We start from the raw sequence: 69,586 nt of genomic DNA, 5'->3' as shown, positions 1-69,586 counted from the left end.
CCCTGCCTGAAACCACAGAATTATTCACACTACCAGATGTCTCAAGAATGGCATGTCACAAACACGGGTAGACAGAAAAATTATCCATGTTCATATGACTTAAAGCTTTGGTTCAAGTGTTTCTACAAAGATGAGTGGACTGAAACCATCAATATTATTTCGGAAATCATGGTATTTCTCAGGGCTTGGTAGGGCTCAGGTAGCTTACTTAAAGCCAAAATTGAGACAGAATGATGCTAAGGGTGAGGAGCCAGGCAGAGAGACAAATGTTCCAACTCCACCTACACCACATACTAACTGGGTGTCTTGGGCAAGTTTTCTGAGCCTCAGTTTCTTTGTCTGCAAAGTGTAGCAAATAATATAAAGTGTAGAAATAATAATTTCCCCCCATGTCTTATCTCCAATCCCCAAACCTAAGAGCAATAAAAACTCCTAACTCATTTGGTAGTGAAATCTAACTGATCTTAATTCATTTGGTGGTAAAACCCTTCCCTGGACTCACATGAGCCTTTTTGTAGTCTGTATTTTATTTAATGTGAACATACATGTTTTGCTACAGAATTATGAATGTATTAGTTATAGGGTCTAGCCTCAGACCATTGGATACATAATATTAGGTGTTTGGTGCACTTGTGATGAGCCCCGGGTGTTCTATGGAATTATTGAATCACTATATTGTACACCTGAAACTAATATTACACTGTACGTTAACCAACTGGAATTAAAATAGAAACCTAAAAAGCCAAAAAAATTTTAATACTTGATGCGGTCTATTTGATGACAAAAATATACTAAATTTCAATAAATATCATTAGAGTAGAGCCCAATAAGTAATTTTCTAAGTTGATAAATGGTATTATCAATTGGCCTAAACAAATGTCTTAACAAAAGAAATAATAAACTCTTACAACATATTATTTCTCTAAAATCCAGAAATGTCTGAATTCCAAAACACATTGGCCCCAGGGAGTTTTGACAATGGACTGCAGACCCATACCTGCCTCGTAGGATTGTGAGGACTGCATGAAATAAATGTATATAGAACATCTGGAGCAGCCTATGTCATGCCGTTTCCATTCCCCTTTTTCCCAGGAGGGCTTATCTCAGGTGAAACTTCCTCCATCAGGTAGCCGCTCAGAGGCTCCTCAGGTATATGGCCCCTCCAGCCCTTCTGGCTATTTGCCCACTTGCCCGCCAGTCTGTAGACTCCTTGACGGTAGGGGTCGAGTGGTAGTGATTCACAGCACAAAGTCCATGTGCCACAGACATTTAAAAATGAGTTCAGGAGCACCTGGGTGGCTCAGTTGGTTAAGCAGACCTTCGGCTCAGGTCATGATCTTGAGGTCCTCAGATGGAGCCCCACATCCAGCTCCCTGCTCAGGGGGAGCCGGCTTCTCCTTCTCCCTCTGCCGCTCCCCTGCTTGTGTTCTCTCTCTCTCTCTCAAATAAATAAGTAAAATCTTAAAAAAGAGAGACAGGGGGGTGCCTGGGTGGCTCAGTCAGTTAAGCATCTGCCTTCGGCTCAGGTCGTGATCCCAGGGTCCTGGGATCCAGCCCCTCATCCAGCTCCCTGCTCAGCGGGAAGCCTGCTCCTCCCTCGCCCACTCCCCCTACTTGTGTTCCCTCCCTTGCTGTGTCTCACCCTGTCAAATAAATAAATAAAATCTTTAAAAAAGAGAGAGAGAGGGAAGCACAGAGGAGATACCCACAGGGAGAAGGAGGAGGAGGCCATATGAAGGCAGAGGCTGAGACTGGAGGGATGTAGCTGCAAACCCAGGAACGCCTGGAGCCACCAGAAGCTGGAAGAGGCAAGGAAGAATTCTTCCCATGGGCTTTTGGAAGGAACATGGCCCAGCCAACACCTGGATTTCAGATTTATGTCCTTCAAAACTGTGAGAGAATTAATTCCTACTGTTTTAAGCCACCAAGTGGGTGATCATCTGGTACAGTGACCCTAGGGAACTAACTAGTACACATAAGGGGAGTTACCTAATCTCAGTTGCCTCATCTGAAAATGGGGATAAGACTTGGACCTCCTTTATAGGGTTGCTTGGAGGAGGAAAGGAATTATTCATGTAAATTGCGTGGCCCTTAATAGATGGAAACTGTTGAAATGACTGATGAATGGCAGTGATGAAATGCTGTTTTCATCCAGCAGATGGCAGAAGATGGATTTGCAAACAAGAGGGCTTGATTTTTTTTTTTTTTTTTTTCAAGTCTCCTGCCCAGCCACATAGTGCCCGATCTAGTCTTCCTAGCTCACAAGCTGAAAGGGAATTCACCCTCCCTGCCTCAAAAGGAGCTTTCAGCTGTGTTGAAATTAAACTGATTCTGTTTGCCTTTGACATGGTACACAAGCAAGACTGGGCGGGCAACAAAAATTATTTGGGTTTGTAGGCCCGGCTCCGTGACCGCACCAGGACTCAGTTTCCCCATCTGTAAAATAATGATAAAATGAAATACAAAGGGCAACGTACATTGGAGGGTGTTGTGAGAACAAAATGACCTAATGTGTGAAAGTGCTGGGAAAGCAACATGCCATCCAGCCCAGCAGGGGCCCAGCCGGGATTAATTCTGCAGGAATTGCGGGGTCATGGTCGGTGTGCTCATTTGGTTATTCACTCGGCAAACATTTATTTGTGCCAGGCATTGTGTTAGGGCCTGGGAACACTGCTTCGAGAAGCTCATATTCTGGTTTGGGAGGACAAACTTGACAAAGGTGTGCACAGGGCATGATTTTTTCTCAGATGCTAGGAAAATGTTCCAACTCCGTGCTCTGGTTCAAAAAACACAGTTGAATGAACAGACCCCTTGTAGAACATTTATATTTCCTTCTGAATTTCTTTAAAAATTTCCACCCTTAAAAAAAACTACCATTTATGCTTAAATGAAAACAGGAAATTGCAGGACAGTCTGCACAGAAAGCTCCATACATCGATCTTAATAGTGGCTACCTCTGGGAAGGGGAGGAGGTGGTATTTGGGAAAATGGGGTCTTCCCTCTTATTTTCTATACCTCCATACCATTTACATTTTTTAACAAGCACACATTGCTTTGCCCATTTGAAAAAAGAACAATAATAATATTTTTACTAACCCTGCCCCCAGAAAACTCTTTTGCGCTCACTTGGCTAATTCACTGTGATGTGCACTAATAATGGAGTGAGTTGTCTCCTTTTTAAAAAGAAAATTAAAAGGAAGAGAAAAGTTCATATTTGCTCTTTGTACCCTTGTGGGTCATCTAACCGGAAGCGATCCAGCTGTTTTAAAGCCCTTCTCCCCCTCTAAGTGGTTTGCTAACATTAGCTCAGTGACCCACGGGGCCTCCTGGTGAGACGGGCTTATAATAAGATGCCAGTGAGTCACTCGGAAGTGGCAGGCTGTAGATGCCCTGTGTCAGGCAGTCCTAACATCCCTAACGGGAGTCTACAGTTTTATAATGTTCAAAAGGCTTTCTCCTGCATTATCTAGTATGATCCTCTTATGACCCTTAGGGGGTCAGGTCAGCCCTGCTATTCCTGTATTCTAGATGGGGGGATGAAAGTTTTGGAAAGTGCAATGACAAGCCCAAGGTGGGGAGCTACTCCACGGTAGACTTTAACCTCACTTCTTTTTTTTTTTTTTTTTTAAGATTATTTATTTATTTATTTGACAGAGAGAGAGACGGCGAGAGAGGGAACACAAGCAGGGGGAGTGGGAGAGGGAGAAGCAGGCTGGCTTCCTGCGGAGCAGGAAGCCCGATGTGGGCTCGATCCCAGGACCCCGGGATCATGACCTGAGCCGAAGGCAGATGCCTAATGACTGAGCCACCCAGGCGCCCCTAACCTCACTTCTATGTCATTTACTGCTCAGCATAGAAAAGATGATTGCTAACATCAAATTCTCATATTAATGTACCTTGTGCATTGAGGGAGTAGGGGAGGGAGAAGAGGAAGAGAAGATAGTCTTCCTGTCTAATCTTACCCTCCCCTTCTTTTTCCCTCCTTCCTTCTACTGTACCAGGAAAGGAGAAGAGGCGAGGAAGACGACCCTGTCAGAGAAGCAAACAGATCATTACAGTTCAGAAGTCAAGTTGTGTGCGGTTTTCTATCATGCTGTAGATTTAAAGCAGCGTGGTAGAAATATAGAAAACAAGTCTCACTTATGTGCAAATAGTGAGGAAGTGGAAAGCTTCTCAAATTATAAATTGGTCGAGTTGCCCAGGTTTAATGCAGGCAAACCTGGTGATTTGCAGATAATGTTCACACTTTTGCCACACGGGTCACCACCATTGCTGGTAGATGGACCTATGCGCCCTTCTGTCAGGGTTGGTGCTGAATTATGGGAGTTTAGCATTATACAAGGTTTTCAAGGACTTCTTCCTCCTCCCCCAGCCCACCAAATATAACCACTCCATTCAGTGTGATGAAGGCTAATGGAGGTCGACATAGCTCAGAGGAAGTCACCTAGCCCAGCTTGGAAGGTAGAGAGAATGAAGTAGTTCTCAAAGGAGGTGATAAATAAATTGAGTCTTGCATCCTACGGTGATGGGAATGATGTGCATTCTGGCATGTCCTTCGCTGTAAGGCCTGCTGTCTCTCACATGCATTTGTGCAAGCCAGTGATATGGTTTTGGAGGAGGGCAGAAGCTGTGGAGTCAGCCGCCCTCTGCCCAGGCTGGGCAAGGTGTCTCACTGGGCCCCCACTTGGACTATTTACTCACATCACTCTATTTGAAATGATCATTAATATGCCTGCCTCTTCCACTAACTCATTAATTCCTCAAGGGCAGAGCCTGAACTTCATCATCATCATCTTCTTTTTTTTTTTAAGATTTTATTTATTTATTTGAAAGAGAGAGAGAGCACAAGCAGGGGGAGTGGAAGGCAGAGGGAGAAGCAGGCTCCCTGCTGAGCAGAGAGCCCAATGCTGGGCTCTATCCCAGGACCCTGAGATCATGACCTAAGCTGAAGGCAGATGCTCAACCGACTGAGCCACCTGGGCACCCCTGAACTTATTCTTCTTTTAAACTCTATCTCCTTGACCGTATCTAGGATATAAAAAATTATCAGTAAGATTTTTTTCTTTTAAAAATATTTTTTAAAATGAAAAATTTCAAATATATACGAAAGTACAGAGAACAGTATAGTGAACTCCCATGTACCCATTGTCTAATTTCAACAACTATCAACTCATGGCCAATAATCTGTTCTCTATAGTCTCCATTTCCCTACTTTCTCATCCCATTATTTTTTTTTTTAAAAAAGGATTTTATTTATTTATTTGAGAGAGAGAGAGAGCACAAGCAGGGGGAAAGGCAGGCAGAGGGAGAAGCAGACTCCTCGCTGAGCAAGGAACCCGATGCGGGACTTGATCCCAGGACCCTGGGATCATGACCTGAGCCGAAGGCAGACACTTAACTGACTGAGCCACCCAGGCGCTCTCATCCCATTATTTAAAAATAAATCTTAGACATAAATACATAGATGTGGATATTTTGGTGTGTATAAGACATTGTGAGAAAAGAAAAAGAAAACTTTAACTGCTGGGCCTCTCTTACTACCTTAGGAATGCCTGGTGGGTGGGGGTGAGCAGAGTGGGGAGGAGGAGCTTTCTGTGGAAGTCTAAGGCTTTGGTGGGACAATTCTCCCTAATGAGAACAACTGAAAAGGGAAAGAGGAAGGAATAGTGCACACTATGTGCCAAGCATTGTGCATTATTGTTTTATTTCGTCCTTCTAAGAGATACAGGTGTTATTTTCCCATTTTAAGAATAAGACTCAGAGAGAGAGAGTGCTGTATCTAAAGCAAAGTTGGGATTAGAACCCAGCTCTGTGTGGCTCTGGGGGCTGTGTTGTTAACCCTCTGATAGGATGACTCCTACAAAGCGGACCCAATACAACCCATCCCTGCTGTGAGGTTACTAATGCGGGCTACTGGCTCTTGTCTTCTTCTCCCCCTCATACGAAAGGCAGTTTACTTCACAGGGTCCTGAGGACAAACCCTATCAGCCTACTCCAACCATACGAGGAGGACGGGCTTCCGTGCCCAGGATGAAAAAGGGGAATCAAGTTCCTTATCAAAAAGAAGTCCCCAGGCAGTGACAGCCAGGAGCCCTGAAGTACTTGTAAATAAATTTATGAAGGGTTAAACACTGAAATACACATACCGAGTTGAGATAAACCATTTGTGGGAAGAATCTAGGAGATGGTGTTTAACTGTGTTCTTCAGTAGATGAGGCTGGATTTGGATTCGGTTGTGACTGTGAGGGAGTCAACAGAGCCCCGGTGACTCAGGGAGCAGGAGGACCACAGGGTAAGAGATGGGGACTGGCCAGCCTGGGAAGCTTAATGGCAAGTCTCAAGGGCAAATGCCAGCGGTGTCCATCCATTCAGCATCCAAGCAAGAAGCAAACTTGGCAAGCAGACCTGAGCAATGAGGTTGACTGGGCACAACCACCCTGTAAGTGGGTGAGAACACCACAGGCAGTTGGACTTAAGAGATAAGTCTAGTGCTCAACCATCACCCTGGCCCCCATTCCTTGCTCATGGTCTTTTGGATAATTTGGCATCCGCACGATTCATTTTTCAACAGGGAAAGAACAAGCCGTTCTGGTCAGTGTGAACTTCCAGTACTCTTCAAAGTTGATTTTCTCATTATAAGTAAATACATTGGCTTTCTCATTATAACTTAGCTTTTGCAGTAATTTGCCTTCAGGGAAGGAATGGTCAGATCTCCTTAAAAGTGTGTGCTGTCTGCCTGCCAGCTTTATTTCTCTTTGTAAATTAATGAATGGGCGTTCTGTAGCTTATATATCAGCCTCTTGTATGTGTTTAGTGAATGCCTAGATGCCTGGGTAAGAAAGACCCGGGTGGGAGTGCCAACAAAGTCAGGTCTCCAGGCTGGCAAGAAAGCGGGCGCTGTAGGGGGAGAATTCATCAAGGTAGTGAATATTCTGTCCTGTGGTCTCTTGGGAGAGAGCTGGTTGCCTTTCTCTTGAGGATAGCTCCTGGACCACAGCGACACCTGGGCCTTAACACAGGGAACTCCTTCCTACTCTCAACGAACCAAGTTTGGATCCCTTGACCCCTAAGCAGGCCTGGTCATTCCAGTTCAGTTGAGGAGCATCCCTGCCTTTACTCTCATGGGCATGAGACAAAGTGGCTCGGGGAAGCAAAACTTTGCAGTGTTACTCCTACTCAAAACCCTCCCTACCACCCACAGCATAAAGTACAAACTCCTAGGCAAAGCTAGCCCTTGTGGAAGAAGGAATAAAAAGATGATGGCCACCCTATTTCACCAAATCAAATCCCCTTCTAATTGTAAGGTATTTTATTATTTGAAGTACAAAAATCATCAAATAAATGGAAATACCTCACTGAGGATAAGACATATCCAATTGCAGAAAGGATAAAATATTTGAGTCTTAAAATCATTGAAATATGGTATTTAAAACAAAATCTGGGAGTTGAAATTTTTTTCCCTCTCAAGGGAGAGAGACAATTAATTTTAGAGGAAAAGGATTCTGTTATGTAGGAGCACATCAGGATGACTGTTTTGAGAAGAGCTACCCTAATGTGCCTAAGCCTGGATAAGTGAGAACAAGTCAGAGAGAGAGGGTGAGACAGACAGGAAGAGGAATTGCTCTGTATAATGAGGTAATAGGAACTGGAGCTTTCCTTAGCCAGGACAATGGAGAAGGGGAGAGATGAGCAAGGTCTAGATACAGAGCAGTATTCTCAGTGCTGACAGCATGCTAGACTCACCTGGGAGCTTTAAGGAGTATACCTGCCCGAGTCCCACTCCCATAGATTCTGACTTAAATGGTCTGAGTTGGTCCTGGGCATTGGTCTTTTTTAAAAGCTTCTAAAATATTCTGTTGAGACAGAGAAGGGGTGGTCACAGGAGCCTAAGGAGGTAAAGTTGGCTGGTAAGAATTTCCCGTCAGTAGAGGTGGCCAAGGTAAGTTGGGGCCACCATGGCTAGTGTTTCGTAAGAAGCTGTTCCCTGTTCTGTGCTGTGTTCTCAGCTCTCTCCAGCCTACAGCATAAGCTTGCCATGCCACAGTCATGGAAAATGAGTTGGTGCCCAGAACGGATCCAGGGGGTGCAGAAGATGGACTCCAGCAGCAGAGGCTGAGAGCCACAGTGAGTCCTCCGTGACAGGGGAGTGGGCAGCAAGCTGCAGTGCCAAGTGGCCCAGGGAAGTCTCACCTCTCCCGGAACCACACGGATCCTCGGAGATATCAGGCTTCCCACTGTTCACTGCAGGGCCGCCTCAGCATTCCATTTGAATATTGAACAAAAGGATGATTCTAGAAGGCTGGAGGACTTGGGGGTTACTCAGGACCAGCACTTTGGTTATACCAAGTCTTTTTTGGTCTGGTTTCTGCCCACCTTCTCCCACCCTCTCTGCATCGTATACCCAACCCGACCCCACATCCACCCCACACTCCTTGGAAAATGCCCATCCATCCATCAAGACTCAGTCCAAGATATCCTTGTTGTGAGAAGCCTTTTCTGTACCCTTCCCTCACCCCTACCTCTGTTGGAGTGGATTATTTCTTTCTGCTGCCCCCCTGAGTCCTGTGCAGACTTCTCTCAGAGTGCCTCTGTTCTGGGCTGAATTGTGTCTCCTGGAAAAGTTATGTTGAAATCCTAACCCTCAGTACCTCAGAGTGTGACCTTATTTGGAAATAGGGTCTTTACAGAGGTAATCAAGTTAAAATGAGGTCATCATGGTGGGCCCTAGTCCAATATGACTGGTAGTCTTATAAAAAAAGGAAATTTGGCCGCAGAGACATGTGCACAGGGAGAACACCACGTGAAGACTGGAATTCTGCTGCCACAAGTGAAGAAACACCAGACGTGAGGAGAGGCCTGGAACACATCCCCCCCGAGGGCCTCTAGAGGGAGTATGGCCCTGCTGACAGCTCGCTCCTGGACTTCTAGCCTCCGGAACCGTGAAACAATATATGTCTAAGCCACTCAGTTTGGGGTACTTGGTTAGGGTACCCCTACACAACTCATAGCCTCCAGCATGTCGCTGCCTTTCTCTTTCTAGGACTATTACCCCCATGGAGCTGTAAGCCCCTCAAAAACAGAGACTGCTCTAGTCACCTTTGTACCTCACCTAACTACACCTAAACATTTGTTGAATGAATTCGTGATTGCAGTGCATCCACCAATTCTCGGAATCTGCTCTCAGAAACAGCCCCGGGGGGCCGAAGATGCCCCGGGGCTTACTTAGCCTGGGGGCTGTGACCTGCTTGGCTGCCAACTGTCTGCAATCATCACCAATAACCACAGCAACAACAATAATCCCATTTTCAGCCAGGTTTCAGTGGTCATCAAACTGTAGGTATTCGGTCAGTCAGTCACTGGACAGCCATTCATTGAGTGGCTCCCACGGGCTGGGTTTCGTGGTAGGAACTGGGGATTGAGTGGTAAACAAGACCAGCTGGGTCCCAGGTTTCATGGAGTTTCGATACTAACAGGAGAGGCAGATTAAGTAATTATGTAATTACAATGATGATAAAGTGCTCCAAGGAGAAACACAGGATACCAAGAGAATAATTAACAGAGGACTCTGGCTAATTCCAGAAAGCTTCTCAAAGAGAGGGATGTTTGAGCTGGGCAAAGAGGGATTCATAGGAACAAGCTAGGCAAAAATTTAGGGGAAGCATAAGCCCCGTGGGGCGAGTAACACATGTGAAGGCCATTCACTCAAAAATTACTCGTGACCTTGCTATGGGCCAAGCAGGTGTTCTAGGTTCCAGGCATACGGCAGAGAACCAATAAAAACCCCAGCTATTGAAATGCTCGCATTTAAGAAGCCGGAAGGAGCTGAGCAGAAAGAACCAAGGAAGGAAAGATCGTCGCGGGCATCTTCAAGGAAATGAAATGTAAAATGTCTGACCCAGGGCATCTGTTTTGGATCCTTGCGGCTCCTCCCACACATAGAACTCGGCGCACTCGCCCCGAGCTTCATATTTTATTTTTGCGGATGGATCAGAATCGGTGAGGACGGTGGAGTTGGGGTGTGTGTAGTGATTCTAGCATGGCTGGGTGAGCGAGCACTGCACTAAAAAGGGCTTGAGGGGCGCCTGGGTGGCTCAGTTGGTTAAGCGACTGCCTTCGGCTCAGGTCATGATCCCGGAGTCCCGGGATCGAGTCCCGCATCGGGCTCCCTGCTCGGCAGGGAGTCTGCTTCTCCCTCCCACCCTCCCCCCTCTCATGTGCTCTCTCTCATTCTCTCTCTCACAAATAAATAAAATCTTAAAAAAAAAAAAAGTGCTTGAGACCTTGCAAGGATGCTACTGAGCCGTGTCCTATTCACAGCCTGATTTTTCACTGCTCTTCAGTGGGACGGTGGGTCTAGGTAATCCTCAGAACTCTTCTGGTAATAAGGTGTTCTCAGTGTGTGAGTGGCAGAGTGACCTGTCCAGTTTTAAGCCTAGATTCATGACTCTTGGTATTCCTTATGTAAGCCAGATTGTATGGCCCTCCGGTGCTTAGAAACCTCAGAAGGAAAAGTCTGTGTCCTTCCCATTCTGGTGGCTTCCTCCCTCGTTCAGGTCACTATGACCTTTACCTGGGGCTATTAAATGAGGCGAGAGGTACAACCCAGCTCCAAAGTACATGATTCTATTGTTTGGAAAAGTACTTTGATGGACGTTTTGGTTGAAAGAGGCAGATTCTATCTCCCCACCGTCTTTTTAAACACATGATATTGTTCATTGTAGGAAATAATACAGAATACACAATCAAATGAAAAATAAGTCTTCCATAGTCCCACCAATGACCAATGTTGTATTTTGGTAGATTTCTTGTAGACTTTTTCTCTGCATATATACCCAGTACATGTATGTGTATTTATTTTACAAAAGAGATTTTATATAATACCAATTTGCAACTGACTTAAGCTTAGAAATTTATATTAAACATCTTTCTATGTCAGTAGATATTCATCAGCATCACTATTTTAAATTTTGGCTTGGCCTGGTGTTATAAGCTCCTGAATTTTCCATTTCTAATTTCTCCCCACCCTGTGAGCAATTATTCCTCCTGAAGCATAATCCTAGTCATGTCACTTTCCTGTTGAAAACCTTTCAAATGCTTCCCACTCCTCATTTCCTATAGATGAAATCTAAATTACGTCACCCCAAATTGGATACCCTCCGTGACCTGCCCTTGCTCCCAAGCTGCTTGTCCATTTTCATCTTCCATTTCTTTCCGAAATGTACCTAATGCTCTAGTGCAAGCTTGGTGTTTCCCAAGATCCTCACCATCCCTTTCCCACCCTTGCTCAAACTGTTCCCTTCCACTTAGAAAGCCATCCCCACCAACTCCCCAGCTACTGGAACCCCAGGCCAACTTCTAGCCTTCTTCAGAAAGCCTGTTCCTCTCCAGTAGTTGTCCTAGGCACAGAGCCAAGTGCTTTTCTCATTATGGGGGGAAATTACCACACCTTTGTCACTGCTTAAAGCATACTTTGCTGCTTTGGATGTGCATGTGTGTGCATACACAAACATATATGATGGTAAATTGTGCAAAAGAGGGTTAGTTAGGCAGACTTAGAATCTAGGACTTCACTCCCACAAATGCTTTCCTCATTTCTGTAAAGTATTTGTATATATCTACATATACACGTAGGTATGTACACAGAGGTAGATATGCATGTGTGTATGTAGGTATGTATGTTTATATATGTGTGGGTGTGTATCGAGATTCTTGCAATTTATTTTCTGGAAGCTGCCACTTCTAAGGTACAAGGTAATCTTCCTACAACATTTATGGGTTTCAGTCCACCATGGCATTTTATTAGGGAGCTTGCAGGGAAAAGGCACCTACCTGAGTCATACCCTGCATAAACCTGTCCACCTCAGTCGAGACTCTGGCTCCTCCTTGGTTTTATGCTATTAAATTGACAAATAGCTCTTAATAATCCACTGAGCTTACATAACTCAGTTCTGGCACCGTCAGACTTGACAACAGGATGGTACGCTGATTATGGGGAAGTTCATATTTAACCAACTAGATTTCCTGGGTTAGATCTTCTGTGCAAGCAATGGCATTCAGGGGCCAGACTCCCTTTAATATCTGAGAAATTGGATTTCCTCAGCTTTTAGAATTAACCCTGTAGGAGTCCACCATTTCAATACTGCAAAAATAGTTAAGGAGCACAGGAAGGAGGTTGATATGGAGAATTTTACCCAAGAGAAGTTTAGAGTTTCAGTAGTACCCCTCTTCGGAACTGACTTATTTCAGTGTTCTCAGGATGTAAAAGTGTACTTCCTTCCCTACCCCCCCCCCCCCCCAAGGTTGCCTTGCCAAATTGCTTGGCTGACCTTCATCCATTGCTGATCCCATAAGCTCCAAGCCCTACATGGAAGAATCAGTGTTGGACACACATGGTCATCTTCTGGCCCAAGCCTTTGCTGTTGATGATGCAAGAGTCATGAAGGCTTTATTCTAGACTGATTCCTGTCTGTTTTAACTTTTTCTTTTCACTCTAGTCTCTCCCTGAGTGATCTCATCCACTCCCACAGCCTTTAATGCCACCTATATGATGACCACTCCCACATTTATGTTTCCCTTTCAGATCTGCCTTCTGAGCTCTGTCCTACGTGTCCAACCACCTACTTGGCATCACCAATATATGTATCTCTGCCCAGCACCACAGACTCAACAGGTTTAAAATGAATTTATCAGCTGTTTTCCTAAACTCATTCCTCCTCTTTGGTTTCCTATCCAGAGGATGACACCACCTGCCATCTAGATACTCAAGGATGAAATCTGGGATGTGTCCTCATTGACACCTCCTCTCCATTTCAACCCCCCTGCACCCTAACCCGTTATAGGATTGGATAATCATCAAGTCCTGACAATCCAGTAATCTGAGGAGTTCTCAATTCTGTCCATGGCTCTGCATTTCTCCTGCCGGTTCTCTGCTCCCAGACATCAGAGTGTCTTGCTTCGACTGCTAAAAAAGACTCCTTTTTCCCCTGCCGCCCCACATCTTTTTTTTTTTTTTTTTTGAGAGCGAGAGAGTGAGAGCATGCCAGAGTGAGCACGAGTGAAGGGGCAGAGAGAGGGAGAATCCCAAGCAGGCTCCACACCCAGTGCAGAGCCCAACTAGGGGTTCAGTCTCACGACTCTGAGATCATGACCTGAGCCAAAATCAAGAGTCAGACGCTTAACTAACTGAGCCACCCAGGCACCAGCCTGCCCACCTGCCTGTCTGCCTACTGTGGTCTCGCTCTCTTTCTCTGTCAAATAAAAAAAAAAAAATCTTTAAAACCAATCTAATTATGTTACTCCCCCACTTAAACACTGTCCGTGGTTTCCCAGTTCTTTTATTGAAAAATTCAAAGCTTTTGCCATGGCTCACAGTGCTCTGAATGACCTGGCCACACTCTCCTCATCAACATCACTCAGTATCTTCATGTCCCTTCTCCTGTCTTCTTGGTGCTCTTGCCACAGGCTTACTCTAAGTCCTTAGATGGCATGGATGGACAGAGCTCCTTCTATTCTTTCCTCTTTGGCTAATTCCCATTCATCTTTTAGGTTCGAACTGAAATATCTTCTATAGCCCCTGAGATCAGATTAGCACCTGATTATGCTCATTTGCACAACACCATGCTTCTCTGTACTGCAGATCACAATGGCTGTTATTTGCCATGATTTGCTTGATATTAATTTCTTTTCCTAGTCTGTAAGCTTCATGAAGTTAGGAACAGTATCTTCTTTTTCAGCGATGTCTTTCTAGCACCTAGTACAATGTCAGATATTTAGCAAGTGTTTGATAAGTATTTGCTAAATGAATAAAAGATGTTCTACGTCTAGATCTTTCTGATATAGTGGGACACATTAGTAGTCAGTGTCATTCTAGTTTTGTAAGACTAGTTTTACTCATTTGTGTGTGGTTTGGTTTTACCTTTTCATTGAATGGACCATAAGCATTTGCTCTATCCAGATAATGCACTGAGTACCCAGAATCAAAGTTGAATTAGACTTTGATCCTGCCCAGAAGGAGTTTACCAATTAGCAGGGGATAGCTCAAGTTTATATTTCCTATGGGAGAATACAATGAGAGGTTTGGGGGTTTTCATAGAAGCAAGAACACCTACACCTGTTACACTCAATGAGATCATTCATCTAAGAGTAGGCAGGGCGCCAGAGAAAGGGTTATGGGCTCTCTTGGCTGAGCCACTGTGGCTGTGGCGAGGTTAATTATAGTCAGAGTACAGCCCAAGGTCAGGAGGGCTGAGTTGACTCATTCTGCAGAACAATCAAGAGTCAGGGCAGGTAAGGTTAGCAGATTGGGGTTCACCCACAAGGGTACAGCCACAGAGAAGGATGGGTGCTCAGACTCGGTTTGCCCAATGCCAGGCTGGCCCTGGTAGCATCTCCCTGGCGACCACAAGGCCCCCTTGCAGCTGCAATGTCCAGATTTATGACTTCCAGTAAGGGCTGAGCCAAGGTCCTCAGGCAAAAGGTTGAGCAATAAGCCCACATTCAGGCAGAGCTGGGTTTGTATCTGGCACTGTTTGGAGCTCTGTGATTCTAAGCAAGTTTTGTCAACTTTCTGAGACTCCATTTCCTCTGTAGTAAATGAGACCATTATATGTCCTTCACTCATTGGGGAGATAAAATAATGTATGGGAAGTGTCTCTCTATAGTTGGTATTCATTATTTTTTATTGAGTTATAGCTGACGTTCAATGTTAGTTTCAGGCATACAACATAGTAATTCAATATTTATATACAGTACAAAGTGATCACCATGGTGAGTCTAGTTACCATCTGTCACTGTACATAGTACTACAATATTATTGACTATTCCCTATGTTGTACTTTACATCTCTGTGATTTACTTATTTTCTAACTGGAAGTTTGTACTTCTTAATCCCCTTCACCCATTTTGTCCACTCCCTACTCCCCTCCTCTCTCACAACCACCAGCTTGTTCTCTGTATTTAGGAGTCTGCTTCTGGTTTGTTTTGTTCATTTGTTTTGTTTTTCGAAGATGCCACATATAAGTGAAATCACATGGTATTGGGTTTTTTTTGTAGGAATTATTTCATTTAGCATAATACCCTCTACATCTATTCTTGTTGCAAATGTCAAGACTTCATTCTTTTTTTTTTATGCCTAAGTGGCGTGTGTGTGTGTGTGTGTGTGTGTTTAAGAGAGAGCGGGAGAGAGAGAGAGATCTTTATCCATTCACTCATTCACAGACACTTTGGTTGTTTCCATATCTTGGCTATAGTAAATAATGCTGCAGTGAACATAAGGGTGCAATATGTATTTTCAAATTAGTGTTTTTGTTTTCCTTGGATAAATACCCAGAAGTAGAATTGCTAAATTGTATGGTATTTTTATTTTTAATTTTTTGAGGAAAATTTGTACTGTTTTCTCCTGTGACTGCGCCAATTTACATTCTCACCAAAAATGCACAAGGGTTCCCTTTTCTCCGCATCCTTTTTAACACTTGTTATTTTTTGTCTTTTTGATTCTAGCCATTCTGACAGGTGTCAGGTGATATCTCATTGTGGTTTTGAAGTCTATTTCCCTGATGATGAGTGACATTGAGCATCTTTTCATGTGCCTGCTGGCCATCTGGATGTCTATTTGGAAAAATATCTATCAGGTCACCTGCCCATTTTTTAATTGGATTTTTTGGTTTATTTGCTGTTGAGTTGTATAAATTTTTTAAAATATATTTTGAATATTAATCTCTTATCAAATACATCATTTGAAAATATCTTCTCCCATTCAGAAAGTTGCCTTTTCATTTTTTTGATGGTTTCCTTTGCTGTGCAAAAGCTTTTTATTTAGATGTAGTCCCAATTATTTATTTTTTATTTTGTTGCCCTTGGCTGAGGAGAGAGATCCACAAAGATATTGCTAAGACCGATGTCTAAGAGTTTACAGTCTTTGTTTTGTTTTTTTTAGGAGTTTTATGGTTTTAGTTTTACATGTTACATTTAGATCTTTGGTCATTTTGAGCTTATTTTTGTATATGGTATAAGAAAGTGGTCCAGTTCATTCTTTTGCATGTAGCTATCCGGTTTTCCCAACACTGTTTCTTAAAGACTGTCTTTTCCTCATTGTATGTTCTTGCCTCCTTCATCATAGATTAATTGACCATATAAGCATGGGTTTATTTTTGGGCTCTATCCTGTTCCACTGATCTATGTGTCTGTTTTTGTGCCAGTACCATACTGTTTTGATTACTACAGCTTTGTAGTATAGTTTGAAATCTGGGAGTGTGATTCTTCTGGCTTTGTTCTTCTCTCTCAAGAATCCTTTGGCTATTTGTGGTCTTTTGTGGTTCCATACAAATTTTAGGACTATTTGTTCTAGCTCTATGAAAAATGTTATTGGTAGAGGTGCCTGGGTGGCTCAGTCGTTAAGCATCTGCCTTTGGCTCAGGTCATGATCCCAGGGCCCTGGGATCGAGCCCCACATCAGGCTCTCTGCCGGGCGGGAAGACTGCTTCTCCCTTTCCCACTCTCCCTGCTTGTGTTCCCTCTCTCGCTGTCTCTCTCTGTCAAATAAATTAATTAAATCTTTAAAAAAAAAAAAAAGAAAAATATTATTGGTGCTTTGGTAGGGATTGCATTGAATTTATAGATTGCTTTGGATACTATGAACATTTTAACAATATTCTTATAATCCATGAGCATGGTATATTTTTCCAGTTATCTGTGTCATTTTCAATTTCTTTCATTAAGTCTTTTCTTTCTTTCTTTCATTAAGTCTTATAGTTTTCAGAGTATAGGATTTTTACCTCCTTGGTTAGATTTTTAGGTATTTTATTCTTTTTGAAGCAGTTGTAAATGGGATTGTTTTCTTAATTTCTCTTTCCAGTAGTTCATCATTAATGTATAGAAATGCAACAGATTTCTGTATGTTAATGTTGTATCCTGCAACTTTACTGAATTTATTTATTCTAATAGTTTTTTTTGGTGGAGTCTTTAGGGTTTTCTGTATATAGTATCACGTCATCTGCAAATAGTGGCAGTTTCACTTTTTCCTTACCAATTTGGATGTCTTTTATTTCTTTTCCTTGTCTGACTGTTATGGCTAGAACATTCAGTACTGTGTTGAATAAAAGTGGAGAGAGGGGGCATCCTTGTCTTGTTCTTGATTTAGAGGAAAAGATTTCAGCTCTTCAGCATTGAGCATAATGTTAGCTGTGTGGGTTTGTCATATATGACTTTTGTTAGGTTAAGGCATGTTTCCTCTATACCCACCTTGTTGAGAATTTTTTTTATCATAAATGGATATTGAATTTTGTCAAATGCTTTTTCTGTATTTATTGAGATGCTTATATGATTTTATCCTTTATTTTGTTAATGTCGTATATCATGTTGATTGATTTGCAGATGTTAAACTATCCTTACATCTCTGGAATAAATCCCATTTGTTCATAGTGTATGACCTTTTCAAAATATTATTGAATTTGGTTTGCCAGTCTTTTGTTGAGGAATTTTGCATCTATGTTCATCAGGGTTATTGGCCTGAAATTTTCTTTTCTTAGAGTGTCTTTGGTTTTGGTATCAGGATGTTATTGGCTTTGTAAAATGAAGTTGGAATTGTTACTTCCTCATTGATTTTTTGGAATAATTTGAGAAGGATAGGTATTAACTCTTCTTTAAGTGTTTGGTAGAATTCATCTGTAAAGCCATCTGAACCTAGACTTTTGTTTGGTGGGAGCTTTTGATTACTGGTTCACTTTCATTATCAGTAATGTGTCTCTTCACATTTTTTTAAATTTCTTCATGATTTAGTCTTGAAAGATTGCATGTTTCCAGGAATTTATCCATTTCTTTTAGGTCATCTAATTTGTTGGTATATAATTGTTCATATTATTCTCATGATCCTTTGTATTTCTGTGGTATCCATCATAATTTCTCCTCTTTCATTTCTGATTTTATTTATTTGGGCTCTCTCTTTTGTTCCTGTTGGGCTGAACTAAAGGTTTATAGACTTTGCTTATCTTTTCAAAGAACCAGACCTTATTTATTTGGTCTCTATTTCATTTATTTCTGCTCTGATCTTTATTATTTTTTTCCCATCTACTAACTGAGTTTTCTTTGTTCTTTTTCTAGTTCTTTAAATGTAAAGTTACATTTTTTGAGATTTTTCTTGTTTCTTGACGTAGACCATTTTCATTTTTCTCAAGGTATTTTTTGTTTTTCTTTTTGATTTCTTCATTGACCCATTGGTTGTTTAATTTAGTCTCTATGTATTTTTCTTTTTTCCCAGTTTTCTTCTTGTAATTGATTTCTAGTTTTATGCCATCATGGTTAGAAAAGATTCTTGATATGACTTCAATCTTCTACACTTATTAAGACTTGTTTTGTGGCCTAACATGCAATCTCTTCTGGATAATGTTCCATGTGCACTTGAAAAGAATGTGTATTCTGTTTTTGGATGAAGTGTTCTGTATATATCTATTAAGTCCATTTGGTCTAATGTGTTGTTTAAAGCCAATGTTTTCCTATTGATTTTCTGTCTGGATAATCTATTCATTGATGTAAGTGGGGTAATAAAGTGCCCTACCATTATTGTATTGCTGTCTATTTCTTCCTTTTTCCTGTTGATATTTGCTTTATATATAGGTGCTCCTATATTGGGTGCATAAAAGTTTATTAATGTTATATGTTCTTGTTGGTTTGACTCTTTTACTGTTATATAATGCTTTTCTTTGTCTTTTGTTGTAGCCTTTATTTTAAAGTCAATTTTGTTTGACATAAGCACCGCTACCCCAGCTTTCTTTTTATTTCCATTTGTATGGCATATATTTTCCCCATACTTTTACTTTCATTCTGTGAGTTCCATTAGGTTTGAAGTGAGTCTCCTATAGGCAGCACATAGAAGGGTCTTATTTGTTTTAATCCATTCAGCCACTCTGTCTTTTGATTGGAGCACTTAGTCCATTTACATTTAAAGTAATTATCAGTAGGTATGTACTTATTTCCATTTTGTTAATTATTTTCTGGCTGTGTTTGTAGTTCCTCTCTGTTCCTTTTTTCTTCTTTCTTTCTTCCTTTGTACTTTGTTTTCTTTAGTGTTATATTTAGATTCCTTTCTCTTTTGTATATTTATTATAAATGTTTTCTTTATGATTACTGTGAGGTTCACATATAATATCTTTTGTATGTAACAATCTGGTTTAAGTTAACAGTAATTTAGTTTTGAATACATGCCAAAACTTTATATTTTTATCCCCGCACACACATTTTATATTTTCAGTGACACATTTCACATCCTTTTATTTTATGTATCCCTTAACTAATTACTGTATTTTAATTATATCTACTACTTTTATCTTTTACCCTTCATACTTGCTTTATAAGTGGTTGATCCACTAACTTTATTATTTATTTACCTTTTTCAGTGAGATTTTACTTTTGCATGTTTTCTTATTATTAACTAGTGCCTTTTCTTTTTAGCTTAGAGAAGTCCCTTTAACATTTCTTCTAAGTCCAGTTTAGTGGTGATTAATTTCTTTGGCTTTTGCTTAGCTGGAAAATTCTTAAGCTCTCCTGCAATTCTGAATGATAACCTTGTTGGGTAAAAAAATTCTTGGTTGGCAGTTTTTCCCATATTCAGTGCTTTGAATATGTCATGCCACTCCTTTCTGGCTTGCAAAGTTTCTATGGAAAAATCTGCTGATATCCTTATGGGGTTTCCTCTTCTATGTAGTATGTTGCTTTTCTCTTACTGCTTTTTTTTTTTTTTTAAGATTTTATTTATTTATTTGTCAGAGAACATGCACAAGCAGGGGGAGCAGCAGAGGGAGACGGAGAAGCAGGCTCCCCACCGAGCAGAGAGCCAGACATGGAGCTCAATCCCAGAACCCTGGGATCAGGACCTGAGCTGAAGGCAGTCACTTAACGGACTGAGCCACCCAGGCATCTCATCTCTTACTGCTTTTAAGATTCTCTCTTTATCCTTAACTTTTAGCATTTTAATTATAATGTGTCTCAGTGTGTTTCTCTGGATTCATCTTATTTGGAACTCTCTAGGTTTCCTGGACCTGGAGGTCTGTTTCCTTCTCCAGATTAGGGACATCTTTGGCCATTATTTCTTCCAATAGCTTTTCTGTTCCTTTCTTTCTCTCTTCTCTTTCTGAGACCCCTATAATATAAATATTATTCCATTTGATTCCTAGAGGTTCCTTAAGGTATCCTCACTTCTTTTTTTTTTCATTTTTCTGCTCTATCTTGGTTGTTTTCCATTGTTTTGTTGTCCAGATTGCTGATTTGTGCTTCTATTTTATCCATTCTGCTGTTGAACCCTTGTAGTGTATTTTTCACTTCAGTTATAACTTCCATTTGGCACTTTTTAATATTTTCTCTTCGTTGAAATTCTTGCTGTGTTTATCCATTCTTCTCCTGAGCTTGGTGAGCATCTTTATGACTATTACTTTGAATTCTTTATCAGGTAGGTTGCTTATTTCCAGTGAGGTCCTTTTTTGTGGATTTGCTTATTCTTTGGTTTGGAACATATTCCTCTGTCTCTTCATTTTGCCTGTCTCTCTGTGTTTGTCTGTATGTATTAGGCAAAATTGCTACCTCTCTCAGTCTTGAAAGAGTGGCCTTGTGTAGGAGCTTTTCTGTGTGGCCCAGAAGTGCAATCTCCCCTGGTCAAAAGAGCTGGACACACTCTGGGCATCCCTCATGTGAGCTGTGTGTGCCTGCAGGAGTGATTGGGCTGTGGTTGCTGTGCAGGGAGGGTGGGGCTCAGGGCACTCATCTGGCCTGGTTGCAGCTAGGTTGCTGTGTGGGGTCGGCAGGGATCTGAGAGCTTCTCTGGTCCATTTCTGGCTCATCTGCTCCAGTAGTGTGTGGCTTGGGGCACTTGCCCATCTAAGATATGGGCAGGGTGGGCAGAGTATGCCTTCTGGAGCTAGCAGGCCAGTGGGAGGGCACCAAAAATGGCATCTGTTTGCTCCATTGCCAGCAAGTGAGGATGAGATTGCAAAAATGGTGTCTTCCAGCACTTCCACCCCTGGATAAAGTCCCTGCAGGTTCCTGCCTTTCTGGTAGCAGCTTTAAAATTAGTAAGTGGGTCCCCATCACTTATGTTCTAGGTGTTTTCCAATTTGTTGCTTTTATGCTGGGTCTCAGGGTGAGTGGGTTTGTATGCAAGCCCTTGAAGAGCTGGATCTCCATTCCCTATAGTTCTATGATTCTTCTGGTCTTAATCCTCATTGATTTTCAAAGCAAGATGTTTTGGGGGCTGATCTTTCTGGTGCTAACTCCCGGGGTTGAGTGTGTCATGTGGGGCACAATCCCCCCACTCCTCAAGGGAGATTTCCATATTTTGGGATCCCTCCCAATTCTGGGGTCACTGAATCTGGGGTGTGGTCCTGGGCCAGGTCATGTCTGCCTCTCCTACTCTTCTCAATGAACTTCTTTAGTACTTTTTGTGGAGATGCTGCTCATCTAGTTCTCAGGTCCTTTTCAGGAGAAAATTGTTCCATATGTAGCTGTAAGTTGGCTGTGTCCGTAAGAGGAGGTGAATTTAGGGTCTTCCTACTCAGCCATCATGAACTCCCTCTGAAAGTATTAATTTCTTTTTAAAAAAATATTTATTTATGTTAGAGAGAGAGCATGTGTGTGAGCAGGGGAAGAGGGAGAGGGAGAATCTCAAGCAGACTCCATGACACTGGGCTTGATCCCAGGACCCTGAGATCATGACCTGAGCTGAAATCAAGAGTCAGACACTTAACTGACTGAGCCACCCAGGCGCCCCTGAAAGTCTTAATTTCTAACTAAACTCTGCCATAGTCAGCAGACAACCTTTACCTATCAACCTCTTCAGAGATGGCTTTGCTACTTTGTCACCTTGCCCAAGGTCCTACCCTTCCTGAAGTGACTTGAAGTCAATGAGCAATCAATGCCTGTCATCTCTGCCCAGATCCAATAACTCTGAAGTCCATTCTAGTGCCAGGGCACTTCCTGGCCTCATCTGATGCTGTCGTCATCAGGCCTACATTTGGCTTGAGTCCTCCTTCTGCATTTTCTTCTCCCTTCTCCTCCTCTCTTCAAGTGTTCATCCCTAGGATGCTCTCTAATAAATATATTTCCCCCTAAACTCCATCTCAGAGTCCACTTTCCAGGGAATAAACCTGTGACATATTGGCTCACCTAAGTGAAAGGTCTAGGGGCTATCAAGCATAGCAGAAAGTTAAGCTAAATATGATCTCTGCCCTCTCAGACCTTACTTTCTAATGAAGAAGAGAGATCTTAAATAATGGTATATCCAATATGGTAATCGTGGCCAGATGGGAGGTACTAAGAAAAGAAGGTGGGGTGAGAATTTATAATAGGGGACATGACCTGGGGAGGCCCCCCCCCAGCAGGGGACCCATAAGGTGACTTTGTAGGATGAGTAGGGAGGAGCCAGGTTGGGGGAGAGCCTGCCGAGGCCAAGGGGACAACACATCATAGGAAGGAGTTGTGTTTGGAGCAACCAAAAGGCCAGGGTAGCTGGAGCCTAATGCAGCAAAACTTCGACGTACGAAAGAGTTCCATTGTATGGGCTCCTTCCTTTCTTCACCTCAACCATTCACTTGGCATCCTCCATCTTCATGTTGCCTGTTGGATGCCTGAGACTTCTTTTCTTTGTCCCTCTTTCTCTCTGCACAGACCTGCTGCTTTCCTGACCCTAACCCCCTTTTCTCTGCCCCCAGAGTTAATATATTCTGCACCCCTTTGGATCCCCTTGAACTTCTTTAATGAATCCAAAACATGAATGGCAATGTGTGCCATCTAGTTTCTTAGGACCTTTGGGGCAATAATTTTGTTGCAGAGAGGAAATGGTGGAGGTAGAGGCTGGAGCCAACTGGAGAAAGAAAAATCTTTGCTGAAATGCCACGCCAAAGGGGACGAGGTAGGGCGCCTGGGTGGCTCTGTTGGTTAAGCGACTGCCTTCGGCTCAGGTCATGATCCCGGAGTCCCGGAATCGAGTCTCGCATCGGGCTCCCTGCTCGGCGGGGAGTCTGCTTCTCCCTCTGATCTTCCTCCCTCTCATGCTCTCTGTCTCTCATTCTCTCTCTCAAATAAATAAATAAAATCTTAAAAAAAAAAAAAAGGGGGGGGGGGACGAGGTACAGGAGCCAGGTCCTGGCATGAGGGAGATGGACCGGAACCAGGAAACAAGTCAATGAGAGGCCCAATTATTGGAGTGCCGGAAAGTGGAGTGTGGGGGCAGAGTCAGCTGGAAGGTGGTTGATCTGTGGTTGAGTTGCTTTTTCTAGGAGTCAGCCCTACCCTGGCTCCACTTGGGAGCTGCAGCCCAAGGCCCTGCCTCGTCTACAGGTGTGAGTAATGCTGAGAATGGCGGGCACATGGCAAAGGGGAACTCTCTGGAGCCAGGAACCACACCTGTCTACGTTTTTCAAAGCCTTATCACCTTTGCAATTTAAGCAGTTTCATTTCCACTGAGATTAAAAGTAAGCGTGAGCAATTAGATAAATTAGGTCTGATTGAGTACTCCCTAAGGAAGTGTGAGAGAATAACCTTGAACTTCATCCCACCTATCAAATATCTTGGTCATAATTGCCTTCTTTATTTCCTAAGAGTTTTGAAGTACTTTGTTTGTGTATGCCAATGTTTTTGTATACTTAATAGTTTTGTAAAGAATACATAGATTTTTGTAAAGATGCTTTTATGTTTTTATCTTGCAACCATTCAATTCAATGACCTCTGCTCACCGTGTTATTTTAGGTAGGAAATACTGGTTTCGCCTTCCCTTGTACTGTGTGGCAAGAGGCCAGGGGTTTGTTTTCTCCCTGCACAGATAGATCCTTCTACTAGTCCCTCGCCACACCTGTCCAGGCTTCTGCAACTCCTATTGATCCTTCAACGTCGGCTTCAGTGCAACTTTCTCTAGGGAGCCCTCCCCTCCTGGGTCTTCACTTGTGTATCTTCCTCAGGGCAGTATTCACACTCTGTTGGATTCCCTATCTGCTTGCTTGTCTGGCTCTTGTACCAGACCCGTGTTTTGACACTGAGTTGCAATCGCTGATGGGCGGTGAAATGTGAAATCAACGTAGTGGGTCATGACCAGTATATTTAGGTTTTGTAATCTTTATCTTGGGATTTTTTTTTCTAGGTTGCATTTGAATAGTAATACACCCATGTTTGCTACTTAGCTTTATTTTTTACTTCTATATAATGAGTGAGGGTTGTTTCATGAAGCTTTTGTTTTCAGTCTGTGTGTGTGTGTATCTGCATGCACAATAGTGAATAAGAGAGACCTAGGCCTGAGCACTTTGGAGCGCATGGTATGAAGGAGTATTTTTCTTCAGATTTTTAAACTGTGACCTACAGTAGGAGAAACATTTTATACTGTAACATTTTTATATGGTAAAAAAACATTTTATAATGTAAAGTGTTTTATACCGCATACATACACACATTCCCATAGTTTTCAAAACCTATATATTGGGCTTTGATATGTACGCCTCACATGAGGTAGCTATTTTTAACTTATTATAGATGTGACGAAATGGAGATTGAGCAATTAAGTGACCTGCAAAGGTCCAACCTCTCGTAGAAGTTGGAGCTCGGGCCTTGAATCCAGGATTCTGATCTAGTACACTTTCTCACTCATGTGAATTTTTATACCCCTACACACAGAGGCAAAGTAGCACGAGCTCTAATATCCCATCAATACATATAGGATTGTAATTTGTTATACACAGTATTGTGCAAGACCCCAGCTGCACAGCTGTGGGTGGGGGGATGCCATAGGCACTTGGGAAAGCCGCTGAGCAGATAAGTGCGCTCAGCAAATAGGGTTTTGCGAGTAGAGAGCTAATGTTGTTACAAGTCAATTTATTGTCCACTGAGAAAAGCTCATTATTTTTATTTCGGACTCCACTAATAGAAGTAGAATATGCAGGAGAGAAGTGATTATCTTGTACTTTTCTAAGAGCTTTGTATTTTATCATGGGCAGCACATTTTGAAATCAAAGACAAAAGATGGATTGTTTTTAGAAGAAAATGCCCTGGGAAGTGAGAAGACTCAGGGTCAGGCCATAGGAGGATGGAAGGTCAGGAATTGGGTGGCGGGGGGGGGGGGGGTGCAGCAGACCAGAGGTGGGAGTGGAGTAGAGCTCTCCAGGTACATGAAGGGCTGTCTGGTGGCAAAGGGCTCAGAATGGCATCAGGGGGCCCCATGGATGGGAACAACATAGGGACCGAGTCCCACGTGGCAAAACCTTTTGTGGGTTTTGCCTGCATGGTGTCTGCTTTTCTTTCTTTCTTTCACAGAACCCACGTCTTGTTCAGGGAATAGGTCCCTCTTACATTTGGCCAACATGGTCATTTTGGTGGGCTAACTCTATTCCTTCTACCAGGTGATCTTATAGCTCTGGTCTAAGATAATCAGCATACCCCTTCCTCTCTGGCCACAATGATTGGTCTAAGAATCATCTTGGCACTCAGATCAGGTTTATAAGAAGTACATTTTGAGTTTCTAGGAATTTGTTGGTAAAAATCTTCTCCCCTCACTGGATTCACAAGTGCATGTATCTATGGGGGAAGTCAACACAAAGGAGCACACAGCCAAAAGAAGGGGTAACACTATGCCCCAACGCTTTTATTCTGAGCCCCTGAAAGCAGCCATGCCTGATGTCCTGTAGATCTTTTGGTTAGGTGAGCCAGTATGTCACAATTTTGTTCCCTGGAAAGTGGACTCAGATGGAGTCTGGGGTGCAGGATATTTATTGGGGAGTGTCCTGGGGATGAACACTTGAGGAAGGAAAGTGAGTGGAAGTTGCAGAGGGAGGACTCAAGCCAAACACAGGCCTTAAAACAGCTGCAGCCAAGCCCTGAGTTGGGTGGAGATGACCCAGACATCTATACTCCAGCACTGATTATTCACTGGCTTTGAGTTACCCCATGAAAGGTTGGGGCAGCAAAGTAATTCCTGAAAGGGCTGAGGATTAAAGATTGCTGGCTGGCAGCTCTCCATCAGCTGGTGCTAAACATCCTTCATTGGAGGGGCATCTATCTGGTTGGCACGTCAAGAGTTTGCCACACAATGTATTCCTTAATTATTTATTTTTTTGGTAATGTCCATTTCAGCTGGGCTTTTCTGTCACTGGCAACTGAAGGAATCCTGACAGGCAAACAAGGAAACATTTTCTAAAATTCAGAGCTGTCCATATATGTAAGGGGCTGCCTTGGTGGGGATCAAGCTTGAGATGTTCAAGCAAAGCCTGGCAGACCACTTCCCTTTGGAAGGGAAGTTTCATGCACTGGAGAGAAATTTGAGCTGCACGACCTTTCATTCTAAGATTCCTTGACTCATGGTCTCTGAAGACAGGCTTAAAGAGATTCTGGTTACTTCTGGACAGACACATGGACATCACATAGACACATCACATGGACATCAGAGAATCCCAGATCAAATCATATCAAGTCTTATTTCTCCCAGCTAATTTCACTTGACTGTAGACTTGGAGGAATTTGACTTGAATTTGGAGATGAAGAGGATATTGCTTGGTTTGCTAAGGAAAGACCCCCTTTTTTTTTTTTTTATGTCATTAGAAGGAGCCCTAAAGGAGTTCCTTAGCTGACTTTACCACAGACTCTTTTCACCTACAATGCCCAAAAAGACAGATGCCATCCTCAGTTAATGCTATCATGGGGCCTCTCTGTCAGGTTTTCCTCCCTCTATTTCTGTCTCTGAGTTCTTCATGTCTCCTGGTCTCCAGCCTCTGGCCTCTCATGTCACTATGCCACTCCCTGAGTCAGGCTTCACTGGCTGCTTGTGAGGCCACCTCTCCCTTCATGCCAAGGACCTCATGCCTCGGCCTCATGCACCCCTCTGGCCCTCCCTGCCATCCATCCAGGGTTGTGTCTAAGCCCTGAGCTCTGGGCATCTAGCTCCTGCCTGTCTGCTGGATCCCCCACTGCCTGCTTTGGCTCCCTCTGATGTGGCTGTTTCTCCAGCCCCGAGCTCTCCACCTCAGCTGGGTGTCTACAGACTTGGCAGGGAGTACAGGCACCTTGTATATGGTATGAGGAAAGGGCCCTGGACTCAGTGCCTGGAGAATCAAGAGTTTGAGCCCCAAGAGCCTCTGCCACTCCCGTGGATCAGTCACCCCTGTCTCTGAGCTCTAATTTCTTCGTCTTTGAAGCAGACCTGCCTTGCCTCACAAAGTCGTGGTTGGAATCCTCATAGTCCTAGCTACCCTTGACTGAGGCTTTGCCACATGCTGGGTATTAAGCTTAGCACTTCTTAATCCTCGCAACACAACACTTTGAGGATGGCGGTTTTTATCCTGATTTTATAGATGAGGAAATGGAGGCCTGGAGAGGTTAAATAATTTACTCCAGATCACACGGTAGGGCTAAAATTCAAACCCTGATGTGTCCTCTATAACACTCTTGACATTTATGCACTTCGCTATAAGATGAGGAACACAGAAATGCTTTATAACACTGAGAAGTCTTTTCTGCACATCAGCATTTATCATTATTTCTAAATCATCCATAAATCTCTCTGGGTCTCAAAGGTGCAAGGACTGTCTGATAGGGATGGTGCTGATCCATCTGTGAGCAAATTGCAGAGAGAACCATCTTGAGTTAGTTCTTCACATCTCTAATTTCTTCAGCCTCAAGAAACACATACCTAGCAAATGTAGGGAGATGGGAGGAGAAGACTTCCTGTTACTGAAGATGCACTGAATACTTGAATCTGGAACTTGATCCCCAGATCAGCTTTGAGGAAACAAAGCTTGGCTGGAATCAAAATGGCCAGCGTCTTTGCACCTCGCAAATATGCCTGCAGTGGCCACTGCCCTCATTATACCCTACAGCATCTGCAGGCACCACACACTGAAGTGCCTGTGTGGGAGCAGGAGCCCCTGACTCTCTCCATGCTGGGCCGCAGCACTTTCTCAGGAATGGAAGCAGATGCTAGGAGAAAGTTTGCTCCCACTTGCATTCAAAGTTGGCTGGAGAGATTCAGGGAGTGTTGCTGGACATTGGCAACCCCGAGCTGCCGCATGTGCTATGGTCGCTGGCTCCCAGCTCTGGAGTGGATGAAGCCGTGGTAGTTCTGCAGACTCGGCCTGCCAAGAAAGAAGCTGTCCAGAAGGTGGGTGCTGTTGCTGTGCTCCCTCTTAGACAAGGAAAACCTGATTCAAGAGCCAAATAACTCCTCAGGGAAGTCAGCTCAAGTCTTGAAGGCTCCCTAGCTTGTCCCATGAACCTCCACACCAAGAACCACAAATTGCAAATTTAACAGGTCATTTTGTATCAAAAGGTCAATTATGAAGCACCTAGAATTTTTTAATTATATGAATATATTCTCTGGGTTCTGCTATGGCCTAGACAGTGTTAAAACTTTTTTTCTATTGTTGTTTTTAAGTTTCTCCCCTAGAAATTGATTTTATTTAATATACACAAGTCTTTTCTCAAAGAAAAATCCATTAAAGAAAAAAATGTACCGGTACAGCATCAGGTTCTGCCGGCTGCAAACCACCCCGCGGATACCAGGTGGTGGCGCCCGAGAGGCCGTAGCCGCGGGACGGATCTGGCCTTCCAGGCTCCCGACAAGAAATCTTGAGGCTTCAGTTTCCAAGTGCCAGGGCTCAATTGGCCAGGCGTTCTGCATTCTTCATGTGTCAGCAGCCTGGCTGCTCTTGTTCCTCGCAGTGCAACCAGGTGCCCTGGGGTTTGTCCACAGCTAGTCACCCGAAGTCTCTCGGGAAGTGAGAGCATTTCCCTCCTGCTGCAGAGACAATGCACATTCTCTTTGGAAACCAGTGGGCCCCTGCAGTCCCTGCCCTTGCCTTGCCCACTATCACTGCCCTTCACAGGTCTGTCTCCTCCTCTGTATTTATGGAAACCATTTACGATGGGCCCGTGCGGATCCGGGGGGAATCTGAGTGCCTTCCCATGTGTCAACCCAGAGCTTCCTACAGTGGCATCCCAGAACTACAGGTGGCCCACTCTTTGATTCTCTCGTTCTCCACTGTGAGTAGACTCATCCATTTACGCCAGCATAACTTGCGTTGTATACTATGCCAGTACATAATACCAAATCCTATATATTTTCCCTAGGTGCTGTGATGTGAGGAAGTTGAGAAATATTGGCCTCATTGCCATCCCAACTCAGAGGCTTAGATTCTATTGTTATCCCCATTTTACAAGTGAGAAAATGGAGGCCCTACAGGCTTGCTTACTGCGCCAAGGTCACACAGCTATTCGCCCAGCCAGAATTTGAACCCGGACAAGCCTGCCTCTAGAATTTCCATGCTTTTGACCTCAGAGCAGAAGTCCTCAACCCTAACCATGTATTAGAATCTGAAGAACTTTTAAAAAGACCAAAAAAAAAAAACCCCCAAAACCAAAAAAAAACACCAAGGCCAACAAACTGTCACAGCCAAGGGAAGCCTAAGGAGACAAGATAACTAAATGTACTGGGATGTACTAGATGGGATCTCGGGACAGGAAAAGGACATTAGAAAAAAAGTGTGGAAATTTAAATCATGAATTTTAGTAAATAACAATGCATGGATGTTGGTCTATTCACTGTGGCAAATGTACCATACTGATGTAAGATGTGAATAGTAGGTGAAACTGCATATGGTGTAGACAGCAACTCTCTCTATGACTTTCATAATAATTCTGTAAATCTAAACCTGTTCTAAAATAAAAAGGTTATTTAAAAAATCCCACAAAGTCTGGGGCCCCATCTCAGAACAATTAAATTAAACCATTTGGAGGTGAGGGCCAGGCATCAGTATTTCTGTAAAAGCTCCCAGCAGATGAAAATGTTCACCCAGGGTTGAGAATCTCTGTACTGCCCCACCCCCACCCCAACATGGACTCTAAGCCACTGGAGTGCAGGGTTCTTGTCTTATTTGTTTTTATTCCTCTAGCACCTAGCTTGGCGTCTGGCCCAGGTTAGATACTTAGTTCATGTTTGATGAATGGATGAATGGATGGATGGATGAATGAATGAATATTTTAACCTTATCCTCAATTCAACCTGACATAACCAACTCTGAAGAGAAAAGATTAAAACATTTAATGTTGTTAGGCAACACGTCTGTCAGGGGGTCCTGATGATTTATGACGAGCAAGCCACTAGGTGCCGGCCAGGGCTGGAAGTCTGGTTGGAGGTGATGCCTGTCCTCGAGGCATATTCTAGAAGGAAAGGGGGTGGCCCTGTGGGGTCGTGGTTAAGCAGGCAGGGTCTGGAACCAGCTGGTTTGGGTTCAGATTGCAGCTGCTGCACTTAGTCGCCCTGTGATCCCAGGCATTTTCCTGACCATGTTGGAGACGGAGGGAGATGTGAAAATGGAGCAGAAGACCAAGTTGCTGCTGTGCGAACTGCAAACCCAGGAGACACTGGTAAAGTGGAGCGTATTGAAGAGTTTTGCTTTCACGGGTTTTCTACAAGATGTGTTTCCTGTCGTCGAAAGTCCACCTGTGCCCTGGCTGAAATCCCCTGCAGAAAGGATGGGAACCTAGGCTGTGATGACATGAGCAGCTGGGGTCCAGGCAGGGTCCTGGGCTTGGGGAAGGGGGAGAGAGGACAAGTTAGGTGTGGAGGAAGTGGGCTCCTCCTGGATCTGCCGGGGCCATTGCTCCCTTCATGGGGAGACCTGAGGAAAAGATCAGGGATAATGCTGACAGAGCCCTAATTCTGCGCCGGGAACTTTTCGAAGTACTTTACTTACTGGGGATTACTCATCTTCACAGCCTCCTCCGGAAGGGATCCTCTGTGTATCACTCCCATTTTATTGGTGATGCAACTGAGGCCTAGAATTAGGTAACTTACCCAAGGTCACATAATGAGCAAGTGGTACGACCGGAATTCAGCACACGTAGCCCGGCTCAGAGTGTGTGCAGACCCACTGTGTGAGGGAGACACAGCCTAGTTTTGCAGGAAAAGCACTAACTTCAGACCCAGGCAGAGCGAGGATCAGTCTGGCTCTGTGATCTTGGATGTGGCACTTAACCTTCCCAGGCCTCCCTTTCCTCAACTGTAAAGTGAACATCACATCAGGGTGGTTCTGATGGTTAAATGAGATAATATATTTAGCCTTTCTCATCTCCTTTCTCCATTCCCAAGCTTCTCTCCCTCCCTTCCCCTCTCCTCTCTCTGTCCCTGTTTAGCATCCATTTCTTTATCTTTTCAAAGCTAGGGAAGAAAAGCAAAGGTCTTCCAGGTCTTGATCTATTCTTCTAATGGAGCAAAAACTCAGCTCTCTAATGGAGCTGAGTTATCAAAATATATACATATGCATATTTATATACATATATAAATACAGGTGCCTATATGACATACATATATACACATCATATATATGTGTGTGAGGATGTTAGGTAGATATATAGATATCAAAAATGTTTGAAAGCCTGAGTTAAAGATCCAGCTTTATGTGTTATAAAAGATCCCTGACTGGTATGGCATGGTAGAAAAAGAAGGCAGTCACCCAGTTAGTGTCAGGAGCCTAAAGTACAGGAAAGTGGGGCAAGAACCATAATTTCAATAGGAATTCAAAAGTGGGAGGGTTCAGTTTGGCTGAAGGAGTCAGGGCAGGCTTCTCAGAGGAGGTGACACTGCACTGGAGGGGCAGGGTTTGGTGAGGCAGAGGGCACCAGCCTATGACATGGAGAAGACCCTATAGAAGGGAATAGAAAGGACATGCCATGAAACTGTCGGTCAAAAGCATCTGTGGGAGGACCCGGTGAGCTGCAACATGGAAATGAACCTGGGCCCTGCATGCTACGTGTGTAGTTTCCTTTGAGCGTCTGGACAATTTACATTATTATGCCCATTTTACAGAGGAGGGAACTAAACTTCAGGGCGTTCAAGTCATTTGCCTTAAAGTACATAGTTACGAAATTAGAGGCACCAAGATATGGTGGTACCGCAGGGTTTTCCACACTGACTAAGTGAAGGTGAGGGAGCATGCTGATGTGGAAAGAGGGGCCAAGAAAACAGAAGGACTGAGGTTCAGTGCTAAGTGTCCTTTGTGGCCCACAGAGTTGTTATGGGTTTGAGTGAGATAATGCATTTTTAAATGCTTTAACTGTAAAGTGCACTGCAAATGGTAAATGGACCAGAACACGGGGAATCATGTCCACCTAAGATTCAGAAGAATATCTAGTATAATAATGCAAACCAGGGACTTACAACCTCCTCAAAATTGGGGAGTGCTGAAAAGCATATGAACTTTGGCGTCAGGCAGGCCTGGGTTCTAGTTCTTGTTCTACTTTACACTCACTAGCTCTGTGGCTGTGGGCACATCTGTTCTCTGGGCCTCAGTTCCCTTATCATTGATGTGGAGTGTGTTCCAGTGTCTCATCCAGCCCACACACGGTCATGTTCTGGGTCTGCCCTCACCTGACATCGCAGCTGGGCTCAAGTTCACTTTCCAGATGGCCTCCAGTGACCCCAGAGATAGCCAGCCAATCTCAGGAAAGGAAACATAACTTATGAAAGAAAAACTCAATTGAACTCCTTGGTTAGAAGTACAGTTTATGGCAAAGTCCAGATGATATCGAAAAATATGAAGTCTATACATAAAATTGAGGATGCAGAAAAATATAAGGATGAATATAAGGTTCATCGAGACCTAGACATTATTATCTTTTTGGTGTGTGTCAACAAACATTTTTCATAAGAATAAATCAATATATGTAAATCAGTATTTAAAATCCTGATCCTCCTCTTTTGTATAATCTCTCATTAGTTAAATATAATATAAATGATACTCTCTACATATAGAAACTGCTTTTTAAAAATTCTAGTTGGATTCATTTAACCAATCAAAAATGTTTTGAAAAATTAGTTGAGCATTTTTGATGTCAATATCAATTGTTAATGATTTGCCAAATAGAAAGTAGTAAGTCTATTAGGTTATGTAACTCATTATTGTTAAAAATCTTTACGACCTTTTAAAAAAATCAGTCAAATATAAACCTGGTCAATTGAACTTGACTTTACATCTTTAGCTTTAGGAGATACTATTGCTAATCTCAATACTTTATGAACAGCTCACTCTCTCTACAATATTCTATTCACTAAGAAAAATTGATACGAGGCTGCCCTTTTGGGAAGGGGGGATCTGTTTTACCAAGCCAGCAGAACCAAGCTGTCAGTGTCTGTCTAAAACCTTCTGTCAGGGGCTGGAATTCTGCAGCTGTCTTCCCCTCATGCCATAAATGATCCAGATCATTCAATCCAAGAATAGTCCAGTGGGTGAAGGGGAGAAGTCCTTGGTAGGTGAGACTCCTGAGGGTCTATTGCTGACTGGGTAAGATAATGCCACAGAAGTTGTATGAGGCATTTGATTACTTAAACTCTCCTTCTTAGTTCTACCTGTCTCGGTCAGGAGAACCCAGGTTCTGTGCTAACAAACCTTCCCAAATCTCAGTGGCTTAGCATAATAAAAATGTATTTCTCACATAATGCTCTCATGGGTAGGAGGGGGACTCTGCTCATTTTAGTCACTCAGCTGACCTAGGCAGATAGAGGCTTCATTTCAATGTGTGCGGCCAGGAAATGTGGCAGGTTCTTAAAGCTTCCATCCAGGAGTGCCATATGCAATTTCTACCCACATTTTATTGGATAAAATAAGTCACATGGCCACATTTAACTTCAAAGGGGGCAGGGAAGTGGAATCCTGCCATGTTATGGCCATTTTACTGTTAAGCCAACTGTGTGACCTCGGGCAAGTCATATACTCTGCCAGCCTCAGTTTCAGTAGCTGTAAAAAAGAGGGTGACCTGACCTCTGCATTCATTCATTCAATTTATTCAGTCAATCAGTCAATCAGTCAGTGAGTACAGTGTTCTGGGTAGGAGCCCAAGCTCTGGAGCCAGCTTAACTGGCTTCATCTCAGCTAAGTTATATACTACCTATGACATTAGGCAAGGTATTTAAAATCTGGGCCTCGGTTTCCTTATCTATAAAATGGGGATGATAATAGAGTTGTTGTCCCAATATAATGCCTGTATTATATAAGTTACATAGAACAGGTAAAGTGCTTAGAATGGTACCTGGCATATCGTAAGTGTTCTGTGCCTGTTAGCTTTATTATTGATCCACCCACGTAGCCATTTATTCCGTGACTATTTATTCAGAATCTTCCCTAGTCACCTTCGAAAGCTCTTAGGACTGAAGGGGAAACCGGATGTAAATCTACATTGCAAATGACAGGGTACCCACAGGGAAGTATAAGAGGAGGAAGTAGCATTTTTGTGGGGCTGGATTGATTTTTTGCTTCCATTTATTGAACACGTAGTATGTGCTAGGCTCTGTACTAAATGCTTTCATAGTGACCCTAAGAGGTGGTCTTCTAGATGAGGAAACTGGGGCTTTAGGAGGTTAGGTAACATGCCCCAGGTCCCACAGAGGGCGAGGGGTGGGGCCTTTGGAGGATATAAAGCCAAGATAGTTTGCATGAAAGCCTTTGTTCTTTCTCCTGAGCATGTTGTTAGGGATCATCTGCTCATTTCTCTCAAAGATTGAAAGCCCCTCAAAGACAGAAGGTGTTCCCCTGAATTCTTGGTATCCTTATTTATGTTGCCCAGCCCCACACCAGTGACACCACGGGGTGGCCACTAGGAGGAGGAGAAGGGAGAGAGAATCAAGCCAAAGATCAGAGTCTTGGATTTAAATCCCTCCAGCTGGCTGATAATCTTCAGAATGTCACTTCTCTTGAGACTTTCATTTCTTGACTGTTAAATCTGTTCCACAGGACTCTCTGTCCAAAAAGACTTCACAACCCCCGTCTTCCAACACTTACAATTTAATAGACACTTGTTGACTTGACAAGAAGATATAACCACACTAAAAGTCTACTTATTATCAATTTTAGGCCATTTGGCTTTTCTTTGACACACTTCAAAGTCAGAGAAGAAAAGATATTATCTAAGACATTTACACATCTTTTCTTCGCCTGGGCATAAATTTTCCATTTACTTCAGGTTCTGCCCAAAAAGGGGGTGGGGAGGGGAGATAATAGAGGAAGGGGACACAGCCAAGACTGGGGAGCTCATGAGCCCTCATGCAATGTGTCCAGAAGACATTTCTCAAACTCAAGGCCCTCTTTGGGTAAGAAAGCAGACCCAGCCTGACCTCTGGAGGAAAAAAAAAAAAAAAGTCCCCTTGTGATAATGTTGTGGGGTCACGCACTTTCAGCTTGCCAAGGCCAAACACATGTGCTATAAACACAATGGGCGCAGGCTGAACCAGTCCTTCCTGCAGATACCAGCCTGCAGAAAACATGCTTTGGGAGCTGCTGGTCAAGGGAACGCCATGCGTGCTGCTCAGCCAGGGATCAGTCACAGTGGCACAGCGAGTAGATTTGCTCGGTCCATGAGCAGTGAGGAGCCAGCTAGAATCCTGGCTGCCCCGGCGCTGGGGTCTCCCCTCACCAGTTTCTCTGTCTTCACTCCCACGATAAGAGCCCCTACTCTCAAGCGCCCACTAGACGTGCTAGTTGCTCAGCGCCGTGTAGACCTTCATTCTTTTCATCTCACAAGAGCCCCGTAAGGTCGGTTACCCTTGTTCTCCCCGTTCTGCAGAGAGGACTCGGAAGCCAAGAAAGGCCGCATCACGGGCTGTTGTCACACTATGAGGACTCTTAACCCAGGACCCGGACTCGGAGGCCGGCCTGGAGGTTTCTTATGGATGAGGAGTCCTGGTCAGGGGAGCCACGCACCGCCAGACCTAGCCTCTCTTCCCCGAGCCGCAGTACTCTTCTGCCCGTCTCCTCCACAAGGAGTGTCCGAGGATGCTGGGCTGCCCGTGCTTTCCTGCCCCAGCTGCACACAGATGCGACAGCGACCTGACTTCCTGGGAAACTTCAGTGGCCCTGGTTTTCCGTGGGCTGAGTCATTGTAGCTTAGCTCAATGTTATGAGCTGCAACGGTCATAGGCAAGTGTCTGGAAACTCCCCAGGGTCTTATCGACAAAAGAATTTGTTGAAGACAATCCAGCTGCATTCCTTAGCTTTCTCAGACCTCACCTTGTCCTGGGAGGATGAGAAAGGCTGGGAAGGTATGAGGGTGAAAATAAGCTCTGGAATTAGGAAGAGCTTTTAGTGCCAGCCCAGGATGGTGGCAGCTCCTGAAAATACCCCACAGCTGGCCTATGGAGCCCCAAAGGCAATGAACCTGGGCCTTGGACTGCACGTCCTGTGGAAAGCTTGCTACTCCCTACCCCACAGCATCCATCCAACTTGTCATCTGGTACCAAGTGCCTGATAGGAGCAGGGAACTGGGATAGGCACTGGTGATAGACGAACCCGTGGTTAATGGGGTGGTAGGCAGCTCTGGGCTCAAACTTGGATCTGCCACTTACTGGCTGTGTGACCTTGGGCAGGATCGTTAGCCTTTCTGAGCCTTGTTTTCCTATCTGTCCTTAGTCAAACCTCATGAGTTTGTTGTGAGGATGAAATGAGATAATATGTATGCTTGGCACAGTGCCTGACACATTATAGCACTGATAAGCAATGATAGCTATTATTAAGGCAAAACAATCATGTCATACCTTCAGTTCCACAACGTTCTTGGAGCACCTGGAATGTGTCAAGAACCTTGTTTGGCTCTGGTGGAGGTAGAAAGAGAAAATCCCTTCGAGGAGCTCATGGAGAGAGTCCATTAGTAAATGGTTATAATGCAGTGAGGGAGCGGTGGCGGCAGAAATATATAAGGGGTGTCAAGAGAGTAGAAACACATGAGAAGGATCAATACAGATTTCTGGAGAAAGTGATGCCTGAGTTAGGTACCTGAGAAGAGGAGGAATGTGCCAGGTGGAGAGATGGAGGGCCCAAAGACCAGGGCAGAGAGGTAGGGGCATCCCCGAAGAGGGGGCAGCTTGAGCAAGGGCTTAGGCAGTACTCCAGATGTAGTGTAAACTGTCTCAAGGGAAGCGGAATGATCTAGGACAGAACTCGGGGCCTGATGTAGGACAGCTGGGCTCAAGATTTATGTCCTTCCCTTTCTAGCTGTTAACATTTGGCAAGTCCTCCCCCTCAGAGATGCCATCTATTTACCAGTAGCTACTTGCCAGGGATAGCGCCACTCATAAATGCTGCCACGTTTGTGCAGAGACAGGTATGTCTGCAGCCGTGTCCCTTGCGCTCCAGCAGGGCCCCAGGTGACTTGAGGACTCCAAGACTTTTGGGTCCTCAAAGGGCATCATACTAGCTTCCCTAGCAGAGCGCTCACGGTGTGCCAGGCAGGCACTGTGATAACACCATCTGCAGCTTATCCACAGTGGAGAAGCCAAGCACGATCAAGATGAAGGGGTTCCCAACACTCAGGGCGAACCCGAATGAGTTGGTCACCCAACGAACCGGCGTAGTTCTGCTGCAGGCCCGTGACTGAGCTGGAATTTTAGCCCAGGCCTGTTCGCCCTCAGCACCCAAGGTCTTAACCACTGCACTATTAACTTAAACCAATAAATGACGTCCTTTCAAAACAGTCGTCACCGAGTTCTGATTCATTCCCAAACAGACTGATTAGTCTTCCTTGTCTCTAAACTTACCAATTCTCCTTCCGCACCAGGAGCCTGGCATTCAGTCTTGGGCTCTGATGCCCATATTTCGAATACTTCAAATATTGTCCTGTGAATAGACTGTAAACAGAGAGGCGAGAGGGAGGAGGAGAGGAAGGGCGGGGTGGGGGGGATAGGATGAGGCTCAGCCACAAGCACCTGTCCCCCCGGGACCACAGCCGAGAGCCGTCTTGGGCTCTCTGCCCCCATCCCCTCGCCTCTCTCCAGAGCCAGGGGCACCAGATCCAAATACGTGGCCGGCCAGCGCACCCTGTGCGCCCTGCAGTTGGACAGCAGCTGTAAAATGAGAGTTGGGGAGGGACACTCAGCTGAGCCGAAGCTACCAGGACTTTCGCCTGTCTTTTCCAAAGCACATTTGAAACCAGCAGCGTGGCCCACCACGAAGGATGACCGGCATGCCTGCACGGCGACAGGCAGGCGTTAGGACACAAGGGCCAAGTGTTATTTACTCCCCGGGAACAGGTGCTACCCGGGACTCACAATCCTTTCTTGCCTGACTCCTCGGCCCACATGTCCCAGCCCTTGGCAGAGGCAGCTCCTTGCAGTGCCCGGCGCGGCCCCAGCCCTTGGTGCTGCCTCGTTCTTGGCCCTGGGCCCTGGCGCCCGGAGGATGCCCGCAGTGCGCCGGCTCCTGCCCGGGACATGTGCTTGCTAGAATCGGCTCGTTTTACACAAGCCGCTAGCGCAAATGTCAGGTGACTGCAACTTTTCGGCCCTAGTTAACCTGCAACCACCCGGTCTGTGCCCACGCAGAGGCAACCGAAGGCAGCAAAGGGAAAGTCATGCAAGAGAGAGGGAGAAAACACTGCAAGCAAGTGTCTTTGTGTCCTGGCAAATTCACCTCCGGAAAATGCCCTGGGCTATAAACCACAACTGACTGTTTTGTTACGGGAGAGACAAACAACTGTGCAGGCGAACTCCAGCTACCACCAACTGGCCTTTCCTCCCCTGATTATATGTTATTTCCTGACAGCTCTGGTTGGTAAACATGCAAGAGTCTTTTGTTGAATCACAAAACAATACAGAAGTCGGTTAAGACATTTCTTTGCACAGTTTGATTAAGGACAAATAGAGAAAGGGAAGTGAGCAGAAGGCCTGGAGGTCTTGTTTGGCTCGTGAACTGGACCACATGCGGCATTCACCCCATGCCCTTCTTCTCGAACCCCATGACCCGCAGAACACATCAGTGCTGACTGTGAACCAGCGCTTCGGCCCAGGGTCGCGGGGAGGGTAGAGTGCTCCCAACCTGGCACTGGAGGGATGACAAAGAGACAGATGATCACAACACACGGCCCCGGGTCACAGGGCCATGAGTGAGGAAAGTGCACGCTGGGGGTTTAGAAGAGGGCAAGACTGCGTGTGGTTGGGGGGCTTGGGAGAAGATGGTCACTTGCTTTCCTAGTTCAGACCCTCATTCTCTCTCCTGAACCACAGAAACTGTGTCTTCACTGGCATCCAGCCTCCAGGCTTGCCCCCAACTCCCGTGCACCCCACATTCTGCTACCAGAAGGGTCTTTCTAACTTAAAAATTGGACAAAGCCCTCCATTCATTTGAAACCCTTCATCGGCCCCCATCACTCCAGGATAAAGGCTAACAGGATTCTTCATCATCTCACCCCTCCCTCCCTCCCCAGCCTCATCTCCCAAACACTTTTTACTCCAGCAGTGGTGAACCTTGTGTCATTTTCCCCTCCTGGTTGCCTCCCTGAATTGATCTCCTATTCAGCCTTCAAGACCCACCTTCCACAGGACCTCCCCCTAGCATCAATCATGCCGACTTCTGTGCTCTCTCTCGTTCTTGTTAAAATTATTTGGATTATAATACTTTATTTTCATTCTAATGTTCACCTTAACACTGGAGCTTCTTAGGCAAGAGTCATACATAGTTCAAGGCCATATCCCCCAGCATCTAGCACAATAACTGGCACTTAGTCATGCTCAACACATGTTGGTATCCTCCCTTTCCACCAAAGGAAAGCTGACATCCTGCTTGGGGCTGACCATACCTAATGTCCTCAGTGCCTACCTCTCCCTTTCTGGGCCTTTCCTCTGTAGTCCTCACCACACCTTTTTCCAAAGCCCTGTGCTCCCTCCATCCTCAACAACCTCCTCCCACTGCCCCCCCCCCAAAAAAAAGAAAGAAAGAAAGAAAAGAAAAGAGAAGAAAAAAGCCCTGGTGTCAGGTCTTAGGGGAAGATAGTTTAAACACTCCCAGTGATTTAATTTGATTTGTTCTCTGTCTGCAGCTTACAGCCTGTCCCTCATTATAGAGGTATTGAAGGACTCCTCAATCTGGTAAGCCAGCCAAGAGGACCAAACAAGGGGGTGGGGTGGGAGATTGATTTTATTTGATCATCTGTTATCTCTCATATACTAGTTCCTTTGGTCCCACAATAACCCAGTGAACAGGGTATTTTTACCTCCATGTTATAGGTTAAGACACTAAAGTTCAGAGACAGCAAGTGACTATCCCAAGGTTACTCAGCTGATAAGCAAGGGAGCCAGGATTTCAATCCAGAATTGTCTGATTCCAAAGGGTTTGCCCCTTTCACTATAATGTGGAGGGAGAGTCTGTGGAGAAGGAGTGTCTGATGTTTCTTAGTCAACCTTCACACACAAAAATGGAAAGCCACTGTTCTAATTATTTCTTCACCCTACAAGTCCCAGGTTGAAATCCTAGTGCTTCCAAGAGGTCCCAGTTTTCCCTAGCCCGCCTGTTAGGAATGCATTCTGTTGCATTGCACTGGTCTGGAGTTGTTTCTTGTGTATACATCTTTTCATCCCACTCTGAAGGTTGGAAACATGTTCCCCAGACAGGATCTAGGACAATGCCAAGCACATGGCAAGAAGCCATCAGTAAGTCCTTTATGCCAGATAGTTACTGATTCACAGAGTCAGAGCCCTAGGTTGCACTTTCAACTCCTTTTATGACCTTGGATAAATCACTATCCTTTCTTTGGACTTCAGTTTCCTTATCTCTAAAGGAGGTCGGACTAGCAAGGTCTTCTATAATATCTAACACTTCTATACTCTGTGCTAGGCATGATCCTAAGTGCTTTCCATCTACTAACTCATTTAATCCCCACAACCCTAGGAAGCGGCCACTCTCATGATCTCATTTTATAGAAACAGGAAACCAAAGCACAGAGAGATAAGTAACTTTTCCAAGGCTACACAGCCAGTAAGTGGTAAAGCCTGGATTCAAAGCCAAGCAATCTGCTTCCAGGGACTGTGCTCTAATCATTACACTATATTTACTCTCCTAGATTTCTTTCTAAGATACAAATGTCTCCTTCATTCAGTCTATAGTCATTTGCTGACTCTCTACAATGTATCAGTCACAGGTATACACTGTGATGGGCACCAGCAATACAAAACCCAACAAGCCCCTGATTCTGGCCTCGGGGTCCCCATGGTGCAGTGGGGAGAGGTAGCTGAGTAACCACCGGTTGTCTAAGTATCCCGAATGTCCATACCAGCTGTGGTGCAGACACATTCAGCATATGTAAGCCCCAAAATAGCCCGACATTGGATTTCTCAGTACTTACTGTGTTTTATTTTTTCATGGATTCACATTATAACTCAGAGGTTCTTTGTTAGGAACGGGGATTAAGCACTGCTGACCTGTGGGTGCCTCTGACCTGTCATCTGGAAAGCAGTTGGTTGGGCCCAACTCCTCAGGCCTTATTCAAGGGCCCCTCCCAATGTACCTCCAGCTTCCCCTGCACCCTCATCACCCAGCACCACCCTCTACACGACTTTCCTGGTCTAGACCAAAGGCTCTCTGTTCCCACAAGCATGTCACTGTCTTGCCCTCCCTTGCCTGTTGCAGGCCCACTCATCCTTCTTGGCTCATCACAGAATCCACCTCCGTGAAGCCTCTCTTGATTCCCTCACCAGATGCAATCACTCCCTCCTTACCCTTCCGTGCAGAGTTCAAGTTCCTCACAGGCAAGAACATGTTTTATAGGCAATTTTCCAAAGCGTGCATTATAGCAATTCCTGGTACAGAGCAGAAACTCTGAGGCACAGTAGAAGGTACAATTAGCTCAGCTGCAAAGCCCTAATTTCTAGCCTCTTCTCTATTTAATACTTCTGTGACATACAGCAAGTCAGTAAATTTTTCTTAGTGTTTGTTTCTTCTGATCTCTAAAGAATACAGAAAGGTGTAAAGAAGGTCTAAATTACCCATAATCTCCACCAATCAGTGATAACCACTATTGTTCTTTTGGTATATTTCCTTCTTTTCTCTATATATGTAGCACACATGGAAATAAGTATACTATATTGTTTTGTAAACTTTTCACTTAATATTATTGTCTTTGATAAAAATCTTTTCTACAGGAGGATTTTTTTTTTAAAGATTTTATTTATTTGAGAGAGAGAATGAGATAGAGAGAGCATGAGAGGGGGGAGGGTCAGAGGGAGAAGCAGACCCCCCGCTGAGCAGGGAGCCCGATGTGGGACTCGATCCCGGGACTCCAGGATCATGACCTGAGCCGAAGGCAGTCGCTTAACCAACTGAGCCACCCAGGCGCCCCATCTACAGGAGGATTTTTTTTTTTAAATTATTGAGGTACTGTTTATGTACAATAAATGCTCCCATTTTAAGTGTATAGCTTGATGAGTTTTGGCAACTGCACACACTTATGTAACCATCACCACAGTCAAGACTTAAAACATTTCCATCATTTCCAAAAGTTCCTGAATACCCTTTTGAAGTCAGCCCTCATCTGGGCCCTGGGCCTAGGCAACCCCTCATCTGCTTCTACAGCCTGATTTTGAATTACCATGTAAAGTTCCATCATATGGGATGCCCTAATTTGTTTGGCTGTTGCCTGATGTTGGACTTTAAGGATGGTGTTTAATTTTTCTCTGTAATAAATGATAACCCAATGAACGATCTTTGGTCATACCTCTGATTGTTTCCTTGGGATAAATGCTCAAACCTGGAATTGTTGGATCAAAGGGTATGCGCAGTTTTAAGGCTTATGATAAATATTTGAGCAAGTTGCTTTTAATACCTCTGCGTCTCAGTTTCCTCATTTGTAAAATAGGAATTAAAAATTCCAACCCAAAGACTTGCAAGGATTACATGAGACAAGCTATAACAGACTTTGAGTAACTAGTAAACTGATCCACAAATACTTGGGAGCTGAGTAGGAGGAAGAGTCTCTCAGATGGATCGGAATCCTGACTCTGCCTCTTTTCTGAGTGTTGACCTTGAATAAACTACTTAACCTTAGCCAGCCTCAATGTTCTCATTTGTCAGATGGGAATAACAGGTTCCATTCTCCTAGGGTTGTTATGAAGTTTTGATGAGATACTCCATGTAAAGAGCTTAGGATAATTCCTAGCTCATAGCTGCTCAGTAATTTGCAGTGATTAGTTCCGGTCAGGGTTCTTGGTGACAAATAAATGGGCACCAACTCTGGTTAACTTAAGGAAAATAGGAAGTCACTGAAAGGATATTGGGTGGCTTACAGAATCAACAGGAAGGCTAGAGAACCAGGTGTGGAAAATGGGCAGGAACCAACGCGGACTGGGCAGCTGAGAACACAGCCCAGCCTTGCCCCAGGAACTGTCTGGTTGGGACCTGCGGCTGGCCCTGGTTGCTGCCAGCCACCCGGACCAGGTGCCTGTGATCATCTTGGCCATCCCCCTGTCTTTGTGTCACTTGCTCCAGAGTCAAAATTCCAGATCGAGGCATCTGAATGGCTGAGCCCAACATACGGATTGGAGCCCCGGCTGCCAGGGAATGGGATGGAAAATGCCTGCCTTCTTTCAGCTTCTGTAGTGGGGGGAGGAAGTTTCCTGCATCTTCCCCAAACCCACAGAATGAGAAAATTCTCTGAAATAGGAAGCAGACTCAGATGCTGCGTAGCTGAAAATGATGAGTCCACCATGCTATTATTTTTAATAACATGATGACTGAATAAATATTTAGTAATTGCATTTGTTCTATAAATACATGCTAAATGCTATTGGGCACACCTCATTTTGAAGAAACTTCTTGATGAATGCTCTGATAAAAGGTACAGCAAATTTGCACATTTGGATAGTGTCATATTGGGTGTTCTTCCCTTGGGAACAGGTTTGTACAGGCTTGGTTTTAAGGTGTGTGTGTGTCGTGGGGGGTAAACAAAGGACACAGGAAGAAGGTGGAATCTGATTTACTGAAAATGAGCACTCTTGATCAGATATGTAAATTCCATCATTCATTTCCTTTTGGTTTGATTTGATATAATTTTTCACTAAAACTGGTGAAGTACAGCCACTGAAGATGAGGCAGAGTCCACAGATGAGGATAACCTGGCGCTGGTTTGATGTTAGTGGGGATCAGTTGAACATCGTCAACAGCTGATTTCTGTCATTTCTCTTTTTAGAGCTGTGATTTATTTGGCCCTTAATGGGAATTGCCTTGTTTAATTCTCACAATCATCCTGTGGGAGAACTCAGAGGCTCAGAGGATAAGGATGGATTTTTCAAGGTCACACAGTGAGTGAAAAGTTTGGGATCTGAAGCCAGGTCTGCCTGCATTGAATCCAAAGCTCTTAGCTACAAGTGTATCAAAGTAAACAGCATGACTGTGAGGGCTGGGGCAAGGCCACTATGTAAATGGACATGTTGGCCAGGTGGACAGAGCATGAGGACAAAGGGTGGGAGGTGAGGTCCCCACTAGTCAGCTAAGACGTACAGAGTAGATTCCCAGGGCCCCAGGGCCTCAGGCCTATGGTGGTGGACTAGCCATTTGCACAAGGGATGCTTTAAAAATTTGTTTGTTTTGCCTTAAAGATTCTTTTGTTGTAAAAGATTAAATGAATATATGCATATATATAAAATATCCCTCTCTCTCCTACCCCATCTTGCCAGGCTACTGATGTTACCAGTTTTTATGCATTCTGCCAGAGTTTTCTATGCGTTCACAAATATAAGTAATTATGCATATATCCTTGTATTTATAACATAAATGGTATCATACGATGTGCATTATTCTAACATATCCTTTGTTCACTTAACAATAGGTCTCAGAGATCTTTCCATAATGGTATGTATAGCTCTACCTCATTTTTTAACAGTTGCGTAATTTTCCATAGTGTGACCATTATATGAATATATCATAATTTACTTAATTCTGTCTATTAAAGATTTGGGATGCATCCAATTTTTTTTGTTATTATAAAAAAAACTGCAATGATCCATAAATGATTTTCAGCTTCTGAAAACATATTAAGACTGATGACATGTATCAATCTATTTCACTGATTAATAGGTTTGTAGATCTCCATGATTTGTAACCTCAAGTAGAAGATTGCAGGTTTAACACTGCACCGGACCCTCCCCTGACAAGGCATCTCTGACTAGCATCCTTTCCTTGAGTTATTCGCTTTTTCCTCCTGTTACCTTTCATTCTGTATACATTTTAATCACTCGCTATTGCTCTGAGATAGAATTATTTATACCCTTGTGCTTTTCCTTCCAGATTGTGAATTCCTTGAAAGCAGGGACTGCATTTTCTTAGTTTCTAGGCCAGCGTCTGGCGCATGGTAGGATCCATAGATATTTGAGTGTTTTTGGTATGTCTATGAGTGGTTTCTTGTTTTTGTTTTTGTTCTTTTTGAGTGTCTTTGAGTATGTGATTTGCAGAGGACCAAGGCTGGTGAAATGTTCCTTTCCCAGCCAGGAATTTGAGAGTCACCGCTCGGCCCCATTCTGTGCCCACAGCATCTGGAGCCCAAGCTCTCTCCTCCCTTGAAAGCTGGAGGTGCTCCACTCACTGCTAATTATGCTGCCAGCCATTCCCCATGGTCTTGAAAATATTTCTCTGATGATATCAAATCTGAGCTCCTGTGACTGATAAAAGCTTTTGGTTCCACAAGAGTTTGGTTCTTCAGGTATTTTTTCAGCTCAGAATAAATCCGACAGATGAGTTATGTGTCATCCACATGCACTTTATTTAAGATGAGGCTCTGTGATGGAGCTTATTTTTGGGTCTACAGGGGACTCCTGCCCTCAGTGTGGGTTATGGGCCCTTCCTCTGTGGCCCCACTCCTGGGCTTCTCTCTGACCCAGCTCCAGTGAATGTAATCACCTGTCTCTCCCACTGTACTATCTGTCTCATTCACTATGTCCCCTTAACAGCTGACACTGGGCAGCTGATTTTTCTGAATTAGTCAACAAATCCCAAACTGCTTGTGCAAGAGCCCCACCTCCAAGACAGTTCATGGCTTTGGCAAACTGGGCCAACTGAGGGGAAAGGAGCAAGAGAGCAAGTCTGGCATAGAGCGAGAGTCAGGGAAGGAATGCATGTGGAATTGAGGATGGGAAGGCTGGTGGAAATGGACATGGAAGTCTCCCAAAAGGCTCGTGTACCCACTCATCCATCCACCATTCACTCATCCACCCACCCATTCTTCCATCCATCCATCTACCATCCACCCACCCATCTATCATCTACCCACCCAGCTACCTACCCATCCATCTACCATCCATCCATCTACCATCCATCCACCCATCTATCATCTACCCATCCAGCTACCTACCCATCCATCCATCATCCACCCACCCACCTACCCATTCACCCATCCATCCATCCATGCATCCATCCACCCATCCACTCATCCATCCAACAACTATTTCTGAACACCTATGAGGCACTAGGAATGATACAGTGTATAACACAGAGTCCCTATCTTCTTGGAGCTGACATTTTAGTATGGACACAAACAAAACTCAGATAAAGGAATGCATAAATACCGTGTCTGGCACTCTATACTATACACTATACACATGAGATGAAACCCAAAACAGGGCAAGGGTTGTGTTCTCCTAGATAGGGCCTAAAGGGAAGGCTTTGAAGAAATACTTCAGCAAAGGCCTACTTGAAGTAAGGGAGGAAATCACATGACTCTCTGGGGGAGAGCATGCCCTGTAAGGAGAGATGTACAAGCCCTGAGGCAAGAATTGGCCAGTATCTTGGAGCAGTAGGAGGAGGCCGGTGAGGTGGGAACAAAGGAAGTCAGCAACAGATGATGACAGCTTGAAGAGCTGACTCTCCTCTAGGGCTTTCAAAAAATTTCTTAAGCTGACATTTATTAAGAGCTTATTACATATCAGACTTTGTCTTAAGGACTTTAGATCTATTAACTCATTTATTTCTCACAAAAAACATCAGTAGGTATTATGATCATCCCTATATTATAAATGAAGAGATGGAGGCACCCAGATTAAATAGCTTGCCCATGCACATGGCTAGTAACTGATGGAACCCAGATTCACACCCCAGGCACACTATGTAACCAGCCACCCTGCTGTCCTTGGATAGAGCCGCCACTTTGGTTAACGCAGCAATAACCGTGCTCCTCCCCCACGTGCTCCTCCCCCAGCACTTCAAGGAGCAGCTAGTATTCATTCATTCACTCAACAAAGGGAGGTGTGTTTTCCACTTGCTGTGTAACACATCAGGGCGCTGGGTGCACAGGACAAACAGGAAGATGATCCAGTTGGGAAGGCAGCAAAGTGAAGCGGCAATGACTGGGTGCTTAGAGCCATGAAGGAGAGAAGCACAGGATGTTATGAGGACACAAAAGAGGACACATACCCATGCTTGAGCGAGTCAGGAGTTGCAGAAGCCTTGCTAGAGAAAGGTGACCTGGGGACAGGTCATCCCATTGCCCCAGGGGACAGGCCATGAAAAGTATTCCCAGCTCTTCTCTCGTGGAGAGAACCTCGTCTGCAGCAAGCCCCACTGCTGACATGCCCTATCAGTACGTAGCATTGCCAACAAATCCACTTTCAACTGTTCACTAATCACTAGCCAATATTACTCCCCTTCCCCAAATGTACCTGCTTTCCTCTTCCCCTCCTGCCCATCCCCACCCCCAGCTGGGATCGCAAGTGTTGGAGCAGCTAAAAAGTGGCCCCTCTCCACCAAAGAAAGGAGCCCTGGAGAGCGACAAAAGTTTTAATGGATGAATGCCAGGCTTTCATTACTGACTGGGAGAGGATTTCGGATGTGCCAGCCTCTTTTGTAAGCCCCCTGAAGTCACAGCATGAGGGCAGCTCATGATGAGGGTGATGAGGGGGCTAGGGAAGGCCATGCCTACTTGTCAAGCTGGTCTTGGAAGGAAGACAAGCAGGCAGGAAGGAACCAGGAGGCCTTGGAAGCACAAGAAAGGAAAAACAACCACAGGGTCCAGGAGAACCCCCTTGGCCTGGCCAGCCTGGAGGCTCTCCATGCCAACAGTAAATCGTGGGGTGCTGCAGCCTACAAACCCTGGCCCTTACTTTCTTCCTCAGAGAGGGGGGAAAAAGGTAAGGAAGTGGGTAGCTCTTAGAAGACTGTTATAAATTTCAAAGTAAAAAGGAGTTGTTTTTGATGTCTGCCCAGAGATACAGCCAGGTCCCAGGGGGCTGCATTTGTGGTTCCAGTAAAAGGAGCGATGTTGACATGGAATTCTTGGATTGGCCTCATTTCATGAAAAACAAGCTGCCAAACCAAATGGGAAATGGAGTTCAGCAGAGAAGTATGTGCTGACTCCCGCCCCCCACCAGCCCCCCCACAACTTGGCTTCCTATGACAATCAGCACACGACTTATATTCTCTAACCAGAGTTCTAGCATCAGGGAATTTTGCTGGCAGGCCCCCTGGTTCACAGGACATACAGTTTGCTCCTGATGGTCTATTTCTCAGCAGGGTCAGCCTGGGCCCGTGGCCTGTCATTTCTCCAACTTCCTGTTCTTCAATGGAAAAGAGAAAATTCTAGGCAGGGAGATGACTGGAACCAGATCAGCTTCCCTAAGAAGTTGGCCCAGAATCCAGAGATAGCTAAAGAAGTTTCAGACTTGTAGCTCCTACTTAACCATGTCTCAGGCTGGGATATCTGCTACTTTTCAGTCTGCTTCCATGGTTAAGTCAGGTCAGCTTCCTATGCATCCATCATTGGAGATGAAAGATCAATTCCATTCTTACTTTACCAACCTACCAGCTCTGTGACCTTGGACAACTGGCTTAAGCTCTTTATGTTTTGGTTCCTTCAGCTGTCAAATGGAGATAAAAGACCTATATTACAAGGTTCCTATGAGGATTAAATAAAAGCATGCATATAAAATGCTAAGGCATAGTGTTCATACACATTAAGCACTCAATAAATTGTAGTGGCTATTTTTTTTATTTTTATTTTCATTCATATCAGTCAGCCAATGTACTTAGCTAAGATTCTTTTACATATAAAAAGTAAGATGAGGTCGTCGGTGAGCCTGGGTTACTCAGTTGGTTAAGCATCTGCCTTCGGCTCAGGTCATGATCTCAGGGTTCTGGGATGAGCCCTGAGTCTGGCTCCCTGCTCAGTGTGGAGTCTGCTTCTCCCTCACCTTCTCCCCACTCATGCTTCTCTCTCTCATTCTCAAATAAATTACTAAAAATTTTTTTTTATAGTAAGATGAGGACTAAAATCTAGCTCAGGAAAAAGGTAGTGGTGGGAGAAGTAGAGTGATAGGTGCAAATTATAAGGATACAAGTTACCTTATGGGATATGGGGCAGGAGTTAGAGTTGAGTCTCATGTGAATTGGAATCAGGGATTGCAAACGGGGAGCTAAGACTTTGTATTCTCATCCAAGTGGGTCTCTTAGAACAGTGCTGTCCAGTAGAATTAGCTATGACAATGGAAATGGTCTAGATCTGTGCAGTGCAACTGAGGAACTAAATTTTAAATTACTGATGTTATTTAAATAAATTAATTTAAATTTAAACAAATTAAACCAATCAATTGCATTATTATTTGAAGAGAATTAAAAAGCCCCATAGGGCTACCAAGTTGGACAGCAGACTTTGCTTCTCTCTCTCTCTCTCATGGACATGTGTGCGCCCCACCCCACTTCCTCTGCATCCTCTACACATGGTCAACCATAGTTATTGGATTTACCTCCCAGCCCAGGACCCACTTTGGACGGTCATGCCTCTGCTTTGGGGTTCCAAGTCCTAGGAGAGTAATGTGATTGACTTCACTTACCTTGTCATGCCATGCTGCAATTTAAAGACCACTCTAGAAAACGCTTTGTGGTCAGGGTTCACTGCTGGACCATGGGGTCATGGAATCATATACTCTCTCCACAAGGGCTGGGGGAGGGGGGGTAGGGATTCCCCCAGGCAGGGCTGTGTGGGGCAGGCGGCTCCGGGAGCCCGTGTGCCTTTTCTCTGAGGATGGCAGGGATCCAGTGGTTGGCGTCGATGCCTCAGCCCGGCCCGGGAACTGGATAGCTAGGACAGGACGTATGACGATGCCTTTCTGGGCTTCCACGGTGATTCAGGCCCTGTTTGTGAGGAAAGCCCAAAGGTCTTGCATTAACTAGTGAATCTGGGAGGAAGCAGATAAAGAAGGAGCAGCCTCTGCCCGGTGCGCCCTGCTGTTCCACACCCAGGCCTGGGGGTGCTCCTAGTGTGGCTGGATGATGACAAATGACTGAGACTTGAAAACACCAGGTTTGAAAAAGAATGTTTTGTTTTCCTCCAGATTCCTGGAGGCCCAGAGACGAAGATTAACACTAGCGAGAGAACAATGGCCGATCTGGGGAACTCCGTGTCATTGTGAACTCTTAGCTTCACCCTGTTGATTGAGCTTGACAAGCCTTCTCGGTCAAGCAACTGACTGGGGCTAGCACACAGCTGCTATGTCTGGCCTTTGTCTCTAGGCCTTTTAACTGGTTTGTCTGAGTCCTTGAATGCATGGAATCAATGGGTCGTTTAACTTATTAATCAAACATCAGACATTATTAAAGGGACAACGACATGCCCCAAAGTGCGCTTGTCTTTGGAGAAGAATATGATAATAGGATCCTCGGGGAAAACTGGGGGTGATAACCCCCACCCCTCCTGGCTATCCTGAGGAAGAGACTACGATGAGATGCTGGGCAGCACAGAAGTGAGCGGGAGCAGGAGGGGGCTGTGGTTCCTCATGCTTGCCTCCATCCTGCCTGCCCCCCGGCCCAATCCACTCTCCACAGCGCGGCCAGAGTGATTGGGCATGTGGACACGCACCAAGGCTACTCTGCTGCTCAAACCCTCCGACGATCCCCATCACACTTAGAATAGCATCCCAGCTCTGGCCTGCAAGACCCCCAGCTCGGGGCCTTCCCCACCGCTCTGACCCCATCGTCTGTGGCTCTTCCCCTTGCGCTCACCCAACCCAGCCACACAGGCCTCTCACTGCGTTTCCACATGAAACTCAGTCTCACCTTAGGACGTCTACACTGATGGGTCCCTCCGCTTCTGGAATGTTCTCCTAGATTTTTTTTTTTTTTTTTTTGCATGGCTGGCTCTTCTTATTCACCATGCATCCTCAGGTCTTTCTTGATCATCCAATTCAAAGTATTTCCCCTGTCACTCTCGATCCTACTCACCTGGCTTTATTTTTATCATAGTATTTATCCTTCACTGCCTGACATTCTCTTGGTTGTTGTTGTTTGTTGACTTTCTGTCTTCCCTAATTAAAATAGCCTCTTCAATATAAGAAGTCATTCAAGTGAGACTTTGCCTTGTTCGCCTTATATGTTTGCAACTTCCAGGACTGCACAAAGCACAGTTTGGTTCTCGGTTATTGTTTGGTGAATAATTGATTGACTTAGTGAGAGGAATTGACTGGCACAGGTTAGCAGTTTTGCAAAGATCCAGGGTTTTATGTTGTGTTTCATTGTACGGTCTTGATGTTAATTTAATTTAATTTCTTAGCAAAACTAAGGGATTAACCTTCTAACTGCCCTGACTGTAGGTTTTGGATCTTTCTGGGCTCTCCATTTCCTCTGATTCCTCTTTCACTAACCTAATGTGGCTATTCAGAAGTGTGCTTAGTTCACCTTTTAAAAATGCTTTGAAAAGACTCATTCTGGATTGAGTGCAAATCCATTGGTAGCCCCAGACACTCTCTTGAACTTTAGCATTTAGATGTGTTGCAGGTTCCTCCAACTGAGTGTCTGAACTGAGATCAGCGTCTTCCATGTTCCTCCTTAAACCCACTCTTTCTCTTTTGTTCTCTGCCTCCAAGAATGGCTCAGTCATTCTTCCAGGGTAATAGCCAGAAATCTGGGCCGAATCCTCAATGTCCACTTCTCCCTCTACCTTCCTATTGAATTAGGTGATTCTACCCTCGGTTATTTGAATCTGTCCAAATCCATCTTCTTGTCTCAATCCCCAGTACCTCTACCACGGTCTAGGCCCCTTTGATGTCTTGCTTCAGTTATTGAAACAGCCTCCTTATTGGCCTCCTTGACTGCACTGTCCCACCTCCAATCCATTCTCCAGTCCACAGACACTACCCGCAAGTCCCAGCATCTTCCCTTCAGTGGTTCTCCACTGTCCCGGAATGAAAGTCAAAACCCCTTAATGTGGAGTGCTTGGGTGGCTCAGTCGGTTAAGCGTCTTCCTTTGGCTCAGGTCATGATCCCAGGGTCCTGGCATCCAGCCCCGCATCGGGCTCCCTGCTCAGCGGGGAGCCTGCTTCTCCCTCTACCTCTGCTGCTCCCCCTGCTTGTGCTTTCTCTCTGTCAAATAAATAAATAAAAATCTTTAAAACAAACAAACAAAAAAACCCTTAACGTGACCTCTAAGGCCTTGACATTGCTTCCCTCAGCAGCCTCATTTCTTGTAACGTCCCTCCCTCCTCCAACCCCACCTTCTTCCTGTTCCCCAAACTCTGTGTGTCTCTCCTCTTCAGTGCTGGTGTCCATGTTGTTCTCTCTGCCCAGAACATTCTTGTCCTTTTCCTTGCCTGAATGCCTAATAGTCCCTTCAGTCTTGCATGCGGCATATGTGTTGGGACTTCGGGTCCCCAGGTCTGAGATAGGTGCTCCTCCTTAACGCGCCGTCAGTGGTTGCTACTGCGGCTAATATTAATAAAACTAAGAAGAGTATTAGTTAGAATATAAGACACTGCCTGGGGCTCAAACAAGATCAAAGTATATTTCTTTCTCATTTGACTAGACTGGAGGTTAGAGGGCAAGACAGCAGGTCAAGTGTCCTTCTATCATGCTGTTTCTCCATCCTGAGGGACTGCCTTGTTGGCACTGTCCCGGACAACTTCACCGCCACATCTGATATTCCAGCCATCCAGCAGCATGGTGCTTGCTATGGACGGAATATTTGTGTCCCCTCAAATTCATATGTTGAAATCCTAATCCCCGGGGTGATGGTATTTAGAGATGGGTTTTGGGGGGGTAATTAGATCACAAGAGTAGAACCCTCATGGGATTAGTGCCCTCATAAGAAGAAACACAAGAGTGCCATGCCTCCCTCCCTCCCTCCCTTCTTTTCTCCCTCTCTCCCTCCCTCTCTCTCTCTCCTTCCTTCTCTTTCTCCCTCCCTCCTTCCCTCCCTCCCTTCTTTTCTTCCTCTCTCTCCCTCCTTCCCTCTCTCCTTCCTTCCCTCCATCTCTCCCTCCTTCTCTCTCTCCCTCCCTTCCTCCTTCCCTTCTTTTCTCCCTCTCTCTCTCCCTCTCTCCCTCCCTCTCTCCCTCCTTCCTTCCCTCCATCTCTCCCTCCTTCTCTCTCTCCCTCCCTCCCTTTTCTCCCTCTCTCCCTCCCTCCCTCTCTCTTTCTCTTTCCTTCCCTCCCTCTCTCCCTCTTCTCTCTTTCTCCTTCCTTCCCTCCATCTCTCCCTCCTTCTCTCTTTCTCCTTCCTTCCTTCCATCTCTCCCTCCTTCTATCTCTCCCTCCCTCCCTTCTTTTCTTCCTCTCTCTCTCCCTCCCTCTTTCTCCTTCCTTCCCTCCCTCTCTCCCTCCACACATTGAGGAGATGGCCAGCAGTCTGTAAAACCAGAAGACAACCTTCATTAAGAGTCCAGGCATGCTGGCACCTTGATCTCATACTTCTAGCCTCCAGGACTGTGAGAAATAAAGATCTGTTGCTTAAGCCACCCAGTCCATGGTATTCTCTTACAGCAGCCGGAGCTAAGACAGCGCTAGAAGTAGAGAGCACAGGCCCCTTCTCCCGGATGCTCTAAGGGCGTCACCTGGGGGTAATTATATAATTACAACAGAGAGGCGAACAGACAGCACAACTTGCCAGTATTCACAGAGCACTGTGCTGAGTAAATGCCTGTTCTCATTTGACTCTCTCAACTGCCTTACGGGGGTGAATGCTGTTTTCATCCTCCCTCCCATTTTTAAGCAAAAGATGTTTTATCAACAAGCCAACTTTGCAAATCCGAGAAATAATATGGTACAGCATGTGATGGCAGTTCCTTCTCAGAAAAGTTCTCATGTGATGTGCACGTGACCTTTATATTTGTTAACAAACACGGCAGCGAATTTCAGCACTTTCTGTTCTTGTGTAGCTATTATTTTAAATTTAGTTTTATGATGGTCCAAGTTATATGTGCATGTCGTTAAAGAATCAAAAGATGCTTTACTCCAAAAGGTGGTACCTACTTCCGTGTTCCCCGCTCTTTCCCCAAATGCACACAGGGCAGCTTCCGGTCCAGAGACAACCACTCTCAGCACTTTACTCTCTTCACTGCACTTCCCTCCCTAACGTGCTTCTCCTGCCACTCTGTGATTTCTCAGTTTTAGGCCTTATCTCTTGTCTTTCTACCATGAGAAGATGAGGATATAGCTCTGATATCCAGCCATCGCCCCATATGCAACCTACACACATACTTTCCCCTCATTCTCCTATCTTCCCAACGTAGGTATCACTGACTTATTTAGGCAGGTCAGTATTTTCAGAGCTGTGTCATCCAGCACACTCGACTTTTCACTTTTCCTGCACAATTTTTTTATTTCCCCTGGAACCATTTTCTTATATTTGAAGCCTGCTTAATTTTCTGTGTACTTCTCTCTGATTCAGCCTCAAGCATAAACCTTTTCCAAATGTCTTCAAATCCATTTGGTGTTCTATCAAGTTCATCTTTTCGAAGCAACCTCCCTGGGGGCCTTCTGACCGGCTCCGATCTGGACAGGTGGCCCTCATGCCTCGGGTACAGCTGTCGTCCCAAGATCCCTTCAGTACCCGGCAAGCCTTCCTTGTGCCTCTTAGGTTGAAACTCCTTGTTGGTGGGCCCCATGCTTTCCTCTTTTCTGGGTTATTCCTTTAGCTTGGAGTGTGGGAAAGAGGCCATGGAAGGGTTTTGTTTGTTTTGGCCGTATGTGAAACATGTTTCTTGTGCCATTTTTAATGGGAATTCTTAGCCTCGTGTCAGAGATGAAGCAATTGAGGTTCAGCAATATTAAGCAACTTGGGACTTGCTCAGTTGCTCTAGTAGGGTCTTTCCCCTGGCAGAGCACCTGGCACACTGCTTTTGGATCTGTTTTCCTTTCTGAGCTGCAAGCTCCCTTGGGGTGAGGGGGTCAACCTTGTTCCCTTTTTCACCTCCAGTGGTAAGGCCATCCTAGGTACTCAACTACTGTTTCTTAGGTGATTTTGTTGGGTCTGATTTTGGAGGACATTATTTATTACATCCCAGCAATACCCATTTTGTTTCTAACTTCCCAGATTCTCTGTATCTGCTGTCATTATCCCCACCCCTGTCATGTTGTGCTGCACGTCATCGCAGGAGAACCATAAATGTCTCGCCTGCACCTGAAAGCGCTCAGAAAGACTTCTCTGGGTGAGTCTTGCTCGTGCTTTGTTCCTGAATCACAGAACACAATTCCAGAGCTCGTTTGTGTGAGATATACAATAGTAGAATCACAAAATATGTTTTCCCTGAAAGAACAACTTACTCAAGTGAAGGCAAATGCTATATTTATGGCATTTCTTTCCTGTTTTTTGGATAGCTCATGGAAACTTGACAGAACAAAGGAATTATTTTTATGAGGATAAATCTGTGTGGTTAGGGTGGTGTTTGCTTGCTGCCCCTTAAGTCTGAACATCGCAACCTCGAAAAAAAAACAAGACTCTTTGATTAGTAAAAACAACCTGACACTTTCCCTTCAGCCAGCTGACTCTGTATTATGTTAAAATGCAATGTAACACACACAGCCCCTGGTGCCTTCCCCAGAACCTGAACCTACCGTAGCTAAAAATAGCCCTCAGGCTTTCCCTGCAGCTCAAAAACAGGAACAGCACAACTTGTTTGCCTCATTCTGCGTTGTGCACGGGGATCCAGTCCCCTCCAACATCCTGGCCCTCACACAGCATGAACAAATTCTGATCTGCTGATTACAAATTCAACAGGTCCAACAATAGGAAGTGAATTCTGCACAACCATGGCTGCCCTGGGTCCTGAAACAATGTGCTGCTCATGCTGGATTCCCAGGTGGGAATAATAACCATAACCTCCATTAGAGAGAAGGCACCTCTCAGCGTTCTCGATGCTCTGTGGGCACGGAAATAGTACTGTGTATTAACCCTTTTAATCCTTACCCTCCTGGAGGGTAACTCCCATTATTATCCCCATTTTATGGATGAAGGAACTTGCCTGCTCACCCAAGACAGTATGGGGTGGTAGTTGGGTTTGACTAATGAGCGTCATGTCACGAGTCCTCGCCTGGGCTTCCATCATGCCGTGGCTGCTTAGATGAAGGAACATCCTCCCTGTCCAGCCTAACTCGGATTACTGTTGGCCCGTAAAGGTAAAGGCAGGGACGATACCCTCTCAGTCAGGAGGGACTGTGAGTGATGGTCTATCCTTGAGTATCTTTTCCTTCTACAGCACATCTGACTAGCTCCCGCCGAACTCCGTGGGAAAACCAGAGAGAGGCTTTGGAGTTGGCCAGGCCTGTTTTCATGTCTTAGCTCTCCCATTCACTAACAGGAACACTGCTACTACTAATCATGAATAGTTATCAAGTACCTTCCATGTGCCAGGCACTGGCCAAGCCCTTCTAAATGCATTACCTCCTGCAACCCTCACAACAGCCCCTGAAGCATGTCCTTGTCTTCATTTTGCAGTTGAGGACCCTGAGGCTTGAGGAGCAAAGTAAGGGGGCCAGGTTAGTGTGGCAGTCAAAAGCATGGGCTATGGAATTAAACATCCCTGATTCAGGTCCTACTTCCTATGGTGTGACCCTGGGCCAGTTACTTAACCATTCTGAACCTGTTTCTCCATAAGTAAATGGGGGCACATAATGATGTGTACCTTGCAGAGTTATTGTGGGAATGAGACTAAAAAGGTACTAAATAGTAAAGTTACTAAATAATAGTTCTTTGAAACTTTCCCTCTTTTTAGAGGATCTCAGTCCATGTATAGTTCTGATGATTTGAAAGGCCTTTTTATATCTCACCTGAAAATCTTTCTCTTGATTACTCATGCTTCCTCACAATACATCTAGTTATAGGGACAGAGTCTAGACTTTGGAATGTGGAATACATAGTTTATAATCTATTCATTCAGTATGTTTTTGAGTTTCAGTTACTCTTGTAGGCTAGTAAACAGAAAAAGTTATAGATTATAGTCCAGAGTGTATGTGTGGCAAGAGCAGGGAGGAGGGAGGTAGACAGACACAAAATAAGCAAACAAATAAATATGAAAATGCCAAGTGGTGTGTTTTCTTCACCAGTTTTGAAGAAAATATAACAAGAGAGTGTGATTGCATATGATGTGTATGTGGGGGTGATGGTGGTGGGGCTGATTCTTTAGGTTGGACGATGAGGAAAGGCCTCTCTGAGGATGCAACACTTCAGCAGACATTTGACAAGGACCCAAGCATTAAAACATCCAGAGAAAGAGCATTCTAGGCAGAGTAGAGCTAGATCTAGAGTTAAGGTCCCAAGGCTGGAACCACCTTCTGAGTCCAAAGCACCAAAAAGATCACTGAGTGGTGCAGAGTGAACAAGGGGGAGACTCAGCAGAGAACAGGTCATGGAGGACTCTCTGAGCTGGGACAAGAAGTGGGGATTTTATTCTAAGTCAGGTGAGAAGATATTGGAGGGCTGAAGTGACATATTATGCTTTACTTTTCAGAAAGATGATCCTGGCAGGGGTGTGGAGAGTAGATTGTCAGGGAAGGGGCAAGAGAGAAGGCCGAGTCTGAGAGCAGCTTTCTGGCAGTAGTCGAGCTGCAAAATGCCGGGATTTGGCTGGGGGTGGTAATAGTAGAGGAGGCAAGAAGTGGATGAATACTGGGGATATGCTGGGAGAGAAAGTGAAGAGCACTAGCTGATGGGGATAAAGGAGAGGAGGAAATCAGGATAGCTCCTAGGTTTTTGATTTGAGCAACCGAGTGGATGGCGGTGTCATTGACCTTGCTTGGGAAGCCTGGTGAAGTTCAGGGTGACAGGGAAAGGAAAAGCCATGCTGTGACCACATTATATTTGGAAAGGTCTATTTGTTATCCACGGGAGGTGTCATGGAGGTGGTTGGATATGTGAGTCTCCAAATCTGCCAAGAAGTTATATTGGAGATTTAGATTCAAGAAACATAGGCTTCAATTGGTATATGGGCTGTGGGATTGAATTAGATCATGAAGGGGGAGAAAGAATAGAGAGAAGAGCTCTGATATTTAAAGTCAAAAAGGAGGAAGCCAACAAAGGAAATGGAGAAGGAGCTGCCGGTGAGGTGGGGGTAAAACCAGGGAAGTTTGGTGTCACAGAAACCAAAAGAAAGGAAAGAAGTCTTTCCGAAAGGTGGACCTGATAAACTGCATGCAGTGCTATTGCAAAGTTCTAGTAAGCACGGCAAAGAGATCATTTGGTTTGGTCATCTGAGGCTCACCAGTTACTTTGCCACGGGCTGTCTCAACAGAAAGTGGGGAGACAGGAGCTCAGAAGGAGTGGGTGGGGCACACACCCATCCCATCCGCTCTTGTGTGGCATGGGCAGGGTCTGAGGGGGGAAAAGGAAGCCCACTTCCAAGTAGCAGCAATGGAAGCAAAACTTTTAGGGCAAAAGTCAGGTGAGAGTCAGGGCAAGAGTCAAGGGAAACATTCTAAGAAGGGATAAGGATATGGGCCTAGAGGCTGCTAAAAAGATGGGCAGGTTAATAGACATGCAGAGTACCATGGGGCTAAGGGTTGGGGTGATAGTGAATGACTTAGGAGGGGGCCTTGACCTTCTGGAGGTGACTGAGGTGAGCAGGGAGGTGGGAATTCATGAGAATAGTGTTGGTGATCTCATAAGAATCTGGCTGGGTAGCAGAAAATTTAGTGAAATCTGTTCATTCCATGTCTGTTTGAAGCCCTTTCACAGCAAGTCCAGACTCCTCAGCACTGTGAACAAAGGTGGCGTGGTCTGGTCCCTCCTGCCTCCCCGGCAGTAACTCTGAGCCAGTCACATCAAACCGAACCCGGTCAGATTGGGCTTTTCTGCTTTTCTGATGTCTCAGGCAGTACAGTGCAGTGATTCAGCACAAAGACTCTGATTCTAGGCAATCTGGGCTCGAATCCTGGCTCTACCACTTTCTAGCTCTGTGGCCTTGGGCGAGTCCCTTAACTGCTCTGGGCCTTCGTTTTCTCATCTACAAGGTAGGGCCAATAATGGCACCTACCTTACGCAGCTGCACACATGCAGAGGCACTTAGGTCTTTGTCACGTGGGCTAGTTGTAGTAATTATTCCCTCTGTCCAAGACTCCCTAGCCTGGAATACTCACGCCATCCTTCTGCCCCCGGCCCTGCTCTCTCTTCTACCCACTTAACCTTCTGGGGACACTGCGGGAAGCTTTCCCAGGCCCCCTTGCTGGGGGGGGCCCAGGCTCCACTTCCTGTAGCTGCCTGCCCCGCCACACCAACCTTGCCGCCTTGTGTACCAATCCCTTCTCTGAGCCTGGCACACGGTAGGTGAGCGCACATGTTTGTTGGATGACAGACTGAGTAGACGACTCCTCTAGAGGGAGAGGTAGCGGGCCCCGGGCCGGAGAGCTACAGGGCTCGCAGCTGTGCGTGTGCCACAGGTGAGGGGGCATCCCAGACCCACCGGGGTGGTTGTGGGGGGCGGTAGCCCCTGTGTGCATGCTTAGGTAAGGAGACCTCTAGGACTTTTACTGCTGTCTCCTTTTCCAGTTGCATTTGAGTTAGAAAAAGATGTTGCCTCCCCCAAATTTGCAAATCTTGGTGCTCTCTGACCTCCAGCTCCGGATTTCATAAGCTCTACAGCACCCAGCCTCCAAGTATGGCGACCCTGAGGGATAGAGTCCGTTCCTTCAGCGTCTATTGATTCAGATATTGACGAAACATTTCTATGCAGGTGGTAACGCAATCAAGATGAATTTTATTCATCTGTAAGCATGCAAACCATTGTGTATGCATGGGAGAAGGCTGTTTCTTCAGCCCACGGACAGTGATTGGAACGCGTGTAGACTCATTGCCTGCCTTTGGTGCCTGACCCGGCCGAGGGTGGTGGCCCCTGGGCTGGGAATCTGAAGCCGGGCCTACCTGAGTTTCTCAAAACTGAAGTTCTCTGTCCCCCACAGGGGGAGGACAGGCCCAAAGCCAATTCCAGGGGCCTGGCCGTGAGAACGTCAGTTGCCTCTAAGATTTTGGCTCCGCTTGAGCAGTCTCGCCCTGACCTCTGACGCCGTGGAGGTGCCGTCTGCCACCCTGGAAGTAGCTTGTTGCAACAGGTGTGGAAGAGACCAGAAACCCCGAGCCAAAGTGCAGACGGGCACCGTCTGTCTGAACCAGCGTCAGGGTTCTGTTACTTGGAAGGAGCGAGAGCTGGAGGATGAATCACAAACTAATGAGCAGCATCTGGGATGAAGAGTCTGATTTACTAACAGGCCTAAGCCAGGCTGTTGGTTCAGCAACTGTCGTTTCGTTTCACAAGTATCAGCAGCCCCCAGCTATCAGAGAAGATGGGATGGGAACGAGGGCCCACAGCCAATCCCACTCCCTCTGGCCCCCGGGGACGGGCTATCACGTATGAAAGCAGGGTTTAGGCCAAATTCTGCCCGGCTTCTAGTGGCAATTTTGGCACAAAAGCCACAGTCCTTTCTCCTACGTATGAATGGAGGGGAAAATCCTGTAAGCATCCCATAGGAAAGACCCTCTCCAAGTTAAGCCAGCCCACCATGTAGACGGGCCAGGCATGAAAGTCCTGCACCAAGAGGGAGGCACGGGTCCTCAGGAATTGCTCCGAGCCGCGATGCTGCCACATTTGCTGATTTTCCTGCCTCACTCTGCAAGCAAGTTGAGCTATCTGGTCTCTCTAGCTACGCTACCTGGAGCACTGCTCTTTCTCTGGCGACGAATAATTATTTTTGACATTCCTAATGCTAATTAACAAGCTCCTGGTGTAGATTTCCTTATCTGAACAGCTTAAGCAGTCTCTAGAGTGTGGATTGCTAAGTAGGGCACTTCGCATATTATCTAACTACCTTGAGGGTGGAGATTAAAGTTAATATACAAACAGGCATCCCAGTTTTTACAAAAACATAAATTTAAGCGAATTGTCAGACCTACAGAATGAGGCTGAGAGGTTCTCTAGTTGATTTTGTGCATTTATTTGTCCATTCGTAATAGTTTGGGAATACCTGCTTCAGTCAGGCCCTGTTCTAGGCACTGGTGAGCAGGAATGAGTCCCTGACATCATGGAGCTTATGTTCCAACGGGGGAAGACTCATGATAAACAAATACAGTATAAATATATCCTCCAATATCTGCTGGTGATAGCTCCCATGAAGGAAAATAAAGCAATGTCAAGGGCCTAGTGTGTATTTTATACCACCAGCATGCCTCGATTTGGACCAACCACATTTTAGGTGCTTGACGGGCACAAGTGCTTAGTGGCTACTAGGTTGGACAGCACAGGGTTTGGGAGGAAAAGGACAACAGTCCTATTTTAGATAGGGTGGCCAGAGACTGCCTCTTCTCTAAGGAGGAGGTGACATTCTAATGCAGATCTGCATGGAGTGAAGGAGCAAGCATTTTGGTTATCCGGAGAAGATACCAAGAACAAAGTCTGTGAGCTGGCATGACAGCCAAACCTCAAGGAAGCATGTGAATTAGCTGGCATGTCCCTTTTGCCCTTTGTCTTCCCTTCTTCCTTCTTGGAATGCACATGGGATGGCTGGAGGGGCAGCAGCCATTTTTCCACCCTGAGGACAAGCATAGGTTCTGGAGTCAGACTCCCAGGTCAAATCCCAAGTCTGCTATTGCTAGCTGTGTCACTGGTTCCTCAACTATCCGTGGCAAAGGAGCAGGGATCCACGCCACCACCATCCCCCAACCATTGCAGACCAATACTTTTATAAAATAAAATAGACTGAATTCATTAAAAATGAGATGAAGTAGAAAGAAATGAACATATGAAATACAAGAATCCTCAACAAACATCAAATTGTTCTATCAAATTGCTACAAAATACAGATACTCTATTTCTGTACTCCTTTCGTTAGCAGACCACTGACCAGCAGTTAGGTCCAAGGGCAACACTTTGAGCAAGAGTGAGTATAGTACCAGGAGGTGAGTTTTTCAACCCACCTAAAGCCTGTCTTCTCAACTGAAAAATGGACTTACTGTAATAACACCTCTTTCACAGGCTATTTTTTTTTTTTTTTTGGTGTGGATTAAATAAAATAACTCCCGTGAAAGCTAGCCCCGTATGTCAGTTAAAGTTAGCTATTGCTCGTTATCACACGTTCCTCTCCCCAGTGGGCTATCAGTTCCCTAAGGACAAAGGCAGCTTTGCCTGACTATACATCCGGTGGCCTGGGATGCCTGCAGAGGAGAGATCCTACAAATTACTGCTGAATTCTCGAAAAGTGCTTCGAAATCCTCCGGTGAAAGACATTTGGAAATAACAATCCCCATAATTTTCCATCAGTCTGTCCATCAGTCCGTCAGTCAGTCAATCCATTTGGTCCCAAGGTAGCATGATGAAATGGACAGCAGCTCTGGGCAGACCTACGTTCAAGTCCACTTTCTTCCCTTCACTAGTTTGGGCAAGTCACTTTACCTCTCTGAACTTCAGTTTTCACACCCGAACCTTGGCTCTCACGCTATTAGATTGTGGTGGAGATTAAATATGCAAAACACCTGGGCTCCACACATGGCTCCTATTGTTCCTGCTTCCCAGACAGAGCAGAGAGTTCTCGCAGATGGCTGTGCTGTGCGCTGACCGGGATGGAGGCCTGGCATTTCTGGCTTGGTGAGCATTCCTGAACCTTTTATTGGCAGCGCTGAAAGATGCCGGCAGCTGGTAGCAAACTGGCAGCAGTATCTGGCAGGGACACAAAACTGGGACCTCACCCCGTCAGGCTCTGTTCTTACCCTACCCTGCCTGGAGGCTAGTTCCAAACACTCCCTGGGCCTGTGGGCTGTCGGTGGTAAGAGGTATCTGCTTTGAAGTTGGAAATTGCACCCAAAGTCCTCCCTGCTTTAAAAAAAAAAAAAAAAAAACGAACTACCACCAACAATAAACCTCTCTGTGTGGCCTGCCACACGCGATAAAAGTCTTGCAGCGCTCATCACTTCTTTAGGGCTGAAGGTATAGAAACCTCCTCTTAAAGTGCAGAGTCGGAGGGAGATCCTGAGGTAGTTGGGCCATCACCCCTTACCTCCCTAGGGTTCACGTGCCAGAGTTTATCTCATTGGACCCTCCCAACACTCCTCCCAGGAGATTGGTCTCTTTTTTTATGAATTAATTTTAAAAATTGTGGTAAAATACATAACGTAAAATTTACCCACTTGACCATGTTTAGGTATATAGTTCAGTCGTGTAAAGTACATCCACTTGGTTGTGAACGTCCAGAAAGCTCCTCAGGTTACAAAATTGAAACTCTGTGCCTGCTAAACAATAACTCGTTTCCCGCCTCCCCCCTCCCCCCTCCCCCCAGCCTCTGGCAACCACCCTTCTACTTCCTGTTGCTATGAACTTGACTATTCTAGGTACCTCCTATGAGTGGGATCACGTCGTATTTGTGCTTCTGGGACTGCCTTATTTCATTTAGCGTAATGTCCTCAAGTCTCATCTGTGTTGTAGCAGCGTCCTTCCTTTTTAAGGCTGTATAATATTCCATTGTATGTATGTACCAGATGTTGCTGATCTGTTCATCCTTTGACGGACACTTGGGTTGCTTCCACCTTTGGCATTGTAAATAATGTTGCTATCAACATATAGGTGTACAGATACCTTTTTTGACTCTCCTTTCAACTCCTTTGGGTATATACCCAGAAGTAGAATTGCTGGATCATATGGTATTACTATTTTTTTTAAAGATTTTATTTATTTATTTGACAGAGAGTGAGAGACAGAGAGCACAAATGGGGGGAGGGGCAGAGGCAGAGGGAGAAGCAGGCTCCCCGCCGAGCAGGGAGCCCGATGAGGGGCTCGATCCCAGGACCCTAGGATCATGACCCGAGCCAAAGGCAGACGCTTAATGACTGAGCCACCCAGGTGCCCCTGGTGTTTCTATTTTGAAGTTTTTGGCAGAACTACCAAACTCTTTTCCATAGTTGGCTGCACCATTCTGCATTCCCCCTGACAGTGCACGAGGGTTCCGATTTCTCCACAAGCTTGCCAGCCCTTGTTATTTTCTTTTTCTTTTCTTTTTTAAAAATAGTAGCCATCCTAATGGGTGTGAAGTATCTCATGGTGGTTTTGATCTACCGGTTTGTTTCTTTTAAATCACCATTTAGCAAAAGAGAAAGCTGAGGCTTAAAATATGAAGTAACTTGCCCAAGGTTATCTGGCTCACCCATAAAGAGACCACACAGAACGCACCACATTCTGTTCTTGGGGCCGTTCTGGAGTGCGGCAGCTGAAGCCCACAGACCTAGAATGTGGCCCTGCTGCATCCGAGCACTCATCTCTCCAGCCAGCCCATTCTCCACCTATCCCTATCCTCCGGATGTCTGTCAGCATGGTGGACGGGTGAGCGTGAGGGTTCTGGAGTCTGACTGCACGCTCTGAGGCAGGGCTCTGCACTCATTAGCTGTGGAATCGCAGCAAGTCATGTACCCAAGCCATGTGACCGTGCACAGAAGGCAGCGCCAGGCCTGGAGATTGAACGGGGACACAGCGTCAGAGTCCTGCCCCCGCCCCCGCCCCCCGCCGGCTCACTGCCCAGTGCGGAGCACAGCCCTTAACTCTGTATTTACACAAACCTGTGCTCAGGGGCAGCATGGTAAGTGAGCGCCCCAAGGAGAAGGGCCAGTGGGAACCGGTCTTTCTCACCATCTCTTCCCCAATTTCTACTCCCACCACTCTGCCATTTACATAACAGGTAAAACAGCAACTCTGGTGACTACACGGAAGAATTGAAGGGGAAAGGTTAAAAGACTTGGTCTAGCCTTTAAAATTCTTGGCTAATTTGGGTATTCCAAGCCCCTTTAATTCTTAGAGTGAAATCAACAGTCTTTTTCTTTCAGGCAAACATACCTGTGAGCAGGTTTTAGAATTTTTTTTTATTTAAAAAGAATTCTCAAGTGATACCTTTTAGGAGTAGAAGGAAGACATGGAGGGAAGATTTGAGAGCTGACGGAGGTTATCATCTGATAAACACATCAGCTCTGGGAGGACAGAATCGTGTCTGTGGCTCATCATTGCACGCCCAGGGGATGCAATGCCCTTTCTCCCTGGCCCATAATAGATAACTCAGTATTTGTTGGATGAAAGAGTTCAATCCAACCATTATTTCAAACAGCTATTATGTGCCAGGCACTACTATTATTGGTTAATGTTAATTAAAGCATGCACTTTTGGGGTCCAGCATGAACAATCTAAGCCTTACAAGGAGGATGGAGGCAGCATTATCCTCATTTGGCAAAGGAAGAACCAGAGTCTTGAGGGTATTGAGTGTTTTGCTTAAATTCTCCTAACTAGTGGGATTTAAACCTTCATCCATCTCTTGCCATGGCGAAAACTCACTTGACCTCGACACTCTGCTTGCCCTCCTGGTGCATCATTAACCCCTATTCATGCAGATCACCCTGCCTCGAGAAAAAAGAAATGAGAGTTGCACCTTTTCGTTCTCTCGATCAGCTTAGAGAAGTGCCCATTTTTCTCCACCAGGAAGAATCATAAAATTCTAGGGCAGGAAGAAAACATGGAAGGTTCTTCTCTCCATGCTGAAGGCTTGGGAGGAATTTGCAGAAGCCCCTCCCAGGAGCTATAAGTAGCTCTTTGGTGAGTACAAAGGGCGGAGTCCGCCCTGGCTGGCTGGCCTGCCTGCGGTCATTGCTGGCCTTGCTAATTAGATCTCCTTTCATCTACTGAGCTCCAAGAGCTTTTACCCATATTAACTTGTTAATCTTAGCCCCATCCTTCTGATGCAGATGACAAGCATAATTAGGTCTAGTCAGGAGACAAAACAGAGCCAAGACAGCGGCAGAGGCAGAAGAGAACACGAGGTAGCTTACTTCTTCTCCCTAATTCAGGGTCTCTCCTGCTGACAAGCGTTTTCAGTTTGCCTTGAACTGGCTTCTGCCTGCTTTTCTGTATCCCAATTCTGAAAAGAAAGTGTAGTCAGTTTGAATCTTAATGCACAAGCATGGATGTGCAAAATAGATCACATTTCTTTTTAGCTTTAAGTTCAGCTCGGTCTCAGTTGGGTCCATCACTCTGGGCTCGTGGACGAGTCAGTCTCAGCTTTTATTGGTGCTAAAGGCACCCCATGTCCTCCAGAACATGGAGGACATTGGTCCCGCTTGGTGGCACCGCCTTATTTCCATCACCTCTTCAACCTCAGCGACCCTGCCTATACCCCCTGAGGCCCTCCCAACTCTTTCCTCTCAGATGTCCTCCACTGCTTAAATCTCAATAAATTTTGGCTCTTACAAAAAAGCTAGGAAGAGAATGGTGTCCCAGCAGGTTTGGCCCAGCAGATGGCCCCTGAGGCTGGGGTTGCATGTCATTGTGGATTGGGGGGGCGGTGCCAAAGATCTAGATTTCTCCCTTCTTATATTGTACGCGGCAGAGAAGACAAAGCACAATTAACACGCCTTAAGTTTTCCCACCATCAAAGCCATGTACAGGACAGTTAGTTTGCTAGGGCTTCCATAACAAGACGCCAAAGACTGGGGGTCCTAAACCACTGAAATTCATTTTCTCACAGTTCTGTAGGCTAGAAGTCCAAGATCAAGGTGTTCATCAGGTTTCGTTTCTTCTGAAGCCCGTCTTCCTGGTTTGCACATGGCTACCTTCTCGCCTCGTCCTCACATGTCTATCCTGTGTATGCACACCCTGATGTCTCTTTCCGTGTCCAAATTTCCTCCTCTCTTAAGGACACCCATCATATTGGATTAGGGCCTACCCTGATGGCCACATTTTAGCTTAATCACCTCTCGAAGCAGCTTCTCTCCAAATATAGTCACGTTTTGAGGTGCTAGAGGTTGGGACCTCAACATATGAACTTTGGGGCGACACAATTCGGCTAATAACACAAGGATTAACTGTGTTTTAAAAAATTCCCAACCTTCTGTAAGTAGCAATCACTTCTTGTCTGGCTTTGGAATCTACAGACCTGGGTTCAGTCCCTGCCTCAACATTTCCTAGCTGTGTGGCTTTAGGCAAGTTGTTAATGTATCTGGGCTTCAGTGTCCCCATCTGTAAAATGGAAATAGCAATAGTATAAACCTCAGAAAGCATTTCAGGGATTAAATGCGATAGTAGAATACTCAGCATAGGGATCAAAATCTAGAAAGTACTCCATAAGGAAAGCTATCCCCCATCCAACCTTCCCCGATTCAGTCTTCCTCTGCCTCGAAGTCTCAACACTGATGCCACTTTCTCCAGGAAGTCCTCCCGATGTTCCAAGCTTGGGTTTAATAACCTTTTTCATATGTCCCCAATCATAACATGTAACCCACTGGGCTGTAAAGGTCAGCTGAAGTGTCTGTGTTCCTCAGCGCAGGGAATCAGGAAGCAGGTCCCCGGTCTCATCTGCCCTCCTCACGGCTGACCGTTAGAGATTGGCATGTTGGTTATTATCAGCTGTTGGGTGCAGAGAATACATTATAGAAAAGAAGGAAGGGAGCGCTCGGTGGATGTGGGGAAGTGAGGATACCTTAGAGCAGGAAGTTATGCCCCTCGGCACCGGTGATGGTGCCATTTTGGCCGGGGAATTCTTTGCTGTAAGGGGGCTGCTGTGTGTGATCTAAGAGGTTAGCAGCATCCAGGGCCTCTGCTCCCAAGACGACAGCAGTGCCACCGCTCTCCCTTGTGATAACCAAGAGTGTCTCCAGCCACTGCCCAATGTCTCCTTGGCGGGGAGCGGGGGAGCGGGGCGGGGTGGGGGGGCATGAAAACATAGCCCCATCTGAGAACCACTGCCTTAGATCTACAGCTTAGAGCAGTGGTTCTCGGACTTGAGCATACCTCAGAATCTCCCACACTAGCATCTCAGAAACACAGATTGCTGGGCCTCTGTTGGGGTCTGAATGTATCGCCCCACAAAGTGTATATGTTGAAACCTAAGCCCCAGTGTGCGGGTGTTAAGAGGCAGGGCCTTTGGGAAATAATTAAGTCGTGAGACCAGACTCTTTGTAAATGGGATTAGTGCTCTAAAAAAAGAGACCCCCCCGCTGGAGCTCCCTAGCCCTTTCCAGCACATGAGGATACAACAGGGAGTCTACAACCCAGACGAGGCCCCTCACCCGACAGTGCTGGCACCGTAATCTCCGACTTCCAGCCTCCAGAACTGTGAGAAATACGTTTCTGTTGTTTATGAGCCGCCCAGGCCGTGGTATTTTGCTGTTGCAGCCCAAATGGACTAAGACAATCCCATCCCCAGAATTTCTGATTCAGTCTCACTGGGGTGGGGCCTGAGAACTTGCATTTCTAAGAGTCCCTTCTGGAACTGCTGGTCCGGGGCCACTCGGCACCCAGTGCCTTAGTAGTGCCGAAGCACGGGTCTTGGGAACATAAGAGCCATGTGCTGAATACGTTTGGCCTGGGATTAGATCTGGCAAGGCGAAGAGAAATCCCCTGACTTGGGCTCTCCAGGAACACATTTACATAAGCCTTTCCTCAGGCCGCCAGCAGCAGGAGACAGTAGGGACAGACGGAGGGGGGCAGAGAAAGAGAGGGGCCTCGAGTCAGGGGTGCCTGTGTGTCAGAAGACACTGCTGGGCTAAGGCAAGGTGGTGGGAGGCGCCCCGGCCTCCACCCCACGCCTGCCCCCGCCATTCGTACCCACGGGGGAGTCCAGTCATCACCAGCATTAATTCAGTACAGACTTACTGAGAGCCGGCTAGGGGCCGGCCACTCCCCTGGGTGTGGGGATCCATGAAGGACATAATAAAGTCCTTGCCCTCATGGAGCTTACATTCTGTGATGACACAGAAAAGAATGATGCTAAACAAATTATGCGCCCTGTTAGAAGGCAATAGGTTCCATGGTAAAAGTAAATCCAGTAAGTGGGGCCAGCAGTGGGAAAGGGGAGGTGGCCAGCAGTATGGTACAAGCTGAATCACCAGCTTCTGTGGGGGACACATCCTGATCTCAATGGTGCCACTGCAGCGTGGAAACTACACATGTGACGTCAGCAAACACGACCTTAGGAGGAAGTGCACACGGTAGCGCGACGTTGCATCGTATCTCCACCATAGAGGTACCATGCCCGCAAGTAACCTCGAGTACAGAGACCGGTACAGTGTGAAATGACTTAGAAGGGATGAGTTTGGATATCTTGAATCTTGACTTCTAATGTAATTCATTTAATTACAAGTTTACATCATTTAATTCACATTAATGATCGTATGTACTAACTGGCTCACAAATTTTCTGAGAATTGAACAATCTGCTCTAATGAGCAGTACTCGTTGGCTTCCGCACAGCCCTGCTAGTTAGGGAGGGCCTTGTCGAGACAGTGCCATTCGATCGGAAATCTGCAAAAGATGAGGGAGTACGGTGTGTGGGTATCTGGGGATAAGCGCTCTGTTTCCTTCCTGGGCCCAGGGAGTCCACAGAGCCATGACCTTGCACGTGCTGCTCCCTGGGCCAGGGAGTCTCTGTCCTCACTGCCATGCCTAGTGAGAGTCTTTGGGGCCGAGCTCACAGATGGCCTCTGCCCAAGAGACCCAGGCCTCCTTAACTCCTTTCTGGAAACACAGGTGGCTGTGAAGGTCGTGTGAAGAGATGAATGACCACAAGCAGACAAATGATTTCCTTCCATGATCCCACAGTACTTCCAACTGAGTTGTTTCAGCCCTTTTC

The 69,586-nt window shown here is 45.4% G+C and overlaps 1 long non-coding RNA gene across 2 annotated transcripts; it reads right to left on the bottom strand.

Annotated features, from left to right (window-relative positions):
* Positions 1-30,076: 30,076 nt before the first annotated feature.
* On the bottom strand, positions 30,077-53,724 carry LOC135364003 (uncharacterized). Of its 2 annotated transcripts, none has more exons than XR_010410432.1 (5): positions 53,382-53,724; positions 52,232-52,457; positions 50,799-52,100; positions 49,577-49,877; positions 30,077-30,541 (listed from the first exon to the last, which is right to left on the bottom strand). It is a non-coding gene; the product is annotated as an uncharacterized LOC135364003 (long non-coding RNA). The 2 variants fall into 2 exon arrangements; XR_010410433.1 differs by having other exon boundaries at positions 51,417-52,100; positions 53,382-53,723.
* Between the last annotated feature and the right edge of the window lie 15,862 nt (positions 53,725-69,586).

This window comes from Mirounga angustirostris, unplaced genomic scaffold, assembly GCF_029215605.1.
Source record: "Mirounga angustirostris isolate CCGP_5_RB_7025 unplaced genomic scaffold, mMirAng1.0.hap1 SCAF_4, whole genome shotgun sequence".
NCBI classification, from domain to species: domain Eukaryota; kingdom Metazoa; phylum Chordata; class Mammalia; order Carnivora; family Phocidae; genus Mirounga; species Mirounga angustirostris.
This window is presented reverse-complemented; position numbering and strand designations above follow the sequence as displayed.